Genomic DNA, 72,089 nt, shown 5'->3' on the forward strand with positions numbered 1-72,089 from the left:
TAGAACAAAGAAAAGAACACCCAAAGATGAATACAATTGAGCACAAAAAGTGTTCTTGAAAGCAAAATGAATATTGAATGAAAATGGGCTTTGAAATGCTCAAACTTGAGGTTTGATGCTTTCTCTTTGATTCTCTCTTGATTCTAGTTGCTTGATGTTTCTTGTTACTGATCAATGGCTTCTAAGCTTGCTTAAATACACCTTGGATCACTTCTGAACGTTGGGGATGATTAGAGAAGATATTATAGCCGTTTTAGTGTGAAAACATTTCATAAAACAGCTTGGAGCGTGGGGGGAATCGGTTCCCTCTCATAGGGAATCGGTACCCTAAGTGTAAAATTCAAATATTTTGACCGTTGAACAGGTGGGAATCGGTACCCCCTTGGGGGGAATCGGTTCCCTCCGAGCATTCTAGAAATCTCGGAGCCAAACCATTCAGGGGGAATCGGTTCCTCCTATGGGGGGAATCGGTTCCCTCTGAGCAATCTGGAATTTTTGGCTTTGAATTGGTTCGAAATACTTTGTAAAATTATTTTGAAATTGTTTTATGATTAAAACTTAATTTTACACTTAAGTAAGGATTAAAATGATTTTTGAAATATTTGGAGTAATGTTTTGATATTCGAATAGTTATATCGAATATACTTAGAAAATCATTTGGAAAATCTTAAAATCCATTTAACTTAATTTGTTATATCGAAATATCAAAATGTTTCAACAGTTTTGATATTCGAATAGTTATATCGAATATACTTAGAAAATCATTTGGAAAATCTTAAAATCCATTTAACTTAATTTGTTATATCGAAATATCAAAATGTTTCAACACAAACGAGCTGCGAAACTAAAACCTGTTGCCGGATGGGGAAGGATGTCGTTGGATATAGGAACGGATGTCGTCGGAGAGAGTGATAGATGGAGATGGAATGAGTTGCGATTTAGGGATTTAGGTTATGAGTTGCTGCTGCTGCTGCGTAGTTATATACCCAAAACATTTGTGTTGCGAAATTAAAACCTGTTGCGAATTCAAAAATCGAGTTGCGAATTTGAAATTCAGTATTGCGATAATCTGAATCTCGTTGCGATTTACTAAATCGCAATGCGATTACGTATTCACATTGCGAATTAGGAAAATCGCAACACGAATTTGGGAAATCGCAATGCGATAGTCAGAATCGCGTTGCGAATCTGGAAACTGATTTGCGATACCGGAGATCGCGTTGCGAATTATCGATCGCATTGCGATTTAGTTGGTCATTTTGGCAAATCCAAAAAAAATTGGTTAAAATTATATATTATAAGACATTTTTTGTCACTGAGATTATTTTCTCTTTTTTTTATTTCACAACGCGTCATCAATATAAATTTACTAAGAGAATTTTAGTTAAAGACGAAGCTTTACCTTTATCTAAATATTTCATTGATATTTTTCTTATTTTCTTAAAGCTATTTGGTTGTCTTTGATTTGTTACTGTTGATATTATATCTATATTTCATTATTTTTTCTTATTTTCTTGATTTTTATTATTTTTAAAAAAAGTTCTATCTATGTATAAACTTTACATGGATGATTAGTTATTAACAATAATAATTGTCATTTGATATGAATTATTTGTTTATTTTTTAAAACATATCAATGTCTATTTATATGTAAACGGCCTAACTGATAATATTAAAGGATAAAAAATGAAGAATCTGCATAAAATAAGGTATAAACTATGATATTTATTTGTCATCACTATTATGTGGACTAAAAGTTGAATATTTAACAATTAAAGATCTCTGCGTTTTTTGAAATATCTTAAACAAAAGGTAAAACCACCGAAAAATTTATTCTTCCTAAAATTTCACTATGATTGACTGCATTCAAGATTATAAGATTTTAAACGGTTAATTAAATATAACTCAACAATATTTCGAATTTACTTTTTTTATTAAATTAAAGGTGATTACAAAGTAGTATATGTTTTAAATACTCTCAACCATTTGACAATGAACGCTCAATCACCCTTGCAGTCGCTGGTGCTCAAATCCATGACTTTTAGAAATAACAATGATTTCTTTAACCACTGAAGTAAGTTGATTCGTACAATATTTCGAATTACTTATCAATTGAAATCATGTCGTCAAAATATCACGAATGATGATGATATACTAAAATAAATACTATATTTTTCATACCAATAACGTTGTAGGCAAACACAATATCACGAAAACAAAATATTAGCTCAGAATACTTCTTAAGAACATTTTCGCGATATGGTGTTTGCGTGATAATATTATTAGCATGCAAAATGGAGTATTTTTTTTTCTAATATATCTTCATTTGTGATATACTAACCATATAATTACTTATCAATTAAAATAATGTGGTTAAAATATCACAAATGATGATATATTAGAACAAAAAAAAGCATACTCCACTTTTCATACTAATAATGTTGTCTTATACACACAATATCAAAACAAAACATTAACTCATAATACTTCTTAAAACCATTCTATGGTATTGTATCTGTATGACACATTATTAACATGAAAAAATGGAAGATATTTTTTTAATATATCGTCACATGTGATATATTGACCACACAATTTTAATTGATAAATAGTTTGAAATATTGAATAATTATATTCAATAATTAATTTGATCATATATTTCTTTTAGACTATTCCAAAGACGAGAAGATATTTAATTGTTAAATATTTAACTTTTAATTTTTTATGGTGGTGATGACGAAGAAATATCAAGATTTTAGTAATTTTTTGAACATATTCTTTTTTTCTTCTTTAATATGTTATCTAAATCATTTGCATTTAAATGTATTTCGACATCTAACATCCAAGATAAATAGTTATTTTCAAAAATATATATGACCATAAATTCAAGTTTTACAATATTGGACATTGATATACTATCAACAATAAGCAAATGAATTAGATTAAATGACAATTGTTATTATTATTAACTAATAATCCACGCAAAACTTAAGACTATTAATAACAAATAAATTATTGAGATGCGAAAAAAAATCAAACTATTAATAACTAACCATCCATGTAAAATTTAAGACTAATAAGCATCCATGAATTATAATTAGGGGTGTTCATGGTCGGTTAAACTTCATGAATTATAATTAGGGGTGTTCATGGTTGGTTAAACTTATCGTTTAGTCTAAACGGTCGGTTAATTGTTATAACGATTACTATTTTTTTCTAATCGTAACTTAAACATTAAGAAATGATTAACCGCTGATGGTTAACCGTTATTAACGGTTTAGCTACAAATTAATCGACGGCTAACCTGTTACAATTTTTTAAAATATAACATAACGTGAAATTTCAATGTTTCATAAAATTTACGATTATATATATATATATATATATATATATATATATATATATATATATATATATATAATGAGATATATTATAATTTTTTTTCAATTTAAAATCTTACGTACAAATTTATATTTTGTAATTTAAAATCATATATTTATTCTATTTACATATGATTTAATGTGCTCCAATATAAGATAACATGATAACTAAAAAAACTAAGGAATAATCATTTTGATTTTATTTCTAATTCTATTGTCTCTTAAAAAAATACAATTAATTATAATTTATTAACGGTTAACCAATGGTTAACTATTTATCAAAATTCGTAACTGTTAACCGACACTTTTAACGATTCGATTAACCAAAATCGTTTAACTTTAATTGTTCGATTAATTAACTTGTAAATTGTTAAGATTTAATTTGAACAACCCTAATTACAACATTATATTTATTTAATTTTTATTTATTATTTAAATAATAAGTTAATTAACTAACACAATGTCCCGCAAGTGTTAGCAAAATCCTAATTATTTAACCCACAAGCCATAGTTTATGCATAGACATTTTCTTTAAAAAGATAATGAAAACCATGAAAAAGAAAAAAAAAGGGCAACTAAAGATACATACAAAACCAACGGTAATAATCGAAGACAACTAAATAATTTCAAGAAAATAAGAAAAATGGTAAATGAGAGATGGATGATGGCTTACCTCAAATATAGGAATAAAATTCAATCTTTAACTATATTTTTTGAATAAATTTGTGTTGATAGCATATTGTGAAATAAAATGTCAACATTTTAAGTTTTAAAAATATAACAATAAAATTTAAAATTACTTAAAAAATATTTTTCTTATTTTTTATAAAATAAAGTTTTAAAATTGTTAAAGTTGCAAAATCGAATCCCACTATATGTAAATTATATGCGTGACATCTTTATTTCCTTTATTCCAAAGACAATTTAACTTGAATTAACTATATAAATTTATATTTATATTAATTGTTTAGGATATATATGGATTGTAATTGTAGTTATATTTGACGAATTTGTAACTTAAAAAACAAAACTTATTATTATTATTATTAAAGCAATTAATTTTAAAGAGTATTCAATTGTTGGTAATTTTTTAAAATAGTCTAGGGTAATTATAATACAATATTTGTTTATAATTTTTTTAATAAATTGACACATCACATATCTTACAAACATAACTGTTTGAATCTAAAATATTTTATTACCTAAACCAATTGATGAGTTGAATTGTTGATAAATTTCTTTGTTTCGTTTAATGTTGAGTAAATTTCGGTGAAATCATTCAATGGAAGATTATAATAATATTTTACTTTGTTGGTAACTTAAACTTTGGTTATACAATCATTAACCCTTTGAGGTTAAACAAATAATAAATATGGTTACATTGATAATGTACATCTTACTTTCAAATAAAGAATCTCAATTGGAATAAAACAAATTATAAATATAAATAATATTTTAAATTTTAAAAATAAATTTTATTGATTAAACGTGGATTTATGAAAAAAAAGAAGTGAGTGAATGTGCGAAAGTTACAGGTGAGAAAGCACGAGATAAAATGAAACAAGTAATGAGGGTATTTAAATCATGGGGTAGACCGTCCAAAGGCAAATTATCAAAGTAGGGACATTATTAAATTTAGTATAATCCAACGCATTGGATCAATACAAATTTATGAAAAATACAAACACATATCAAATTAAAGTTGGTTTTCCCCACAAATGGAAAAAATAAAATAAAGAAAGAGCACTCATTTAATGTCCCATTTATGATTTTTGTTAATTTGTGAGAGTTTTTATTAAAATAATTATTTAAATATAATTTGATGATATTTGATATGTTCATAATTATCTTTGGGTAAATAAGTATTTAGTCATATAATGTTAAAAAAATAATAGTGATGCTGACGTGTTACCACAAGATAATGTAACTCCATCATTGAACAAAATTAAAAAATTATCATGTCATTATTTATGTTTATTTTTAAACTGTGGGTAATAAAAATTGAATAAAAACATAAGTTTAATGATAATTTTGAAAAATTATTGTTAGGTGACTAAAATAGAACTAAGAGAATAGTTGAATGAATAAATATGTAATTTGTGTTTTTTTGTTTAGTGTGGAATGAGAATTGGGGTTGTTGCTGTGTGAAAAAGCAAATTGGCGGTGGGTACTAAATATGCAATAATTCAATAATGCTGCCATAAAGTGGCCATTAATTGAGTTTAACGACTAGAATTACTCGCATTCAATTAATTTATTAAAAAAAGAGCCTTGTTGTTGAGTGTTGGTGCTACATTTTCTAGAAACAATTAATGTGTTATTTATAAATAGTTAAATTTATTATCATTTACCATACATTGAATGAAATTATTACTTATAATAGCTTCAAAAATATTTTTTATTAAAATTAAAATCATCTAAATTCAAATTCAATATATGACGTCAACAAAAAGTAAATAATATTTATCATAACTTTCACAAAAATATTTTTTTACGAAAAAATTAAATATAATTTTAGAATCATTAAAAGTAACGTAAAATTGGATTACTCAGTAATAAAGTATCATTTTATGAAAAATGATGATTAAGAGAGAAGACCATGGACAGGGTTGTGTGAGAATCTGCGTTATCGAGGTTACGAAATTACATGTGTCTCCTCGTCTTCATTTTAGATTTTGGGTAAACTACAAGTTTAGTACTTAAATTATTAATTTTAATTTTTTTGTACCCAAATTTTATTTTTTATAACCATCTCTGTAGACACTCGTTTTTGTCCGGGTCTACAAAAATATTTTATTATATTATATATTTATTTCTTCTTATTATTATTAATATATTATTATTTTATTATTTTTGTAAGCCCCACACTCAACAACCTCGATTTAGTGAGATTCAGAAAATAAACCAACGTATTTGAGTTCTATTAAAACACTAAAACTGAAGCATTTTGAGTCCAAGTAGAACTCTAAATCTGAGCTAAAAATAGGTTTATTTAGACTATAAATAGACTCATGCATCAAGAGGAAAGGATACAGAGAAAAAGATGGAACCAAAATCAAAGGAAGGGGCAACGATTTGAAAAAACTGAGGGAAGAAAAGGACAAAAAATAAACATGGAAGATCGAAAGCCAGTATCCAAAAACACGAGGAGTGGCAGAGCATTTTCATTGCAAATCTAGTTTTTCTACACGCAAAACATGGGAGATGTAACAACTTTTTACTTATTCTTTTTATTTCATTTTTTATTTATTTACTTTATATTTTTTTATTTTATCCTAATTTTAATATTATTTATTCTTTTACATTGTTATATATATATATATATTATTTATTTTTTTCATTTTTCATTAATATTATATATTAATATTTTTTATTATCTTTCTCATGTTTATTTTTATTTTTACAATCTAATACTTTTGACTTTTTAGGGATACTTTCAATCGATCAAAGATAATTAATTCAAATTGAATTTTTAAATTTAAATTTTGATTTTCGCGATTAAGACAACCGATGAATTAATTGGTATCGAAAGGGCGGTTCAAGGGTGTTAATCCTTCCTTGACCGTAACCGACTCCCGAATCCGACACGTTTCTGGTACAATGGTGTCCGACCTACATAAATTCGTTTTAAATGGTCAGTAGCGACTCCAATTCATTTAATTCAAGTCGAAGCCCAATTTCAGGGCCCAACCGAAAGACGGTTCCGACAGCTTGGCGACTCCGCTGGGGACAGGTAAGTGAGTCAGGCCGAAATTAATTTTCGGTTGTCTTTTTTAGCGAAAATTACAAGTTTAAATTTTAATTTATTTATTCGATTCTTATTATTTATCTTTGATTATTTTTTCAAATAAATAGTTGCACTAATGTTTTTTAATGATTTCAATTTTTTTCAAATTGTCATCTCTAGCTCTATACCGAGCTCCGAACCCTTTTAAGTGGGGGCAAAAGCGACGCTTCGTGGGAATTTATTCTCCGTATGGGCCTAGCAAGTAACCTTCGGGATTCATGTACCTTATGTCTTCATGTGAATTTATTATCCGTATGGGCATAAGGGAATGTATCCTCTCGAGTTTAACTTAGTCCACATAAGCTTGTGATGGGCTTAAGACTAAGGGTCTGGCAAGCCCAAGGGGGCACCAGCAAGGAGAACTCGAGTACCTTTTTTAGAACCTAAACCAGAAGAGTACAGAGAATTAGAGTCCACCCCCAAAACCTCATTCCAAACCCTAGGCTGCTTTGTTTTCTGCCTTACTTTCTGTTCAAAGCATGCGAACTAGACAAATATGCGGTTAAGATTTGTTTGAAATTAGCATGCGAGATAAAGATCATGTCCAGGTAGGAATTAAAGCATGTGGGGTAGGACTTTTATTTTTCATGATTATTTTTTATTATTTTCACCTCACTAACTATTTTCATTTTTATTTTCTTTTATTTCATTTTCATCACTTGCATCATTTAAAAGAGGTGTTGATCCACCAAAATGTGTTTGTTAAACATGAATAATCTGCATTAATGGACAAATGGGTTGTAATACAAGAGATGAAAATACAGAGGACAGTCTACAAGGCGACTATGTGTCGTATTCAATCCAGAAGACGTGGTGGTGCCCACAATTGAAGAGTATATCACTCTACTGCATTATAAAGGACTCAGAATGAACCGGGTCTACATCAAACACAATGAAAGTCTATATTTGAAGAACTGACTGGCAGAGGTTGCAGGGGCAAGATGAAGGGAGTCTCTTCAAAGACAACAATAGCAAAACGGTAGCTAAAATTGAAGACCCTTGCTGACGAATTCATGAAACAGACAAATGAACTTCACACAGTTCCTATCAATTGAGGGCTCCAATGATGTATTCGTTGGGAATAGGTTCAACAAAAGATAAATGCCAGAGATGTAGTCATTCGAGACTTCTTAGGACAGTACAAAAAGCAACTCAACATTTGCATGGTTCATCCAGAGAAGCCAGAGCGATTCAACGGGTTATTCAACCGGTGACAGACGAAGGCAGAAGACTAGTCAACATGTCAGAAGCTGTCAGGATATTTTTGTCTCTTAAAATATAAAATACTTTTGCCTCCAATAAGGATTATTTCTAATAACAGACACATTTTTTATCAATGCCTCGAACATTGCATGCATCATGCATTCCTGCATATTTAGCATTATTTTTTCTTTTTTATTACATACACATGTCTCATAAAAAATGGGGACATTTTGATTCTATTCCCAGGACCTACAAAGAGCTTTACCAGCAACTTCTTGACACCCATGTAGTGTCACCATACCTGGTGGAAACCATGAAGTCCCCATACCCCAAGTGGTATGACGAGAATACTCATTGTGAATATCACGGCAGTGTCCCAGGTAACACAATTGAGAATTGTTATGCATTCAAGAGAGTCGTGCAGAAGATGCGTAACCAGAACTAGATCGACTTCAACAACTTGGGGGCATCCAAGTGAGGAAGATCATTTTATCATTTGAGGCATTCTGTTTGAATTTGTTTTTCATTTTTTTTCTCAAGTTTTTGTAAGGACTTTTAAATAAATTTATGTTACTTTAAAGACGTTAAGCAATAAATCACATTTACAAAATTACAATTCTTTGGATATTATCTGAATTGAGAAACTCTTTAAATGGTTCAAAGTTACAGATCTTTGACAAAGTAACAAGAGTTAAAACAAGGAATTTGACTTTACCCAGAATATGCACTCAAACACGGTACCCTGCTCTTGCAATAAACCAATATAACATTTTCCTTTCATAAGGTGCGGACAACATGAGGGCATATTTTTGCATATGACATTACTATACTTTTTTATTTAAGACGTTCAATGATGATCATTATCTTTACAGATGTAATAGTCGAGTAGGTAAATCTAGTTTAGGTCAGTTGCTTGGAAATTGAACTCTAAAAATGAGATTCCTTGACTTTCAACAACACCTAGACTATAACAAGTTCTTTTTGACAAACTTAAGAAATTAAATCTGTAAAGCTGAGCTATTCCACTAAGGTAATTGGTTATAGAGGAAACTTGAAAGCCCTGGCCTTATGAGTAAATTACGTTTAAACCATGACATTGCTCGAACACTTAGCAATTCGGTGTTTGCTCCACTGCTATTGTCCGACTGAAGAATTTATGATGAGATGAACCCTTCAGTTAACTTGATTATAATGTTAAGTTATCCCTCTAAAGCAATTTGTTAAACGCCCCGACTTTATGGATTCAGCTAGCCAGATAACGGCAAATTAAATCAAATTTATCTAAGCAAGAAATTTTCGGTAATGATGGACTAAGGGAGTTAAGGAACACATGTTATAGTCAACTTCACACGAGCACTCAGAAATTTCATTTGTAGACCGATATTTCTGCACTACCTTTGTTAGAGGAGCTTACGAGGCTTGAACAAATGGAAGATTTTAGAGGACCGAAATAAAAGGTCTAGTAATTGATCATGCTAGTTGCTTCATTTTGTCCGCACTCAATTAAAATGTCAAACCAAAAAAAACACGTTGCAATAACAAAAAAATGACCTTTTTATGGCTGAAACCTTAGGTCAACCTAAAGCCAACTCATCCATTTGAACATTTGTCAAAGAGTTGTAACTCTGAAAGCATTAAAAGAGATATTGATTCATTTGATATACTTTGAACTCATGTTTATAATATGAAAGCCAAAGTTTGAAATGGGGCATGGTCGATTCCAACGACAAGACCAACAGACAAAAATGAGGCTCCATACAAGAGATAAAACATAATTAATTCATGTTGCATGCATCTTAGACACACTTAAGAGCACCACATTTATCATTTTTAGCACACATATTTTTTTTATAACTTTTAGAGTCAAATTTCAACTTCAAGATGAAATATGATCGATTCAAAAAGTGCATTCAGAAATTGATGGTGGTTGCTCAACTTCACAGCGAAGGGGCGAATGAAGGTCAACAAACAACTTTTCAGTTTCATTCAGAGTCAATTTCAACTTCACAGCGAAGGATATTGGACTCAAGACAACAAAAGCTCAACTTCACAGCGAAGGGGCGACTGACTGTCAACAAACAACTTTTCAGTTTCATTCAGAGTCAATTTCAACTTCACAGCGAAGGATATTGGACTCGAGACAACACAAGCTCAACTTCGCAGCGAAGGGGCGACTGACTGTCAACAAACAACTTTTCAGTTTTATTCAGAGTCAATTTCAATTTCACAGGGAATGATATTGGACTCGAGACAACACAAGCTCAACTTCACAACAAATGGGCAACTAACTGTCAACAAACAACTTTTCAGTTTCATTCAGAGTCAATTTCAACTTCACAGCGAAGGATATTGGACTCGAGACAACACAAGCTCAACTTCACAGCGAAGGGGCGACTGACTGTCAACAAACAACTTTTCAGTTTCTTTCAAAGTCAATTTCAACTTTACAGCGAAGAATATTGGACTCGAGACAACACTAGCTCAACTTCACAGCGAAGGGGCGGCTAGCTGTCAACAAATAACTTTTCAGTTTCAGAGTCAATTTCAACTTCACGGCGAAGGATATTGGTCTCGAAACAGCACAAATATTTGGATTTCAACTTCACGACGAATGATATCCAATTCGAGGCTCAACTTCACAACGAAGGGGCCATCCACAGTTTCAACTTCACGACGAAGGGAATCGTGCCCACCAAAGGCCTTCGAGTTCGACTACGCTCAGCTCTAAGGCACATCATTTGCAGCATAACTTAAGTCAAGAAGGGTTATCTGCAAACCGAAGACCCTTGAGTTCTATTACACTCAGCTTCGAGGGCACATCATTTACAGCATAACTCAAGGCTAGAAGGGTTATCTGTGACCAAAAGACCTTCGAATTCGACTACGCTCAGCTCCAAGGCACATCATTTACAACATAACTCAAGGCTAGAAGGGTTATCTGTGACCAAAAGACCTTCGAGTTCGACTACGCTCAGCTCCAAGGCATATCATTTGCAGCATAACTTAAGTCGGGAAGTGTTATCTACCAACCAAAGACCTTCGAGTTCGACTACGCTCAGCTCCAAGGCACATCATTTGCATCATAGCTTAAGTCGAAAAGGGTTATCTGCCAAAGACCCTCGAGTTCGATTACACTCAGCTTCAAGGGTACATCATTTACGACATAACTCAAGGTTAGAAGGGTTATCTGTCAACAAAGACCTTCGAGTTCGACTCCACTCACCTCAAAGGCACCATCATTTGCAGCATAGCTCAAGGCAAGAATGGTTATCTGCCAAAGACCTTCGAGTTCGATTCCATTTAGCTCGAGGGTGTATCAACTGTGTTGCATCAGCAATGAACTACTTTCCGGTCAAATTTTTACACCCATGTCTCTAAATCGAGAAGAAGACCAATGTCGACCAAGATTGGCAACAAAGAGCCACTTTTCGATTCCCCACGATTTCAACTTCAAGAAGAAGGATATCGTGCCCAATGAATAAACTTAGTGTCACAACAAACACTATCAAGTCTCAAATCAAAGAGAACCGGACAAAAACTAGTTGTCTTTTTCATCTTTACCCTATTATTGTTAATACAAAAATGTGCAAAGAGGGGCAGTTGTAGACACTCGTTTTTTTTTTCGGGTCTACAAAAACATTTTATTTTATTATATTATTTATTTATTATTATTATTATTATTATTAATATATTATTATTTTATTATTTTTACAGGCCCCACACTTAACAACCTCGATTTAGTGAGATTCAGAAAATAAATCAACGTATTTGAGTCTTATTGAAACACTAAAACCAACGTATTTGAGTTCTATTGAAACACTAAAACCGAAGCATTTTCAGTCCAAGTAGAACTCTAAATCTGAGCTAAAAATAGGTTTCTTTAGACTATAAATAGACTCGTGCATCAAGAGGAAAAGACGCAGAGAAAAAGGTGGAACCAAAATCAGAGGAAGGGGCAACGATTTGAAAAAACTGAGGGAAGAAAAGGACAAAAAATAAGCGTGGAGGATCCAAAGCCAGTATCCAAAAGCACGAGGAGTGGCAGAGCATTTTCATTGCAAATCCAGTTTCTCTACACGCAAAACATGGGAGATGTAACAACTTTTGACTTATTCTTTTTATTTCATTTTTAATTATTTACTTTATATATATTTTTCATTTTCTCATAATTTTAATATTTTTTATTTCTTTTTACATTGTTTTATATATATATATATTTATTTTTCATTTTTCATTAATATTATTATATTAATATTTTTTATTATTCTTTTCTCATGTTTATTTTCATTTTTACAATCCAACACTTTTGACTTTTTAGGGATACTTTCAATCGATCAAAGATAATTAATTCAAATTGAATTTTTAAATTTTGATTTTCGCGATTAAGACAACCGATGAATTAATTGGTACTGAAAGAGCGGTTCAAGGGTACTAATCCTTCCTTGACCGTAACTGACTCTCGAACCGAACACGTTTCTGGTACAACACATATCAGGTAAGATGGTGTCCGACCTACCTAAATTCGTTTTAAATGGTCGGTGGCGACTCCAATTCATTTAATCCAAGTCAAAGCCTAATTCCGGGGCCCAATCGAAAGACAATTCCGATAATCTCTAATGTTTAGTTTAAATTTCATTTTGGCATATCGACATTAAAAACTTAACAGTGATGTTGACTAGACATGTCATCATAAAATAATGCCATGTAATCATTGGAAAAATTAAAAATACCACGTCAGCAGTTCTATTAAGTTTTTAACGGCGATATACCAAAATGAAACTTAAACTAAATGTTAGGCTTTATTTTGGAAAAAAGATAAAGTTTAAATACTAAAACATAACAAAAATAATAATTTAGATACTAAGTATGTAGTTTACCCTATATTTTTAGAAACGTTAAGGAGTGGGGGTATGAATTTATGGTGTTATGGTCATTTCCACTATCAAACGTTAATGTAATTAATATATGAAGGAATATTTATTATCATGGAGAACGAGGTAAGTGGGGAACAAACTGTAATAGTAACGATAGTAATAATAATAATCTCTGAAGTTTACGAAGTTTGACTTTTTTGAAATAACGAAGGTGCCACCAAAATCTTTTTGCATTTAACCAATCATTTTTATGAAGTAAGTTATTGACAGACTATCTAAAAATACATCTATTAAATTGTACTCATAAATAAGACTAAAAAATTATTGTATTTCGTATTCAACCGATCTTTGGAGGTTAGTTTAATATTGTTATTGCACTTGAAAAAAGAGTTTTTGAACATTTTTGTAAATTATTCATGAGATCGAATGGATTATGGTGGCGGTAGATGGTCTGCTCTTCTTAGTTTCAACAAAGAGTAATAATTAGTGGTAGATCGATATTGGTCGGTGTTAAAATAGTTTCTTTTCATAAAGAGGTAGAAGGAAGATGAATAAGGGTGAAATGATTTCATCTAGGTTGCATCCATTCTCTCAAATTTGATCGATAGATGATATAGTGAGTCAGTCAGTACCAAGCACAGAGACGAATATAATTAACTGGTGATAGATTTAGTTATGATAGGTCATGTGGATTTGTTAGAGGACATGTAATAAGCCACAACTTTCCAAATGATTTTTATATATTTGAGATTCTTCTTCTATAAGTAAATTTTCGTAGATTTATAAATTTTTCTATTAAAACAATTCGTAATCAAGTAAATATTAATTTTGAGGATCATGACAGTGTTAATATTTCTAAGGGTAACTAACTCCTAAACTCAATATATTTCTTTCTAGTTTCAAATTCAGACTTTAAAATATATCTTTTTAAAAAATATATTTTTTTCCTTTTAAATCTTTTTTAAAAGTAAATTTTTAGGTGTATATTCCATACATAATCTCAATCTATCATTGTCGGTTTCATTTTCATTTTGTACAAATTCAAACCCTCACCTGTATACAAACAAATTCTTTTAAGTAAAAAATCATCGTCAAGACCTGACGACACTTTAGATACTAATGCATACCATAAACTTTTAAATATTATATATACTTTATAAAGGCATAATACCAAAATTAGTCCCCCAACATTTATCTTTTACTCTTATTCTATTTTTCTGAAGCATTTTAACCCCAATTTTTCATTTTAGGACAAAAAGGCCCCTACATTCAATCCTAACAATCCATTAAAACTATGAAAGCAAGAAAAATATATACCTTCAATTGATCTAACATATATAGCTCTAAAAAAATTACAAACTTTAATTGAAAATTAATAAAAAAAATAGCTTTCTAAAAGAACAGGAGATTAAAATATAAAAAAACATTTCTGATTTTTTAAAAATAAATTTCTAATATTTTTAACCACTTGTATATTTTTATTGTACAAAAACAAACCTTTTTCGCCTTTTGACTTGCACCTGCTTCAACTCTCGACTCTAACGCTCTAACAAAAGTGAAGCATTACTTTATCTTAAAATTTATTGAATCATACACTAAAAGCATATTTAAAAATAAACCGATCTGAAGGTTATTACTATAGATGTTGTTCCAAGTAGGGATGTACGCAAGATTTTAAGCTGGGCGAAATTCTAAAATTTTAGGGAAGGAAAAACTTATAAAATTCCAAAGGATGAAAATAAATTATACTTATCCAAAAAAAAATATCAATAAAGAATACAAAAAAATATTTAAAATATACTATAATTTAAAATTTTTAGGGGATGACTGCCCTCAGCCGTCCCCCTTTCTGTCCATCCTGGTTCCAAGTGAAATATCGTTTCACCTTAAGAATTAAATAAAAGTTTATTTGGATACAAATGAGAAGCTAATACCTTATTTTGGTACATACAAAGTACAAGGAGTACATAATATAGAAAAATCTCTACTATCTTATGACTTATTATGGTACTAGTGAGAAGATAAAGATTTAGACACTGAATCATACAATTGGGCATCTAACTATGGGTATTCATCAAATTCTAAGTTTGCATGATGAGTGAAAAAGAAATATAAAGTACATTACCATGAAAAGGGGCTTGCTCCCTGCAAAAATCTCTCATTTTCTACATCTTTTACCCATTCGCAAACCCTGCTGCATGTCTTTATGGCTACTGCCTGCACATTACATTAATAAAACTTTTAAAGCTTCACACTAAATAAAAAAAAAGTGTATTCAGTATGTATTTAATACTATCAGATTTCAAGTTTCAACGAGATAAATGGTTTCATAGGTTTAATTATAGTTTTAGCCCTACAATGTTGAAATTTGTGATTTAATCCCTCTATTTATTTACTCGTTAACAAGTCTAAATCGATGATACTCCGGATAATGTTAATATTTTGGACCTAGTAATAATATTATAAAAGTAAAAGACCAAATTATGTCAAAGTTAAAGTAGAGGGATTAAATACCAAGTTTCAGCGTAGTGGAGGGTCAAACAATTATTAGGCCGATTATATGTATGCAGAAGCAAAAAGCAAACCTTATCTGCAAGGGGATCAAATGCCGCATAGAGTTCAAAATCTTGTGTGACCCAGAAGAGTAAAACTGACACACACAAATTAACATTTACTTCATGACCGTAAAATAAAAACTGTGTAGTTAAAACTAGGAACTTATAAGCAACTATTTTCCATTAACCATACATATAACATTAAGAAAGGGAAAGTATTGATTGCTGAAAAGATTCAAACAGAAAAACCAAAAAAAATAAAAACTGTAACAAAGTTACTGCTAATGTCAGCAAAGTTAATGACTCAGAAAGAAAATTACCATAGTTTTCATCTCTTCTAAACTGAATTTATGAGGTCCAATTCCTTTATCATGCATGGAAGCATACAGTCTTTGGTAAGCTCTATATAATCTGCACAACAAAAACCAGTTACCCTACCGACCCGGTGAAACAAGTATTCATCACGAAAGAAGTTCCAAGTTAACCAGTACAATATTCAAAACTCTTACCTTTTCTGTTGTTGGGAGTAGTTAATTGGTGGTGAAAACTCAGAGGATACATATTGCTCCAGAAATATACTACCATAAATGAAATGCCAAGTCCAGCAGGGCCACCAAGACCAATAAATGGTTCTCTAGGCCTCTTAGGAGAATCTGTTGGAAGCCTGTCCGGAGAATCAGTTGGAAGTCTTTGCTGGCTTAGATGAGGTGACGATCCTGATCGAGGCAATGGATCAAGTGGCAAATCCTCAACACACATTCCACCATCTATCATTGACCTCTGAACTTCACTAAGAACATTGGACTTCAAGAGGACCTTTTCTATGCAAATCCTATAAAATTTCAGTCAAATTTCTTAGTTGTCTAATAAGAAAGAAAATAAATGTTTTATATTCTACAAAAGAGCTAAAAGTGCTTTCACCAGTAAGCTATAGAGACAACCAAATCTATCATTGACCTCTGAACTTCACTAAGAACATTGGACTTCAAGAGGACCTTTTCTATGCGAATCCTATAAAATTTCAGTCAAATTTCTTAGTCGTCTAATAAGGAAGAAAATAAATGTTTTACATTCTACAAAAGAGCTAAAAGTGCTTTCACCAGTAAGCTATAGAGAACTAAGGTATATTTCCATGTTGTCAGATGGTAAAAGGTCAGACACAAGATATGCAGTCAATTATGAAGAAATGGGTAAGGTTATAATTGAAGTTCATTAGCATCACAATCAAACAAGGAAAATACAATTTATCTGCAATCTTTAAGGTGATAGAAGGCATCTGAGCTGGTAGTAAGCAGTATCAAGCATGTATCAACCTGCCACAAGAAAGTAGATTTGTTATCATGAGCAGTTCGCATGATTCAATGCACTGGTAAAAATATGACAGAATTGTATCTATTAGAAGTTGCATCAAATTAACCTATTGTGAGTCAAGTGCACTCACATCAAGAAAATGCACGTAGGCATACAAAAATGCCATAGGATTATATCTTGGTAAGCAGATGGGTGAGAATGATTCTGATGTCCTGCATAAGGCATGAGACCTCATAAGAACAAAGAGCTCATGAAACCTTCAGCGCAAAAATACAAATTAAAGTCTGCTACATTTTTGTAAAAGAAGAAAAACAAAGAAAACAAGGGGAAAGGAAAGAGGAAAAGACCACACAAAATCAGGATTCAATTATTTAGGTTTTGGATTATCAAGATATTGATTTCTGCCAATCAATTGTAACATTATGCTGTTAATACAAACCATTCATCACCTGGCTGCAGAAACAACAAAAGTGCTAGTAAATGTTCCAATTGCTAATAGCGTGAACAAGTGTCTTAAGCGGCAATTCAATTTGGAGTACTATAGGTACAGGAGACCCTTAAGATACAATAGGATTGAGGTTCTTCATTTGCAAAAGTGAAGTTAGCTAGAAATCGACATAAAACCAACTGACTATCCAAGCCAAAAGAGACACCATTAATCCCATGTCTTCTTAAGGAATATGTATTCAAATGCTCTAAAGTTAAGAAATACACGAGGATTAAAGGCCAATTAACATTGATTCTACTAACCTAAATGTCTCCGACGACATCACGAAGTTTGAAAGTAGCAAAATATCATCAGGATCAGCAACATCTTGCAATATAGCAGTAATTGAGCACCAACAAGACTGATAACCTGTAATTGAGCTTGAGGTAAATAAAATTCTTTAAACAGTAAACTTTGAGTTAAACTAGAAAGTAGAATGACAAAAAACACTGATGTCCTTACTTTCAGGCCAAAAGAAAGCACGAGGGAGTTTTACCTTGTGTTTACACATTAGTATTGCAAATAGCACCTCAGAATCAGCAACATCTTGCAATATAGCACCAGCAGCTTGTCTTGTTGCATAAGCAAGGGGAAGACAAGTGTATGCATGAACAAATGTAGCTGGGTTCCTGGAAAAAAAAAACAGTTTAGAAGGAACCATTCAGGTAAAATATGAAAGAAAAATAATATTGTAACTTGCATCTCATCAATAAACATGTATTTTCAACCCAGTGATAGAATGCGACTAATTGATAAACAAACCCAAAATTCTTACAGTTGACTAAACAATGGTCAAAACTCAAGTAGTGGCGAGGAGAGGAGAGATCAAACAGCATTAAACATGCAAGAAAAACCCAGTGAAACACATCTGACACAAGAACAAGGGCAGGGTGAGGAGAGAAGGGAAGAGATCCAACATTATTATTATCAACGTACCAACTGAAGGAGTGGATGAGGGAAGAGAAAACAACATCTGTTCCTCTAAGTAACGGTGTCATGTCAAACTTAGGATTCTTCTCGAAGCATCTATTTATGGACTTTGTTAATATAAGTATCATCCACATCCATTTCATAACCAATCATAGTGAGGCAGTACAAAAATACTTTCAGTTGACTTTATAAACATAAGAAAGGTGACCAAATATTTTGATCGAGCGAAACTAGAAAGCCTATAATATGCAGTGGCAGCCAATTTATCAGCTGTCCAGAAAAAGAAATCTGTGAGGGAGACTATAAGGGCTACCTGACCGTAAATAAGCTCCAATTGTGCTTTTAATGATTCAAAAGGCTCTTCTGTGCAGCTGATGCAAACTAAATAAATTGGTCCCTTCACAAGAAAGACCACCTGAACAAACAAATATGTTATCCCATACATTACTCATCAAAAAGTAAAGCTTGACTCTGGAAGGTTAAAGTAGGATCTTCTATGTTCAGGCATTCTATACCAAAAGAATACGAAAATTTGAGTATTCTTAAGCAAGCTCTGCTCTATTGATGAGGCTAACAGCAAAACTTTTCATGTGAACATGTCTATTTCTAATAATATCAAACAAACTGCTATCACATCATACTTTTCTTTTGAAAATTAGTCGACACATCTTGCCAAATATCACAAAACTATTTTTGAGGATTAAGGTTCCACCGCATATAATGAAACTAAGCTAATTAGACTAATGTGAAACAGAAATTAAATTGCAGTTCCTCAGTGTTTATTTCTAAAGAATGCAATTTCAATATGTGAAAAGACAATTCAAAGAAATACTTAAAAGATTAATCATTAAATGAATGAGAAAGTATTTCGAATGCAAGTAATCTAATAACAACTGATTGCAGAGCTGGAAAATTAGAAACTACATAAATTTCAAACCAGAAATAGCAAGTGTAACAATTCCTGGTGTATCCCCGCCTTGACAAATTTGATACGATCTCCCCTGAAAAGTAATTCACGAAATATTAAAACTCCTTCAAGAAACTGACATAAAAAGGATAAAGTTCCCCAAATAATTGCACTGATTAAGCACAAGAATCATTACTAAAAAACAATTAAGCTATATCCAGCCAAGTACCCATTCTCCACGAAGGAAATGATGGCTTGTAATGTAGCTGAGAAACCAGCTAGCTTGTGTCCATCTCCATATTTGGAAGTCAAATGTACACAAGAATTAAAATAGGATTCATCAGCAAGCCGTTCATTTTAATTGTGCAGACTTTGCACCTTCGAGTTTTAGCATTTCTAGGAACTAATGACACACCTGGAATATATCGGTTTACCAAAATTACTCAAAATAAAGAAGTTTTCTTCCTCTTTCTCCATGATATAGAACCATCATCCTGCACTTCATTTATAAATTAAACATGATACAATACAGCAAAGATTGTTTAAAATTGTTTCTTTCTTTTTGTTTCCAAATCATTGCTGACCATGAAAGGCTAATAGTACTTACATTCAAACAATAAAATTGTTATAGACTAATCCAAATTCCAAAATCTCATAAACATTCCCAGCTTTAAAATTTGCTGAATTCGGTGAAGAACAAGCTAAACCATTTTTTTCATTCAATAAGGAAAAAGAACTGAAATGGATAACCTCATCAACATGGCGTTTACCCGGAACCCAAGGGGAGGCCTGAGTATCGGATAATCCTTCGAGGAAACCATCTTTCCTTACTTCCTGAATCTCATTACCGTCAATTTCACTCGCTTCATCGATCCTAGACTCGCTCGTGGAACTACTACTCCCTCTCTCACCGGCATACTCACTACTGCTAGGACTAGAGGGACTTTCGTCGCCATATAATTCCCGGTTCTCTCCAATTTATCGGTCGTCTTCTTCTTCATCACCGTTTTTTCTCTCCAGATTCAACGATGCATTTGAAATTTCATCGGCATTCCACGACTAGGTTCAGTCAGTGTCAACAAACCAAACCGTTCGCCAACCGGTGTGAGATCAGAATTTTGGTTTATGGCGGTGGAGTCATCAAGAGAAGACGAAGATGAGATAGAATCCAACGACATTTAGTTTTCCCCTCTGGAGAAATCAAATCCAGGATTCAGAATAGGGGAAAAAGAATTTGAGAAGAGGAGTCTTTCATTGACGATAACAATAAGACTACTACTTTCGTCTACCGGTCCAGTCGTGTTACTGTTGGTTGGCTCCGCTGCAGAGCTGGCAACAAATATTTTTTAGTTTCATTTATATTTTCGCATCAATTTTCACGTTTATCAAGAACCCTTTAAATTAATCATTTTTAAACCTCTATTTCTAATAAATCAATCCACTTATCTTGAATTCGTAGAGCAGCCCATTGATAAAAGAGTACTATTCTTTAGAAAGTGTAGATGAGTTTTATTGAGTTTTAAATTATTAAATATTATAAAATAACCCTTCGATTAAAAAAATGTTATTTTGTTGAATTTTTCGACTATTAAAAGTTACAAAATGATGATATATGACTATTCATATGTTCTAAACTCATTAACTAGGATATTATAAAATTTGATCCCATAACCATTTGAGATGTATTTTATGAATCGATTCTTCATTTACATTATATTGTCGAGCCAATACTTGAAAGATTATATTGTCGAGTCAATGCTTGAAACCAACAACAGTGTCAATAGTCATTATTAAATAATGATTTTACCATATCTTAATGAATATGTTTATGTCCAACTTAGACCGTTGTTAATTTTTTAACAGAAAAATGATGAGTTTGAAACATATGAATAGTCAGGTGACCATTTTATAACTTTTAATAGTCGAGTGACTAAACAAAGTAACATTTGAGAGACCATTTTGTAAGGTCAAATGACTCAACAAGCATCACCCCAATAGTCGGGGGACCATTGTGTACTTTGCTCAAAAAAATTAACTTATTTATGTGATCATAGAGTTAATTGTATCATATGTCCTCAAACTATGATCTCCATTTTAAATTGGTCCCTAAACTTTTAAATATTCCAATTTCATCCCTAAACTATGATTATCATTCTATCAAAATTTTGAACATTTTATTTTCATACCCAAATTATATCCTTAATTCTAAATTAGTCCCCTAACTTGTTCAACATTTCAATTTCATCCCAAACTATATGTATATACTAATCACATTCCCTATTAATAAAATCGTTAAGTCAAGCTATTTAAAAAAATAAATTTTAGGTTAAACTATGGTTAGAATTAATTACATATTTATATGAATGTATGGATGAAATTGAAAGATTTAGAAGTTTAGGGATCAATTTAGAATGAGAGTCATAGTTTGACGATGAAATTGGAATGTTCAAATGTTTAAGGATTAATTTAAATTGAGTATCATAGTTTGGGGATGAAATTAAAATATTTAAAAGTTTAAGGATTAATTTAAAATGAGGGTCATAGTTTGGGGACATATGATGGAATTAATTCTTAATCATATTAAGTGATCCTTTACTAAATTTAAACAAATGATCTATTTTGTTGATAGTAGAGAATTATGACTTAAAATAAAATCTTCTTTCTATTTTTTAAATAAATCGGATAGCTTTATCAAGTAAAAGATACAAATCATTAGTTTCTACAAAGTATATTCCAGGAAAAAACAAAATAAAGCCTTGCAAATACTGGACAACTGCAATAGCCTCAGCCACAATGCAGTCTGTTCCAACTAATCACAGTGCTAAGTTTACTATGCTTACAAATGTGCATACCACTTGCAGCAATTAATTGAAATCAAACCATGGCTCTTAGGTATACTGAGAGCTAACAACAATAGTAAGTCCTTGGCAGCTTACTCCGATTTCGAGGGTCCAAGTTCAACTAGGGATGACAAACGGGTACAATATCGTGGATTTCGCATCGTATCCGCTCCAATTGCGACGGGGATGGGTATATCTTTAGTGGGTAGTGGACGGGTGTGGATTTAGAAAGTGATACCCATCGCGGGTAGTGGGTGGGTGATTGGTTTAAGACCTTATTCGCCTTGCATCAGCCCGCCCCGCATCTGCCCGCCCCGCATCTACCCGCCCAATAAATACCTATTAAATTTTGGACCATTATGAATTTAGGTATAATTTTAGAGACTAATTTATAAATCTTAATATTATATAAGATATAACTTATAATCCTTGATTTATTTTATTATGTTTCTTACTGGACGTGTTTGTTTTATGTTTGTTTCTTATGCATAACTTAAGGTTGCTGTCAGACGGGTCTAACCGGGTACATCTCTAGTTGGATAGTGAGTGTGGAAATGGATTTGAGAATGTACCCGCGTGGGCGGGTGTGAATTTGAAAAATTTTACTCATCATGGGTGGTGGATTTAAAAATATTAGATGGATATAGAGATAGGAGAGGGGTACCTGACCCGCCCGTTTGCGATCTCTAGGTCCAACAGAACAGACATGAGTGTCTGAAAATGGCTTTCTATAACAAAACGCCAATTCATTGGGATATACTGATGTAAGACATTCAGTGTGACACACCAGCTGGACTTTTGATATACACCTCAACTTTGACCACAAACCTCACTGAAACCTCATTCTTCGTACCTTCTTTCGATCTTCCAGGTAATTCATTGCACGAATTAGAAATGTCGAGCATTCTGGCGCTGTCCAGCTGCAAGATTATGCATCTTTCTTACTAAAACAGCAGCCGTTGATATCTCTGGTCGGTGTGTTTAATGAAAGTTTTTCAGCCGCATAGAAGTAAGGAAATCAGAGCTATACACTACAAAAAACATGTAATAGCCTCATTGAATGCAAGAGTGGCAGTAATGCAGCCACTAGAAATGAAATAGCAAAAGTGGATGAATAGATATGTAAGTTTGCACAACTTTGGGACGGAACAAGAGAGCATCAAAGCAGTAATCATCAGAGTGCAGATTTCTTCTTATGGTTTTTGTGTTGCTATTAAACTTGGTGAATTAAGTGTTTCTAGATCGACTGGAAGTTGACATTAAGAAGGCAAATATTTACATGGTTTCAGCTTCTATCATGCATCAAACTTAAGTTCACATTTTCACTCCATTACAACTTCAGTGAGACATAAGCTCCAACGGCACATAAAATGTTATCCAATGAGAAAATAACAATCACAATGCCATCTAATCCAACGAATCACAATGCTAAATTTACTACCATTACAAGTATGCATAGAATTGACGTACCACTTGCTATTGAAATCAAACAATGGCTCTTGAAAAAGGGTATAAGAGCTGACAAAAAATACAAAGTACTTGGCAACTTGCTCTGATCTTGAGGGTCCAAGAGACAAGCATCTGGAAAATGGTTTCTGAAGTTCCATCCATGACACCCACAAACATGACTGCAGGATGATCATTCCACTGCCAATGGAGAGAGATGTAAAACACGAAGACAAAATGCTATTTCATGAGAGCAATGACCAGTGAATCAAAAGCTAGTAACCTTTTCCATGAGAATCCCTATCTTTAGCTTCTTTAACAGGCTAAGACCTGCATTGCACTTGTGTACTTAGACAAATAACTTTTGACATCTCCCGTGAGTAATTGTATTTGAATTAATTGATTGTTTATCCTTTTCCAGGCCTTTTCTTAAGGATATTGTTGAGCAACTCATTAAATACCATTGGTTCTTTGTTTTACAGAAATGGATTTGGGTAAGATGCAAAGGGAAGTTGGGAGATGGGATACAAGAAGCAATCATCCATCCATGACAAACACAGCCTCCTGCTGCTAATGACTCCCAATAGGTATGATTCTTTTGATTTTTGCTTAGCCCAGAATTTACTATTTACATTCCAAACTTTACGGGTTATACTAAATATGTTTCGTAGGACTTCTCATTTCCCTTAGCCAAAACACCAGTGGGCACAGCATCGGCTTCAACCTTCTTCAGGGATCTCTGCTAACAGTCACACTCCACCAATTCCGATAATCCCATTGAAACCATATTTTCATTTAGTAATGGTAAATTGGTAAATATCTAACTCTTTAGGTAAAATAAAGGAGTATATCTACACTCTTGCAGCAACAGGCAATGCCATCAACTCAGCAAAACACTAGACCTTCAAAAACTAAACACTAAATAAGGTAAAAGAAATAGCAACGCCCTCAGAATCAAAACTCGATAATATCACCAATTCATAAACAGTGATGCTATGTAGTTTTAATGAAGAGCTTTCAACATCCATTACTACTAGTGCCATCAATAGTCACAAGGCTAAGAAATACGATAATTAGCAATGGCAATGGAAATGGCAATGGAAACGGCAACATCAGCAGCAACAACAACAACTACAAGGAGGAGTGCCAAAACCAACGATGGCTAGCAGAAAAGATGCAGCTCAACAACAATACCATAGCAAACTCTATGCACCTAAAAAGTATCCATCACTTGGCAGAGTGGGGGAAATGAGCAAAAATACAGAATAATGCTAGGGGCAAGCAAGACCAAACTTAAACAAGAAAAGATATCACAAAGAGTACTTGAAAAAGCTAAACAACTTGAAAGGAAGATAAAATTAAAAAAGAACATAATACCCAGTATCACATTTCAACAATAGCTAGGCTCATTAGTTCATTTATATAGAGATAAAGAGAACAAAAGAAATACCCTTTGCAACAACTTCTCATCATTGGATACTTGATATTATGTTTCGGAAGCAATGAGAGATTGATTAGTTAGGTTGAATAGAACCAAAATGAATCACTAAGAACTAGCATTAGCATACTTAAGTACTAGCAGATAATAAACACAGAAAGGTTTACAAGAACCACAAAGGAATGCTTAACCCTTTCAAAGCAACAATTCAAGAAGACAAATTATATAATTGATGAAACAAACATATGAAGGAAACAAAAAGAGCATGATCGAAGTTCAACACAAATATAAAATAGGCTTCAATGATTAAAATAACACAAACAGAAAATAATTCCCATGGAAGAAAAATGTTAATTACTTAATTATGCATTAAGTGACAGGTAGAACAAATATGATCAAGATGCAAATCACGTCTAAAGGAAAAAAAATGGCATGATGAAGTCTAAGATTCAATATGATTAACAAAGCCCTCAGATCTTATATGTATGCTTGGTCATTCACAGTATTAACAATATGATTGATTCTCATAAAGAAATTTACAAATCATCAGCCATCAAATAGAAGATGGATGAATGGATGAATAGTTAAATGGGTGGATATATAGATGAATGGATAGTTAGATATGGATGAATGGATAAGTAGATGGACGCATTGACAGATTGATCCATGGATGGCTAAATAGATGGATGAACCAATAGATGGATGAATCAAAAGATAGATGGATGGATAGATGAATAAATAGCTAGATGGATGAATCGGAAGATAGACAGACAGATAGATATAAAGAGGAAATAATAAATGGTAGTCTGATGATGATGATCATGGTGACAGATGATAGTAAACACCTAAATGAAACCAGAAATAGAACTCATGTTCAATGAGTTTTCCATCATTGTGCAAAAATCATAAACAAAGCCAAAAAAAGAAAAGGAAAAGAAAAGAAAAAAGCATGATACAATAACTAAAATCGTACAAAAAGGTTCTTTCCCCATCAGTACAAAACAGAAGCGATTTCAGTAATAAGAAACCAGTGTTAGCACATGAAAGACTAAATCAAACAAAAAATAATTTTCATCGCTAACCAAACGTTCTCCCATGAATAAAATTGAAATTTTGTTACTACAACTTGTTTAACAACATCCTTTAAACCAAAAATTAAAGAAAAGAATAGTTTTACAATGTGATCTCCAAAAGATTGAAAGCTTGGGTGAGTCAAAAGCTTCCTAGGCTGCATGTGCATCGACATTAAAGTTTTTTTCTCATACACACAGATATAAAGAAAGAAAGAAAAACAATGATCTACTAACTGAAAAGGAATTTGTTCTAAGCAACTTAATAAGCGTTTAATGGAAGATAAAAACTCTGACACTACCTTTGGATACATAATTAGAAAGGAAAGGAAATGATATACATATTTTTTTGTTTAGATAGTTAAAATTAGTAAGGGGAAGGAAAGGAATTTTGTTTCTGCACTGTAATCAATCGGTTTATATTCACTTCAAAACCATTCATACCATGCAACTAATCTCTGATTCACACTGCATGTAAAACATATTTGAAGGAAAAACATTTTTCGCGTTGAAAAGTTTTATCCAGGTGTTGCTTATGGAAAAAGTAATAGCATCGGATATCATCAGTGTCATAATCAAATGATAGTGAAACTCAGGATTTTCATAAAAGCCAATGCAGAATACCACACCTTCAGGGTAATAAAAGCAACAATGATGGGAGGTTCATAGTGAAATCAAGGAAACTACCCAAATCAATTGCTCTTATCATGGACCACGTATGAAAGCAGGTCAAATCATTAAGCTTAATGACTTGCTACACTCAAGAGCAACCTGAAATTATAAGAAAGGGAAAATTGTCGAGCCTAGCTTGCAGAAAGCAGTCATTGAAGGAGATGAAGCTGCTAAGCGCAAGACATGCCGAGAAACCATGCAAAATGCCCTCAGATCTCATAGCTACGATTGGTCATCGAAGTTTTAATAAACCGGTTTCCATTAAGAGCCTTCACCAAATCAGCTTGTGAGAGAGAGAGAGAGAGAGAGAGAGAGAGAGTCGCATAAAAACCAAAGAAAAGGAAATTGAAAGCCAGATACTGTCCATGCCATGGCCGATAGCAAAAGCCCAGAATGAAAACCGGAAATAACTGCTCCATTTCAATGAATTTCTGAATCATGGGCCAAAAAGAAAAAGGGTATACTGCAAACTGAATTTGCAAGAAGAAAAAAAAATATGCAGTTTTCAAAATCAAAACTTGAAAAGAAAAATAGCCACGATCTTCCATAGAAGCAAGCAATCAAGAACTATAAAAAGGAAGAAAAAAATAACTAAAAAGGTTCCACCTTAGAACATGCATTCACTTGTTGGCTTTGTATCTTTCGGAGAACAGAGTATCAGATTTGAGATATACCGATGGGACAAAAATTGAAGCGGACGACTAAATTTAGAGTAAAATACAACCTTTCTCACTAAACTATAATATCTCTCCTATTTTATTCACTATATTTTCAGTTTTTCTAATTTAATTACTAAACTTTCGAATTATTTCTGTTTTGATCCCTCTGAATTATTTTATTATTTTTTTGGTATGATGTGGCATTTATTATTATTATTTAATATAAAATAAAAACAGAATGTGGTCGGCCGCCACCGTCGATCATCATAGATGGTGGTCGTTTAATCCCAAATTTCATGGGTCTTGTTCTTCTCGACACCCTGATTTTGAATCTTCCCTCCATTTTGTTGAAACTTGCTATGAAGTCCATGAATTGGAGATCGAAAGTGAGGAAGACAAATTGTTTCAGCCAAGATTTATGGTTTTGGGACATTTTTGGTGAAAACACTAGATCCGGACTAAGGGTCGAGACGAACAAGACCCATGAAATTTAGGATCGAACGATCACCATTTACAACGATCGATGGTGGCTTACAGTGGCATCCGACCACCACCTATTTTTATTTTATATATTCAATTATTTTAAATTAAATAAAAAAATCATGTAATACAAAAAAAATTCAAAGTGATCAATACATGAACAATTTGAAAGTACGGTTAGTAAATTAGAAAAATTAAAAGTACAGTGTATAAAATAAGAGAGAGAGTATAGTTCAATGAGAAATGATGTATTTTACCCTAAATTTATAAAGCTTGCACAGGTAATTTTTTTTTTGGAAAATATCATGAGTATTTATTACTGTAATTATTATTTGTTTAGCATTTTGCAATATATTGAAATTATTTAAGAAGATAGATAAAAATGTGTAGTAGATAAAATTATCTTTAAATAAATATGATTTTATTAAAAGTATTCTCTCCTAATATAATTTGATAATATTTATTAAGTTCTGAAAACTTAAATTTTAATTTAAAAAAGTCTTAAAATCACTTTTAAAATGTTCAAATCGCTAAACAATTAAAATTCGATATAGGTAATAAAATCATTAAGAGACGTGTTTGACCACCAATTTCTTCTTGTTTTGATTGTTGTATATAGAAGGAACGAGAAAATTATTTAGATAGCATTTAATTTTATTTGTTCATCTGTTTATATTATTTAATTTTTGTTTTTGTTAATTATAGTATTAATTTTAATTTTATATTTTAATTATGTCACTTTCCGTTAAGTTACATATAGGTTAAGTTACATATATGACAATAAGATGGATAACAGTTGATGAGTGACATGCCACACCAAAATGACTTCATTATGATATGGTTGATCTAATGCTTAAAATATCATTTTAGACACTAAACTTTAGGGGTGTATTGATTTTGCCACTAAACTTTTAAACAGTTGTGTTTTTTACCACTGTATTTTTTTACCACTACCGGTAGTCAATCACCGCTTGTCACTGATCATCTTTCGCAACAGAAGACAAAGAAGTGAAATATGAATGTTTTGGTATCAATCTTACTGTAACATATGTACGATGAATGACAGTACTTAGCAGGCGACAACAACCAAAAAGTGAAGCGGTAAGAAAGAAAAACATTTGAAAGTACAATGACAAAATCGATACACCCCAAAAGTTTAATGTCTAAAACGACATCGTTTTAGGCATCAAAACAGCTGTACCAAAATGATGTTGTTTTGGTATTATATGCCACGTTAGTGAACGTTAGCCATGTCATCATTCTATTAGTGATTTAACGGTAAAATGACATAATTAAATGTAAAGTTAAATTTTTAGTGTTATCGGTGATAAAAATAAAAATTTAATAGTATAAATGACTCAACGAGCAAAATTCAATGATACCTAAAGTAGTTTTCCTTAGAAAAAACAGTATCGACAAAGTATATTTTTTTATAAAACGTGGTTGATAAAATATTTTTTATAGTATGTGATTAAATAGACGTTATTTTTAAATAATTTAATTTTAATGTAATTTTACTAACTATTTATTTAAAGAATATTATTTAGCAAATCTTACCGCTTAATAAATAACTTTCACTAAATGATTTTGTCCCTGTATTAGTTTAGTTGATTATAGTAATGATTATGTCTGAATTTGATGAGGACAAGCTAAATTGAATGTAATCGGCAATTGGTAAATGTAATTTAAAGAATTAGTCCATGGCTTTTATATTCGAGTATAAACGAACAAATAGTTGTTAACATTCACCAATTGGATTATTTTCGCTGTTGAAAGTTAGTTTGTAATTAAATTATACATAAATAAATTTATTTTATTTTTTGATTATATTTAAATATTTCACGTGAATTTATCAAATGACCTCAATAATTAAAAAATATTATATTTTTTAAATTTTAAATTGAAGTAGTTGTGTTTGTAGGATGTGTACGTATTCATTATTAATGAACTAAAAGAATTCAAAATATATGTTAACTTTTAATCAGTTCAGACTAATAAAGAAATACAACAACAACAACAAAACTCTATTCTCATATGCAATGGGGTAAGGGAGAGGTAGAGTGGTTGTTAAAGTATCAACATAGCTCAGGAATCAACACACATATAAGCGATGAATCATTGCTTTCATTCATTTGTAAAACCATAAATTCTACAGTAGAAGCATCAGGCTATTTATACAGCATATTAAGAAATGTAAAATGAGAGGGAAAGAACGTTAGGACGTTAGAGGAGAGAGAGAGTTTGTTAAGACAACTCTAACCACCTCACGTACATTGCACATGCATGATCATAACTAATTCATGCATACATCACACATACTAACATCATACACTAACATTACCCTTACTACTTTACTCTGTACCTTCCTAATTCACCATAAACACCAACATTCTCCCTGCAGCTTCAAATCTGTAAACTTCTCAACTTCCTCATTTGACTTGCACAATCAATAACTTTTGTATGTGTTTGACAAACAAGGGTGTAGATAGTGGTTTTGTTAAAATGTCTGCAACTTGTTCATATGCAGGAACTTCATGAACTTGTAACTTTCATGCTGCAATCATCTCTCGAACAAAAAAGAGATCAAGTGCCACATGCTTAAATTTTGAGTGCAGAACAGGATTAGCACATACTGCCACGACACTTGAATTGTCACACCATAGAGTAGGTTTGCCATGAGAAACAATTTTCAGTTCACTCAATAAAGATTCAATCCATACCATTTCTGCAGCCGTACATGCAACGCTTCGATATTCTGCTTCAGCTGTTGATCGAGCCACAACCTGTTGCTTTCGAGAGCTCCACGAAACTAAATTGCCTCCAAAATAAATGCAAAAACCAGAAGTGGAGCGTCTATCATCCACATATGCTCCCCAACTTGCATCAGCAAAACCTGTCAAGGAAAGTCTGGACGACCTGAAGAAACTCAGACCAAAGTCAATTGTCCCTTGTAAGTATCGCAAGATACGTTTCACAGCCTGAAAATGAGTGTCAAGAGGAGCTTACATAAATTGACACACATGATTTACAACAAATGTTATATATGGACGAGTAATCACAACATATTGCAGAGCTCCAACAATGCTGCGAAATTGAGTGACTTTCTCAACTGGATTTCCTTCCTTAGTTGAAAGTTTGCAGTTTGTAACCATAGGAGTAGGAAGACCATTTGCACTTTCAAATCCATTTCGATGTAATAGTTCATTAATGTACTTTTGCTGACACAAGACAACACCTCCTGACTCATACTTTACTTCAATTCCTAAGAAGAAATTTCGAGTTCCCAGATCCTTTAGAGCAAACTTTGCATGCAATTTGTCAATAACAACCTGCACCTCACTTGGATTACTGCCAGTGAGAATTATATCATCAACATATACAAGTACATATAGTAAACACTTCTCACTTCTTCGAACAAAAAGAGAAGAGTCTGACTTGGCTACCACAAAGCCTTCAGATTCCAGGTAGCTTCTTAAACTGTCAAACCAGGCTCGTGGTGCCTGTTTTAAGCCATATATGGCTTTATGCAATTTGCAAACCAGCTTAGCATCACCAAACTCAAAACCAGGAGGCTGAGTCATGTAGACTTCTTCTGCTAGCACTCTATTGAGAAAATCATTATTTATATCAACATGCCGGAGTTGCCATCCTTTTGACATGGCTAATGTTAAGATGACACGAACAGTGACTGGTTTAACAACAAGACTAAATACTTCATGAAAGTCAATACCTGGTTGTTGAAGAAACCCCTTGGCTACCAACCTTGCTTTATATCGAGCAACTGAGCCATCTGCATTCCTCTTGATTCTGAACAACCATTTGCAGTAAACTGCCATTCTGTCACTTGGCAATGACACGAGAGACCACGTTTTATTTTTCAGCAAAGCCTCATACTCCTCTTGAACAATATCCTTCCAATATGGAATGGCCAAAGCATGTTTAATGCTATGTGGTTCTTCATCAATACATGTAGTGGCTTGATATATCTTTGCTTTCGAGATACCACTCTTACTCCTTGTTTGCATGGGATGAGTATTTAAGGTAGAGCTACAACCAGCTGTCATATCTGTTTGTGGTAATGTTACGCCAATTGAAGCAGTGATAGAACTTGACCCTACTTGTCTAGCTCTTACACTATTCGTTTCATGATCAGAACTGGACCCTACTGGAATTTCTCCTGCACTGTTTGTTTCATAATTATTTTGACTATCATAAGCTTCTTCATTTTGCACACCAACCATAGGTGAAATAGCATCAACAATTCCTTGCTGAGTTTGAACTGTGGAGCAAACACAATCGGCAATTCCCAAGTTGAAACATAAGAATTTACATGTTCCTGATCTGTCATCTTACATGCATCATAGGGAAATTTTTTTTCATCAAAAATAACATGCCTCGAAACAAACATCTGCCCATCATCATCAAGACACCTATATCCTTTGTGGGATGGACTATAACCAAGAAAACACATTGCTTGGACCTATACTCAAGCTTGTGATGATTAAATGGTCTAACCAAAGGAAAGCATGCACAACCAAACACTTTTAGCATAGAATAATCAGGAGGTTGCTGATGTAAAACCTGAAATGGAGACTTTCCATGGAGCACCTTTGTAGGTAATCGATTTACCAGATACACAGCTGATATGAAAGCATAGCTCCAAAACTTCAAAGGCAATGAAGAATGAGACAGAAGTGCCAGCCCCATTTCAACCACATGACGATGCTTCCTTTCAGCCTTGCCATTTTGCTCAGATGTACTTGGGCAAGAAAGTCGATGTTGTACTCTATTAGTCAGAAACCAGCCTTTTAGAGACTGATATTATCCTCCACCATCACTTTACAAACTCTTAATCTTGACTCCAAATTGCACCTCAACAAATTTATAAAAGTTGATAAAGCATGTCATAACTTCTGACTTTCTTTTAATCAAGTAAAGCCAAGTAAACATGATGTATACATCAATGAAGGACACATAATAAGTATAACCATCACTAGAAACAATTGGTACCAGTCCCCATACATCAGAGACAACTAGTTGAAAAGGAGCAGTGTATTCAGTGAGAGAGCTAGTAAATGGAAGCTTGTGAGCCTTACTTTGTAAGCAAGCATTGCAAACAGAAGATAAGGAACTTTCATTAGATGAAACATTACAACTTTTCATTAATGCTTTTACCACATTAATAGATGAGTGTCCTAATCTTCTATGCCATAAGTCTAACAAGCCACAAGAATTTGACACATTATTCAGTTGCATTTGCTTCATAGGAGATAAGAGTTGATATAAGCCTTCATCCATGAGCTTCCCTTTCAACAATATATTTTGTGTCCGAGCATCCTTCACAAAACATTCAAGTGGATGGAATTCAATAAAGACATCATTATCTCGAGTGAATTGAGAAACAAACAATAAATTTTTCTTAACATCAGGCACATGCAAAATGTTTTGCAAAATCAACTGCTTTGTTTTAGATGACAAGTAGCTTTGACCAATGTGGGATATTTTCACACCTTCCCCATTTCCCATATAAAGACACTGATTACCTGTGTAGGTCATACCAGTATTAAGCAAAGATGAATCAGTTGCAACATGGAGTGTTGCCCCTGTGTCTGGATACCACACTGGATTTGCACTACTGGTTGGTACAGCAGGTCGAGGCAACGAAGTGGTAGAGGCAAAGGCAGCTGGAGTAGTCATGAGTGATTGTGAATTTTTAACTGCATCAACACCAGCATAAGTAGGTATTGAAGTGTACCAGGGAGCCCCTTGATGAAAATATCATGAACTAGGCATCACAAAATTAGGATTAGAGTAATAATATCCAGAATGAGACAAAAACGGCGCAGTCATAGAGGGAAAAGGAGTACTCAGTGCATGATTAAGCCAATGAGCATTTGAAGAGAACTGCTGATTTCCAGCTGGGACTTGTGCTGGCCTCCACCCTTCACTGTTTCGATTGCCAGAATCAACATCTGTAAAGTTTCTATCAAACCGATGGTAACATTTGTGCACTGTGTGACCATATTTGCTACAAAGCTGACATTTAGGACGATTGGAATTATCAAATCGACCTCGCCCACGACCACTAGAATAACCACGCACAGCACCATCTTGTTTTGACACAACAATGATTTCAGAAGGCTCCAATTCATGCACCTTATGCTTATTTTCTTCTGTAGATCTAGAAACTAGATTTGCTTAAATTCCTTCAGTAAGAAATGCTTTATGACGAGCTTCGCAGTCAAGTAACATTTCAGTAAGCACATCTAAAGAGATATTATCACGAGATGCAATTGCAATAACCGATTCAAACTCCATGGACAGACCTGCAAGAATAACACTGACTTGCTCATGTTCAATAATCGGACTGCCTGCAGCACATAGCATATCACAAAATGGATTTGACCTTGGCCAAAAACTCATTCACCGTTTGGCCAGCTTTTCGTTGCGAATGAAGACTATGTCGAAGTGATGACACTTTGGCACTTGATCGAGTACCAAACAATCGTGAAATGGTGGTCCAAATGGAACTAGTAGAAGTAAGACCAGTGAGATGTGGTAAGACCTCAGTACTGACAGTGGTAAGTAACCATGATGCCAACAGCTTATCCTGTTGCTGATAGAGATTGAACACCGAGCTATCCTCAGCTCGTCCAGAATCCACCGTTGCAACTGCCATAGGAGGCCCGCCTTCATCCGAAATGAATCGAAGTAAGCCATAACCATCTATGATGAGGGATACCTGATGTTTCCACAGCAGGTAAGTGCTCTCAGAAAGCTTGACCACATCTTGCTTAGGAATGTGCTGGACCGAAGAGATCTCCATTGTAGACAACCACACGCAGCAATAATCGAGCAAAGAGAAAGGCTACCAGCCCTGGCGACTGATACCATGTTAAAGTATCAACATAGCTCAGGAATCAACACACATATAAGCCATGAATCATTGCTTTCATTCATTTGTAAAACCATAAATTCTACAGTAGAAGCATCAGGCTATTTATACAGCATATTAAGAAATGTAAAATGAGAGGGAAAGAACGTTAGGACGTTAGAGGAGAGAGAGAGTTTGTTAAGATAACTCTAACCACCTCACGTACATTGCACATGCATGATCATAACTAATTCATGCATACATCACACATACTAACATCATCCACTAACATTACCCTTACTACTTTACTCTGCACCTTTCTAATTCACCATAAACACCAACAGTAGTAGGCTGGCCCCAACGCTAGGTTGAGAGCAGCTTCCGTGGAAGTCATCCGTCGGTCAGAAAATTAAAAATAAAGATAAAATGCAATGCATGTATAAATAAATAAATAAATACATAGTTGATCAGTCTTCATATGCGCGGTCAGTAATGAGAAGTAATTCCTGCAAATAAATCTCTGCGTAAAAATCTCTGCATATAGACAGAAACGTAAGACCTGACGAATTTTAAAAAGAGGAAACCTGAAGAGAATGATACACAGAAGTCAACGATAACAAGCTACGAAAAGGAATAAATTCAAATGGGTAAAAACCTAAACTAAGGCAACACTACTCCGCTACCCCAGTTTTAAGTCTTAAAAAATTCCAATGATAGAAATAAGTAAAAGTCATGGAAATTACTACAAAGGCATTAAAAAGAAGACAGAGATGTTACACCGTATGATTGTGACCCGCACTACTCGGCTACCCTGGTCTTAAGTCTCCATACTTTCCTATCAGAGGTCATGACCTCGGTAAGGGTTAAATCCTTCAAATCAGATCTCAAGCAGCTTCCCACTTCCGCCTTGGTCGTCCTCTCTTTCTGGCACCGTCGACTGTAATCGACTCTACCCTCCTGACCACATCCGACAGTTGTCGCCTAAGGACATGCCCAAACCACCGGAGTCTTCCCTCCTTCAATTTTTCGGATACAAGCATCGCCCCCAAGGACATCCTAATAGCAGAGTTTGGTGTCATGTCCCACAGAGTCCTACCACGTGCCCATCGAAGCATTCTCATTTCTGCGGCCTCCATCCTCCTTACGTGATCCTTCTTGATTGTCCAACATTCTGATCCATACAACAGCGCTGGTCTTATTGCCATTCTATAAAATTTTCCCTTAAGTTTTAGAGGCACCTTATTGTCACACAAAACTCCAGTAGCAACCCTCTACTTTAGCCATCTCACCTTTATACGGTTAGTAACGTCATCATCTACACCCCCATCTTTATGTATCATAACTCTAGGTACTTAAAACAATCTTTTGAGAAGAGAACGTGTCCTTCTATGCATACTTTTACATCTTCATCGTTTTGGTTTCCACTGAAGTTTGAACATAAATACTCTGTCTTTTCAATATTGATCCTTAGACCTTTTTCTTCTAAAGCAATTTTCCAGGTAGCCAGTCTACTATTCAGCTCAGTTTTTGTTTCAGCAACTAGGACAATGTCGTCAGCGAAAAGCATACACCATGGAACACCGTCTGGTGTCACAAAATAGATGTCGTCCATAATCAAGGCGAAGATGTAAGGGCTAAGAGCCAACCCCTGGTGGAGTCCGATTTCCACCGGGAATGCCTCGGTGTCGCCAACTGTAGACCTAACGTATGTAGTAGATCTACAGTACATATCACAAATCGCCTGGATATAAGCAGTTGAGATCCGTCTCGTTTCCAGGGTCTTCCAGATCGTATCGCGGGGAACACTATCATACGCCTTCTCAAGGTCAATGAATGCCATGTGAAGATCTCTATTTTTTCCCTATATTTCTCCACAAGCCGTCGAAGTAGATGAATCGCCTCCGTAGTAGACCTGCCTGGCATAAAGCCAAATTGGTTTTCCGAAATCCTAGTAACCTGTCTCAACCTAGCCTCTATCAATGTTTTTATTAAATTTCGAGTTAAGTACAAATAAATAAATCAATCAATAATTATTCCAAAAAAATCAATAAACTAATAAGACGTGCAATTACGGTGACCATCACATTCTAGACTAAATATTGTTTAGGTTAAATTTGACAGTTCCTAAAATTGTTTAGTTTAAGTAAATTGTTATTTAACCATGGGTAGGACTTAGGTCCTTAGCTCAGTGGTAGAGCATTTGATTGCAGATCGAAGAGGGTAAAAAAAAATTGATTGTAAAGAGGTCACCGATTCGAACCCGGAAGGGCCCTTTTATGTTTCCCTTTTACGGCAGCGTTTTATATTAATTACGGGCCTTAACGGGCAACAAACTGACTGATCCATATGGCCTATGGACTACAAATTCGGATCATAGTTGTAGGCCATAAACCTGCTTACACTCTCAAGTCTATTAGTATCAAATTTCTATGGCGATTTTTTTCACCCTTAAAATCAAAGCAACTAATGATTCGCATAAAGCAAAACAAACGTGTGTGTTCTATTCGTATTTCAGGTGGAGAGATCCAAAGGGATCGCAATGCTGTAATATTGATCGACTTTCTCTAATACACTAAATGAAAGAATCGACTATCATTTATTTCTTGCTACTATACTAAGTTGTTTATCGATTCAGTTCGATCATAACATCCCTTCGGAATTTTCCATCGGTAGCTCTAATTTTGTATCAAGCCTCCCGCTCCTGGTAAGCTCATCCTTCATAGACAGATAAGTAGATATCAATCATATTGATCCATCCTATAATATGTTGGCTTACACTTATGTATATATGTTTCACTTTATCGATTCTAGACATGTATCAGTTCATCGCCGGACATATGATATGTAGACCTACAAATGATTGATGAAGGTTAGAGATTTTTATCCGACAGCGGCCACTTGACAAGAGAAAAATAATATATATATATAGAGAGAGAGAGAGACATACATATATATGAATTCCCATGTTGACAAACCTGTGGATCATCCTCAATGTAGTTTGCCTTTGCCATTTCCACGGCCTTGTGATTGTGGAATTGTTTTGTTTCTGCTTTTTCTACATTTCTATATTATGCGATTGCTTTAAGCAAATCTGCTGTTACATTACTGTGTTTGAATATCGGGTGCTTATGTGACTAAGTTGAATGATCATATTAAACTGGGGGCGTAATTGAGTTTGAATTGCATAGATACTTAATTTTAGTTATTCTTATTTATCATTTCTTAGAGATAAATTGAATTATATATCTCCAGTAACGTTTTTTTTTTGTTCTGAGAACACCGCGTTAATTTGCAGTTAATTTCGCCGTTAACTTTCACCCATTGCAATGGACGTAAGATGAGTATCAGGGTATATCTTAATATTAACGATCCAGATATCTTACATCCTCACTTCTTTACTCTTCGAGTTAAGAACATAGAATATAAGAATTGAAACTACAATTCGGTGTAAAGAGGACCTTTATATAGTAGCAACGGGTAAGCAAAACTTGACTCGACTAGAAAAATCAAACTTTTTTTATTCAAATCGAGTTATTCAAGTCAATTCGAATTATCAAAATTCGGTTTTCAAGTTCAAGTTGAGTTAAAATTTCAAATAGAATACATATGAACTTTCAATTTCACTTTTGATAACAAATTTTCTATTTTTTCAATGTAGTCTCTCAATTTTGTATATTTTTCGTATTTATTCAATTTATCCTCAATTTTAAGTACATTTTTGACGAAATTTAAACCACGTGCTCCCCCACCACTATATAATACCTATGTAACTTCAATTCTTATTTTTTTACTAAAATATACTCTTTTATTTTAATTTAGTCCTTTAACTTTGCATTTTACTCAATTTAGTCTTTTGACTACAATTATTTACAAACTCTTTCTTCACATCAATTTTTTGACTCCTTTATAATCTCATTAATATTTTATCCTCAAAATACCTTCTTTAAAATATAATATTGTAAATATATTTGTATAATTTTAGATTGCATGCGATATATTAAATAACATGGTAATGTGAAAAGAGTATGAAGAAATTGTTGGGATCGTCGGTACACCCTATGGCGCAGAGAAAAAAATTATCCAATGATCCCACTATAGATCCATGTAAGAAATTCAGATTCAGGAGGAATAGATACGTGATTTACCTTGGGTTCCTGGAAAAACAGCAAAACAACAATTCATTCACGAACATTTGTGAATCCTAAGCCTCCACGAATAAGGTCTTGGCCTCTACTTAGTTCACCTTGTTGAGAGCAAATTTTTCTTTCTCAAAAATTGTTTTGAGAATTTCGTGTAACGTTATTAAAAAAACGACTGGTAGGCTATACTATTCTTTTTATAATGCAACTTCCCTAACCCTTAGGGTTTAATTCTGAATATAATTAAAAAATACAATTACATTAATTATATTATTTTAATATTAAATATATATATATATATATATATATATATATATATATATATGAAATATATATATAATTGTATTTATGCATTTTATTTATGTACAATCAAATTGTACATGCAGAAATCAATTATAATATGCTTATTTTCAACTTTGGGTGTGACCCAGTTCATGTAGCATTAGTAGTAATATTAGAACCATTCTAACATTACAAGCAATAAGTGACATCTAACAATATATCATTGTCATATAAGTTACAAGAAGTCCTGATTCGTCATAATATCTTCGTAACTAACTCCTATATGTATTATATCCTTTTATCATTTATATGTAAAATAGAAACAAGTCTTGGAATAGTCACACTTATATAACCCATCTAATGTTTCTTGATATTTAGAGTAGAATACAATAAACGAACAACCTGTGATATCTCATATCAACTTGTTCAAGCATGGTCATGCATTTATAATCGCACTCAATCAAGTGGTTTGTGATATAATTCATATTATGTAAGAATGATAAATCTTATCTTGATCATCCACATCCCACTACCTATATTGTAATTTGTTCGACATCAATCTTTATAATGCGACCAATTATGTAGCATGTTTAACTGTATTAGAATATATGACTATATTTGTTGAAATAGTAATGATCTCAAGTCTATGGACTATACATATAATTAGTACCATGAGCAATGTTGTGACTGTCACATAATAATACAAGACATATGTTCATAGTGGGTCAATCCAATATGTCGTTCTTTAACAACATACTCATGTTTGATTTTGACGTCTCTATGTCAATCACAACTCGTTGTCATCAATCTACTATATGTTAGCCTTGAACGTATTATTATTGTCCATGTCCATAATAATACAGGACTAAAGATATTTTAATAACAATCATATTATTATATGGACTTCATTATCTTTCAATTTATTTAAGACACAGAAGTATAACTGAAAAACAATGATGTCAATGTTTTTATTCAATAAACACAGTAAACAAAGTATATTAGTACAATTATTTCATGACTGGTCTTTGGGCAAATTCTAATAGAAATATATATATCTTATATGATTAGAGAAAGTCAAAAATTTAGAATAAATTCGTATTATAATACTATAAATAATTACAATTAAATTTGTATAGAAACTTGAACAACTCGACTCGAATTTCTTAAATTCGACTCGACTCAGAAAAATTTCAAGTTAAGTTAGAGTTATAAAATGTGACTCGTCAACTCGAATTTTTTTTTACTCGAATCGATCCAATGCTCACCCCTAATAATAGCTTGTAATAAATAATAATGGGCACTCTCATATTGCTAGACTAATTAAATGGCATTAAGATGGGTGAAAGTTAATACCGACTATATAGTTCGAGGTAATGATCTTGTGGTGGTGTTCTCTGTGATGAACACAGGTAATTAGATCTTTGGGTTCTTATAGAGTTAAGAAAATACTCGATGATCATGGTACAACTTCAGGAAAAATAATGTATCATAAAGTCATAGAGAATGTACCATAAAGACAGAAGAAGACGTGTTATAAAGGTATAATTGTTAAAAATAAAAACAAGAAAGATAAAATAAAGATACGATTTAATAAAGTAAAGGAAAAATAATGGATACCGAAAGTCGATGACCAGCACCAAAATTAGTGTCGCCACCGATTACAAAGATAAAAAAGAATAAAAAAACAAATGACGACTAAAGAAAAAAAGAAAGACAAACCCTAAATATAAAATAAGTCTTTTTTTATTTACCTTTCTCTTTCAATAAAATTAATACTCAAATATTTTATTACATTCATCCAATCATACTTTTAAAAAATAATATAGATATAATATTATTGTTGATCTATACATTATACATACCTTAAATGTCTGATGAAGAAAATTTATTAAACTAGACTTTGGAAGAAACTAAGAGACATCTACCCTTTGGAGCTTGTATTATTTCATTATAAAGTTTGATTTCATTATTTTCAAGTTTTTGCGACACTTTTTGATGATGTTCTCGTTTTCAATAGGTGTAATATTAAAATCAACTTTAAGTATTTATTAAAAAAATTATTTTGGTCTTTATTTTTTATTTTGAAATATTTTAGCTTTCAACGTTTTATTTTGAAATAAAAACGTCATTCTATAGATGTAAATCATTAATTAACACTTGATTAACGCTCTAAATAAAGATATTTTATCCTAAAATGAAACGTTGAGGGCTAAAATACTTCAGAAAAAATGAATAATGGTCAAAGTGACTATTCCATCTAATATTAAGGACTCTTTTATCTTAAAATAAAACATTAAGAAATAAAATACTTAAAAAAATAAAATTATAATTTTGATAAACATTATGGATTGATTTTGACGTTAGGCCTTTACAATACTATCATGGATTCGTTCTTTAGCTAATTAGCATCTTGCTCGCTTTATAAAATCCGTTTCTTAATTTTCTTAGTTCAAAATTCCTATTTATTTAACAAATAAAATTAACACCTAAAAAAATTATAATTATCTAGTACTAAATTTGTTCCACCCAAAATAATCTTATAATTTAACATCCAAGTGGATTCCAAGGTTAACTTCTTTAATGAAACCATCAATGCTTTTCAAATGACAATGTATCCATATATATATATATATATATAATAAAATATCAACTATTATCCCTAACTTCATAATAGCACAAATGAATAAAGATGTTACATTATATATATATTTTCTCTTTTTTCTTCCATTCCTATAATCATCATTTAAGTGGATATCCTTTTATACTAAAGTTAATTTTTAAAATCATAAGATATAACGTCATGATCAGAGATGAACATTAAATTTTATATAACTTTAAAAATTTTATAAGTATAAAAATATAAAAAAACATATTATCAATATAAAAATAAATAAAATTAAAATATAAGATAATTTAAAATTTTCAGGGACGACTGACTTTCGTCGTCTCCTCTCAGTTTAACCCTGATGACGAATGTTTATATATCTTTTAATTATTAGCTCAATTTTAAATTTCGTTCTTAAATATATATTGTCTTTATAAAATTTTTGAAATAAATAACTTATCTTAGTAATGTAAAATACCAAATTCATTTTTTATAGGAGTATTTGATTAGTTTTTTTCTTCTTCTTAGAATTACATTATAACATGACTACAAGAGCACATGTATATAGTCTTCTGAAGGAGTAATTGCATACTCGTTATATAAAAAAACCGTTAAATTTAGTTTAATTAAACGGAATAAAAAAATTTACATACTAATTTTGTAAAAAAATATTAAAATTTTAATTTCTCATTCTTTAATTTTTAAGTCGCATTGTATTATGATATAGTCAAATAGGGACGGAGGTATAAAAGATGTGAATTTTAAAAAATATATAAAAATTTTAAGAGATATAAAATCATAAATTTAAAAAATATAAAATCAAATAACCAAAAAAAATTAAAATATAAGAAAATTGTATCCCTCATGTAGCCAAATAAAACCAAAGCTAAGCCCATAGCATAAACTTTACCTACATTTCATCATTAGAGCATGAAAAGACTGTCACATTACTGGTGACAAAGGCAACAAAAGGGAAAAAAAGTTTCATATTCCCATGTCGCAATTATAGAGGGGGGGGGGGGGGAATTAAAGCAGGACGAAAACGATGGGGCGAAGCGTAACCAAAACGCCACTAATTATTTACACTACAAAAATGGTCAAACAACCGTCACTATCTTCGTCCCCACTGTTAAAGTTTAATCTAACGGCTGATGATTTCCCAACCCCCCGAAATAACAATATCCATTACTCCTTTCTTTTAATTTTGTAATTCTAGTAAAAAGAATTATTGGTTTTTAGTGGCTTGGAATGTTTCGTCAAAGTTTCACGTAATGGCAAAAATTGTCCAAACAAGTTTTGGTCGGTAAAGATTGGTGATTGTGGTATTTATTTTCCATAATTTGATTTGCTAATAAGTATTTGCTTTTATAAACATTGTCAAATAAATTATTATGAAAATTTCAACCAGTTCCATTATCTTTTTGTGACTATTTATTTTGAATGCCCACTCTATATTTTAATTTGCTCTTTTAAGAGGTACATGTGCACTGAAAAATAATAAAGTCTTGTACCTAACGATATTTAAATTATATATAAATTTAAATAAAGATCATACATAAACTATATTTAATAAAACTCAGAATCTAGACACTAAAAATCTTTATTTACATATTATTTTACGTAAAAAGTATTAATTTATATAGTTATACTAAAATATTACACTAACCACGATCCATTCCTCGAAGAAAATACTAGAGTGTACGTGTAGTTTTATATATTATATATAAATTAAAATTGACGATTCTTGAATATATAATTAGGTTCATGTAAAGAGTAATTGAAATCGGTTCTCCTCGATCATATTAAGACAATTTAATTACCTATTATTTGCATAGGTCACACAACCAATAAACTAATGATTTATCTATCTCTATTTTTAATGTGGAATTTAAAAAAATATAGTATTATAATAATATATAAAATATTAATTGATATAATTTTAATTAATATAATTTTACAGAAATTGTACGAATATAATCTTAACGTAACAACATGAAAAAAAATGAGAAGATAAAATTAATTAATGATGTTGGAATTAATTTAAGGGTAGATGGAGAATCTAAAGTTGAACAACAATAATTATCTCTTCTTTCTTATCACACAATAATTATCAAAATTATCAACTTTGAAGGAGACGTCAATGTTGCCAGCCGGTTGGATTTGTAGCCTCTTATTTTTTTTTTCTTCAACCCCACCAATTATTTAATTCCGACGAGCCACTTTCCCCTTATTACGAAAACACCCTCAAAGCCTCGAACCACTAATTTTTCAAATATCTAAGATCAAACTTGAAAACGAAAAAAAAGAAAGAACAGTGCCTGAAATATATGAATATCGAAAATTTCTCTGGAAAACCTCCGAGTTAGAATTACACGATTGGTAATGATCCTCTTGATCATATATCACAGTGGGAAAAAGTAGAACAAAACTTATAGGAAAATATATTTAAAAAAGGACATTTTTTCTAATAAATGAAAATATGATGATTCCAAAATTTCTCACTCATCTGCCATAATTTAATCTTGGAACCCGGTTTTTTCAAAAATTGCATTTCTGACCCTCCTCAGATCTCTTCCTTTCAAGGTCCTCCCTATCCCTTCGTGAACAGAGAACGATGCGATCCTCGTCCTCGCCATTTGCTTCGCCAAAAACTCGTGAGGAGGAATCCGCCCTCCTCCTTCCGACCAATCATCGCCTTCCACGTCATTATCGTCGCTCTCCGATCTCCTCCGATTATCACGGTACTCTTCCTTCAAAATCTTAGACCAGTCGGGTATGTTGACCGGTAGCGACGACGGCGCCCCTCCGACGACGGGATCCCCTCCACCGCGCTTAGTCGACGGCTTCTTCGCTACTCGACTGGTGGAACGGAAGTCGGGCGAGACGGGGCGAGTGGAGACACCGTTGTTGTAAATATCTGACTCGTCTAACTCGAATGCCGCCGAGTCGTGACTCAGCGCTGCTTGCAGTTGTTGATCGCTCGACAGGAATCGGTAGTTAGGTCTCGAGTAATAGCTTTTGCTGCTCGCCATAAAAAAAAACTAGAAATTTTTTTCCTTCTATTCCCTCTACTCTCTTCAAATATTCTCTCTTCTTTCTTTTTTGGTTCTGAGTTTCCTCTTTGGATTTCTGATCATTTCGATCTCATTTTATAAAGGTTGGCTTCCATACTGGATAAGGCTGGGTCGCTCAACTTAAAATTAAAAAATAAATTAATATACAGCTCATAAAATTACAAAAACATCCCGTAATTTTAATGAAATTCCACGCAGGATTCCCCGTTACTAATCTAATCTCGCAAGTGGAATTTGAAAATAAAACCGATTCTCGAGATTTCACGTTTAAGGTTTTGATGTATAATTAATTCTAGCGATGTATTGTGATTTGCCAGTTGAGTTAATTATTTTTTTAATACACGAATATAGTAATTAATCGTAATTATAAAGGTTAGTACAATTATTGATCCTTTTAATATTTTATATCAAATTTATAAATTATGACTACTAACTTATAATGATTTTATTTTATGAGTAGGTTAGTGAAATTTTCGACGGAATATATTAACTGTGTCAAAAAGCGAATGGATTTTTAATATATTTAAAAAAATTAATACATAAATAAAAAGTTTTAATGTAAATTTCGTTTCAATTGCATATCGATACGGTTGGTAGGTTCTGATCGGGTGTTTCGTGTTCCACGTTTTCACAAGTATTCCTCCAACTGGACCGTTGAAAGTGGATAAACTCGACATGATTCGTTGAAGTATTTGACAATTTTTTTGGGTCACTAAATTGTTTTTATCCAAATTAACTGTAAAGCTAGATTATTTCCTTTAACAACCGGGGTTTTAACCCGAGAAGTTTCAATAAGGACACGTGAATAAAAGAAAACCATAGATGACCTCCACGTGGAATGGTAACTTGTTCGCACAACTCAATAATGAGTGACAAAATCGGGAGAACCAGTTCGTCTGTTACTTTTTTTTTGTCGTGACGTGAAAATTTTTAGGAGTGGGTTCACCTGACCGGGTTCTAGGATAGAGTACAGATAAAGTGGTCCCTTTTAGACGATCGAGGATTTCGACACGTGTAGATAAGCTGCCCACAATTCACACGTGACTTCCAACCGTTTAGCGTGAGGTAACGAGCGTCATCGCACGTGAAGTGGGGCCCCCTCCAAATATTTTTAATTTTTCTAATCTCGATCGCGCGTTTGCTTGCAGGCTGGCTCGATCATCGGACATTTCCAGGACGCATCGCTAAACGAGAGAATTTTGGATTGGAGAATGGTGAGATTGGTTGAAAGACCTGTTCTCCTTTTGGCCGCTGCGTGGAGTTTATGATGGGTTGAATTCTGAACTGAATTCAACTTCACGTTTTGCTTGTGAAATTCAATTTATTTGTTAAATAATTCACAGCCCTTTTTAAAGGGTAAACTACAAGTTTACTATCACAAATATAATTTTTATTATGTTTTGATCATTTAACAGTTATTTTCTTCAAAATTATATATAACAGTTATTTTTTATCATTTTATTTTATTTTTGTAAACTAAGATGGTATTTGAAGAAAAAAACAATGATGACATAAGATTACTTTATAATAACACATTAACATCATCGTTAATTTTTCAACGACGGATGATCAAATGAAATCAAATAAATTTTAAAAGAAAATTTTTATAAATAATATTTCGTGTCATGTTGAAATAGAATTCGAAGTTTTATTTTTTTTCAATAAACAAATTTAGAAGGAAAAAGTTAAATAAAACCATATTTGAAACGAATCAAAAGAATAGAAAGTATAAGAATGATGACAGAGTCTACAAAGAATAATTCTTGGATTATTCCGATGGCAATGAATTTAAAGCCCTTGGAGAGTCATATTTGTAAGAAGAGGTAAACGGTATTCACGTTTTAATTGATCTCAAGTGATCAACCCAAAGTTTATTCACACTTAAACTATGACATTGACCTGCCTGATCATCTTATCTGAATTTTATGAGCTTTGAAGAGATATGATCTAATATAATGATGATTCCTTATAAATTTAAAGATATTTATATCTTTATTTTATTTTTAATTAAGTTTCTTATTTTATATAATAAAAATGATTATATATATATTTAAATCAAATTGGATCGAGTCAAATATAGATTTTTATCTATAAATTTAAATCATGTTTCGAGTCTGGTCAAATACAAATGAAGAAATTTAATTTTTAAATTCGATTCAAGTGGGCTAAAAATCTTATTTGACCTATAACCATGCTTATACATGACACCATGTCATCATAATGAAAGTATCATCGAATGATTATGACCTAAACTTTAGGTCGCTGCATAAATTTCATATGAATTTAAATTTTATATGTTATAATAAGATAATTTATTTTACGGGCACGGAAATTAATCTCCAATAACACCAAAGCTTAATTTCATTAAATTAAATTACTAAACTTCATATTCTGAAAAAAAAAATCACTACTAATCCACCAAATAGTAACCCAAAAAATAACACCACATACTCCGGGCGCACGTTAGCAGGACTGATGGGCTCTTGGATGTGCTTCTCGTTTGCTAATTTCTGCTTCTTGTTTGCAAATCTTGTGTGTTTTCGTCTCAATTTTGTTTCAATTTTGATGGAATCGTTGGCTTCTGCTCTCGATTGGTGGAAACTTTTCAATGGTACGAAGGAGCATGCCCTAGATTTCTTTCCGCCTGAAGTTTCGGAGGGAACTGCTACTGTCAAGCCTCCGTCTGCTGTTTTTGAGGAGGGGATCGCTGAATGGAGTTGTGCTGTGGTAGGTCAATTTATTGGTTCTCCTCCTAATTTTGGATCCATGTAGAGGATTGCTGAGATTCTCAGGGGGAAGCTGTCTTCGGTCAAGGTGAGCTTAGCTGGTCCCAACCTCTATGTATTTACATTTTCGAATACTGAAATGAGGGATTGGGTTCTGGAGAATGGCCCTTGGCACTATAACACCCCCAACCCGTACCTGACCCGGATACGAGTATGAGGTGTCACATTGACTCCTCAAAACATTTACTTATATAAAATACCCAAGATTCAGTTTGATATTTCTAATAAAACCATTTACTTTCTATGATATAAAACATATGGTTTTACAAAACTGATCAGAGCGTATCTAATACAAATCTTTTAACTACATGCCAACTAGATTATATATAACAAAATACATGTTATTCATTTATGTTCTGATCTGACCTTCAGTAAAGAGAAACTAACCTGTCTTGCTCCTCATAGCTTATCTTCCTACTTTCCTGAACCTACGTGTGAAACACTCACAAGCTAAGTCATAGACTTAGTAAGACATATAAATCCATATGTAAATTATTAAATGCATGTACATATCATGTAATACAACGTCATACTTGTATACATACTTTTTCATGTAACAATTACATACACACATGCATGTCATCATTTATATTTCCTCATACTCTTATATGATTATCCTTTCTATCTCTTATCTCTTGTTCATATGATCTCTTATTTCATATTCTATATCCTATAACATGTTCTTACATCATCATATGAGTCATTGATATTCATATATATATATATATATATATATTAACATATATTCATGTACATCACATAACAAATGCCATAACCCATAACACACATTCTTTCTTGTAACACATACACACATTCACATATCCTCATATAAAACATGTAACACATTTCTCATTACAACTCACATTTTATTGTTATCATTTTTGGTTAGCCCATGCACACTACTGAGAACTTAAGGTATGTGAGTACATAGAGGTTGTGCACAATGCTGTCACCACAGCTCGTATAAATCCCACTAGGGCTCGTAGAATTTATCCCATAGGACCACTATGTCCCGAAGGACCACTGTGTCCCGAAGAACCATTATGTCCCGAAGGACCATTATGTCCCGAAGGACCACGTGTCCCGAAGGACCATTATGTCCCGAAGGACCACTATATCTCGAAGGACCACGTAGACCCTCGACTCTTGGCATGCCAACTATACCTATAGCTCTCTTATTATATAACATGGGCATTATTATTCATCTTTTTACATGTTCAAGTAGGCACATAGTTCGCTTTCACATAACATATTTCCATGTAATTCACATTCACTTATCACATAACTTTTCACTTTTACTTGTATTATTTTTCACATAGCTCATAGTTATGATTCTTATCTCAGAACACATGTTCACATATACATATATTCTACAGTGCATTGAAACATATCAATATCCAATTGATATATTCTAATCTATCATTTCTTAGACCAAAAGAAATGTCTATTTCAATTTCCCCTTGAAGTGCATCGATGCATTCTTTAACATGTACATCGATGCATTCTTTAACATATGCATTGATGCACTACCCATACATCGATACATAAATTACCTTCGATGTTTTCAATATAAGGGGATGCATCGATGCACTCCTTATGCATCGATGCACCAATTGCATTCGATGTTTCTTCTTTAAAGAGTGCATCGATGCACATTGAATGTGCATCGATACACCTTGCCCAGAATTTGCATTTTAAGCCCGAAAATCATCAATTCTTCATTCAATTCTTCTATTTTAAGCCCCTATTATGTCATTAAATTCAACTACCATTACTTAAACCAACTTATATCCATGTAAACCATCTTTATCTTCCATATCTCATCATGATTCTTAAGATTTAAGAATCTTACTAAACTTTCAACTTTGTTATTAATCCTTATTAACTTCATATATCTCTTATTCTTACTGATGACAAGTCAAATTCCTTCTCAAATTTCACTTATTAACTATTTTCCAGAAATTCATCTAAAAACTCATTTTCTTTAATTTATTCTATATCTTTCATCTTGTTGTTTTAGAACACATTAAGCTTTCCTTAAGCTTAATTATCATCTAATGATCATAACCCAACCTTAAAATCAATAATTAATCAACAAACAAAGAAACTCACCTTTGAGTCAAGCCTTCACGTATGAAGAAGGAAGAAGAGAAGAGAAGAGAACTCTGGAACATTTTTTCTCTTCCCAGATGATTTCCTTATCTTATAAGGAAAATAAAAATCTTCCTTGTCAAATGACCTTTTTGCCCTTCAGTTCATCTTATAATTACTAACAACTTTTATGATTTATTTCCAATTAAATCATTGAACTAATCCATGGTTCTACTCTAGTCACCAAATTCTAAAACTTTACAATTTGATCACTAACCCGGTATTGAGGATGTTACAAATCCCTTCCTTTAAAGAAAATTCGTCCTTGAATTTTCACTGAACATATCAATAAGAACATATCTTCTAATGTTCTCATGCTACTTTCTTTACTTAATCTTTCATTCCTTTATTTCTTCAACTGTCAATTTCCTTTATACATTTAGAACTGTCACTTATCATATACACAGTAACTCATAACCTCAATCCATTTATGTCTTTTATCTCTTTCGATTCTGCATTTTCCTTTGACATTTCTAAAATCCATATAATGTTAGTCATTATATAGACATTAACATTCATTTTCATCACTCAACATCATAAATCCATCTCTAACTACCTTATAATAACCAAAATCATTTTCCATCATCATTTAACCAAGAACACGACCTTAAATCTTCTTTAAATACGATTCAACATACACTTTAAAGAATCTTTTCACATCACCTTGCACACTTTTCTTACTTCTATATCATAGTTATCTGATCAGAATACACAACTATATTCAAATTCACATCATAATTGATTGACTCAACTTTATCTTTTCCTCCAATCTTATAACTCTATCACTTTTACTCTGATATCTAGTCAATAACATCTGTTCAATCTAGAGCACAAGCCCTAGCCAACCAACCATATACATCGTTTCTAATCAAAATTATCTCAAAATTCGTTTACTTAACTTATCAATTTCACCTCTATTCTCATACATCCTGAAATTTCCGTTGTTCAACTCAACATTATGACTTCCTTTGTCTTATAAACTAATTATCGATATACACATTCTCAAACTCTTCTTATTAATCCTCAGCTTTACTTAAATATACAACTGTATCCAGATCCATTTCATATTTGGTTATCATATCCAGACAATATCTTACAATCTTATACTTCCAGTACATTCCCATCACATATTCTTGTTAGCCAACGCTAACTTTTTCCTTCTAAAATACAATCTCTTATCATATCCACACTTTTTCTTATGTACAACACTATTCTTTGTTTCAACTCATAAACTCTGGCTTTCTATATCTTATACTCTTATCACTGATGCACTTATTCTTGAGCTCTTTTACCAATTCTCACTACATCATTTGATCTTTTAACACTCTTATGGTGACACTTGTTCACCATATTTTATCTTATCCACATACTAACAAAACTAATCTATATAACTTTTCCGATTCAAAACAATAAAGATCTTCTATCACTATTCTAATATGATTTTAACTTTCTGAAATCAACATTTAATCTTATAAGACACATTCTGAGGTTTATGCTCTTCATCATGCCTGGCCAGGGCAGGTGAATTGCTATCACCGTCAGATTTGTCAGATATCGATTTACTTTACTTTGACAATTTCTATAATCAATTCCTACTATATCATACAAATATTATTCTATTAGCAATACAACATACTCCTTACACTATCAGATCAAAAATTTTCACTTTTAGTTGGCATGTACATATTTTTAAACCTCATTTGACTTCGGTTTAAGCCTATAATCGACTAAACCTTAGCTCTGATACCATTAAATGTAACACTCCCAACCCGTACCTGACCCGGATACGAGTCTGAGGTGTCACATTGACTCCTCAAAATATTTATTTATACAAAATACCCAAGATTCAGTTTGATATTTCTAATAAAACCATTTACTTTCTATGATATAAAACATATGGTTTTACAAAATTGATCAGAGCGTATCTAATACAAATCTTTTAACTACATACTAACTAGATTCTATATAACAAAATACATGTTATTTATTTATGTTCTGATCTGATCTTCAGTAAGGAGAAACTAACTGTCTTGCTCCTCATAGCTTCTCTTCATGTTTTCCTGAACCTACGTGTGAAACACTCACACGCTAAATCATAGACTTAGTGAGACATATAAATCCATATGTAAATTATTAAATGCAATTATATCATGTAATACAATGTCATACTTGTATACATACTTTTTCATGTAATAATTACATACACACATGCATGTCATCATTTATATTTCCTCATACTCTTATATGATTATCCTTTCTATCTCTTATCTCTTGTTCATATGATCTCTTATTTTCATATTCTATATCTTATAACATGTTCTTACATCATCATATGAGTCATTGATATTCATATATATATATATATATATATATATATATATATATACATATATTCATATACATCACATAACAAATGCCATAACCCATAACACACATTGTTTCTTGTAACACATACACACATTCACATATCCTCATATAAAATATGTAACACATTTCTCAATACAACTCACATTTTATTGTTATCCTTTTTGGTTAGCCCATGCACACTACTGAGAACTTAAGGTATGTGAGTACATAGAGGTTGTGCACAATGCTGTCACCACAGCTCGTATAAATCCCACTAGGGGCGTGTAGAATTTGTCCCGTAGGACCACTATGTCTCGAAGGACCACTGTGTCCCGAAGAACCATTATGTCCCGAAGGACCACTATGTCCCGAAGGACCACTGTGTCCCGAAGGACCATTATGTCCCGAATGACCACGTAGACCCTCGACTCTTGGCATGCCAACTATACCTATAGCTCTCTTATTATATAACATGGGCATTATTATTCATCTTTTTACATATTCACGTAGACACATAGTTCACTTTCACATAACATATTTCTATGTAATTCACATTCACTTATCACATAACTTTTCACTTTTACTTGTATTCTTTTTCACATAGCTCATAGTTATGATTCTTATCTTATAACACATGTTCACATATACATATTCTTGCTTTCACATGGTCATGTATCTCATGTTAATTAATCATTTATATTCATATACCACCTTCATATCACATGATCTTATTTCATATAAACTTATATTCATATATATACATATGCAGTTATCTTATAAATGCATATATGTATATCCATCTACTCATAAACATCCTATGCAACATGCTTGTATCTTTGTACTCATGTAATCTAATATCAGAATTAGACTCATCGCAAGTCTAAATTCCCTAACATAACATATACTTACTATCATGTACTCACCTGATAACCAATAACACCGCCAAGCTCTTTCTCTTTCTTGCACATCTTACTCTGACGACTTATCCGAACTTTGCTTTCGATCGAATCTTAACTTGATAATCGTTCCGGAACTTGTTCGTGCTCGATATCTATATAATCATGCATTGATACATATCAGTATCCAATTGATATATTCTAATCTATCATTTCTTAGACCAAAAGAAATGTCTATTTCAATTTCCCCTTGAAGTGCATCGATGCATTCTACAGTGCATCGATGCATTCTTAACATGTGCATCGATGCACTACCCATGCATCGATACAAAAATTACCTTCGATGTTTCATTTTAAGGGGATGCATCGATGCACTCCTTATGCATCGATACACCAATTGCATTCGATGTTTCTTCTTTAAAGAGTGCACTGATGCACATTGAATGTGCATCGATACACCTTGCCCAGAATTTGCATTTTAAGCCCGAAAATCATCAATTCTTCATTCAATTCTTCTATTTTAAGCCCCTATTATGTCATTAAATTCAACTACCATTACTTAAACCAACTTATATCCATGTAAACCATCTTTATCTTCCATATCTCATCATGATTCTTAAGATTTAAGAATCTTACTAAACTTTCAACTTTGTTATTAATCCTTTCTAACTTCATATATCTCTTATTCTTACTGATGACAAGTCAAATTCTTTCTCAAATTTCACTTATTAACTCTTTTCCAGAAATTCATCTAAAAACTCATTTTCTTTAATTTCTTATATATCTTTCATCTTGTTGTTTTAGAACAAATTAAGCTTTTCTTAAGCTTAATTATCATCTAATGATCATAACTCAACCTTAAAATCAATAATTAATCAACAAACAAAGAAACTCACCTTTGAGTCAATCCTTCACGTATGAAGAATGAAGAATAGAAGAGAAGAGAACTCTGGAACCTTTTTCTCTTCCCACGTGATTTTCTTATCTTATAAGGAAAATAAAAATCTTCCTTGTCAAATGACCCTTTTGCTTTTCAATTCATCTTATAATTACTAACAACTTTTATGATTTATTTCCAAATAAATCATTGAACTAATATATGGTTCTACTCTAGTCACCAAATTTTGAAACTTTACAATTTGATCACTAACTCGATATTGAGGATGTTACAGGCATATTCAAAATAAACCCCTAGTTTTTAGGAAATGGGAGCCGAGCTTAAAGAAACTAGACTTTGACTTTAAGCATATTTCAGTGTGGATCCAACTTTATAATTTTCCTCTTGAGCTCTTTTCTAGGGAGGCCTTAGCTATATAGCTAGTGCTGTTGGGTCCCTTTGTATATGGATTATGTTACTGCTTCGAATGAGAGAGTAGAATTTTCCAAGGTATGTGTGGAGATTGAGGATGGGACATTGTTGCCAGATGTAATCAATGTAGTATTGCAGGATGGCTCTGTAGTGATGGTTCGTGTCCATGCTCCATGGTTCCCTAAATTCTATACTCAGTGCAAAAGCTTTGGGCATCAGACTCACTCATGTGCTGAGAATACTAAAGCTAAGGGGAAAACTAAAGATAATATGATTTGGAGGATGAAGGAAAATCCTTTCCCTGATTTTCTTGAGAAGTCAAATAATAATGTCAATGTAGTAGCTAATATTGTTGATATGAAAGTTAGTGAAGCTGAGGAGCTGTCAGTTCATGCCCAACAAGAATGCACAAGAGATATGGTGCAAGTGATTGAAGATAATACTGGTATCTCTCAAGTTCTTGTTAAAACTGCTTCTGATATAACTAACAAGAATTTACAACTTTCTATTGACCAAGTTGGCGAGGGCCTGTCAGAGGTTGCGGCTGAGAAGTCTTTACCTTTAGTGGATCAGGTGAACACTAGCTGTGGTGAGTTTCTTTCCCTGTAAGACTCTTTAATTCAGAAGAAGAAGACTCGTGGGAAGAAGATGGTTAATACATGCTCATCTAGTAAGATGGATTTGCTTATTGATGGTGGTGTTGTTTATGGCAATAAAAAGACTAGGGCAGCTTCTTTGGGGGTTATAATGCTCCTGAATGAGATTAAATCTAAAAAGAATGATCATTTGGCAAAGGCTAAAGATACTGGGGTTAATGTTGCTAGTACTGGTGTTCCTCATGTTATCATTAATAGATGATCATAAGCTTCTAGAATGTTAGAGGTCTTAATAATGGGCTTAAGAAAGAGAAAGTTTTTAGAAGATTGGTGAATTTAGGAGTTGATGTTCTATGTTTCATGGAAACTAGAGCTAGGAGAGTTAATTTCCCTAGTTTTGTGAGGTACTAGATACTGACTGGAACTTAACAGATAATTATGAGTTCCCTGATGGAGGTAGACTTTGGTTACTTTGGGAAAATGATCTACCTTTCTCTGTTCTTAAGAGATGTGATCAGGCTATCTCAATTGTTGGTAATGTAGTTGGTCATAGGATGATTATTACTGTGTATATGGCAGTAACAACAGTCTGGTTAAGAGAGGCCTATAGGCTCTCTTAAGAGTTTGGAATCTGATATTGGTTTCTCTTCTTGGATGATAGGGGGAGATTTCAACATCTTTGCAAGTGCACAAGAGAGTTCTAATTTTGAGTTGGGTATGTACACTAATCCTGACATGGATGATTTAAGGAGTGTTTGGTGGATTTGGAGATTTAAGATCATCCCTACATTGTTCCTCTTTATACTTGGTCCAACAAGCAAGAAAATTCCTTCTTAGCTCGCAAGCTAGACATAATTTTAATAAACCCTCAGTGGTTATTTGAGTTTCCATACTCTGCTGTGGAATTTAAAGCCCAGCGTGTTTCAGATCACTGTCCTGGTGTTATTTGGACTCAGAAAAGGGCTCAGGTTCATAAACCAAAGCCGTTCAAGTTTTTTAATTGTTGGACTGCTAATAAGAACTTCTTGAGGGTTGTTAAAGACTCTTGGTAAGAGCAATGTAGGGGCAATGCTATACAGCTACTTTTTAACAAGTTGAAGAGGCTAAAGCCAGTTTTAAAGGAATTGAACAGTAGTTATTTTTCAAATATTTCTGGCAGAGTTACTGTTAAAAGGGCTGAGCTTGAATCTATTCAGCTTTTTAATCTTGTTCATGTGGATCAATGGAGGCTGGAGGAGGAGAGTAAACTTAGAGCTAATCTTGTAGCTCTTGAAGATGCTGAATCTGAATTTTATAAACAAAGAGCTAAGGTCCACTGGCTACAAGAAGGTGATTTGAACACTAGGTTTTTTCATCAGAGAGTAGAAGTAAACAAGAAGAGGAATACTATTAAGGTTATTAAAGATGATAGTGGGATTTATCATGAATATTTTGAGATTATGGCAGCTGTTCTTGAGAAATTTTTTAAGGATCTTATTGGAACTGTTGACTCTAGTGTGAAGGGATGTTCTGCTGAGTGGCTTAAATATGTCCTGACTTATTCCCTTCCTTCTGGTGCTGTTGATACCCTTACTGTTGAGATCAAAGATGCATTGTTCAGACAAGGAAAAAAATAAAAGTCCTGGACCAGATGGCTACACTTCTTGGTTCTTCAAAGTTGCATGGGTGATTGTATGTGATGATTTCTTAAATTTTGTAAGGTACTTTTTTCAAACTTCAACCCTCTTAACTGCTTTTAATGTCAATACCCTAGTCTTAGCCTCTAAATCCTTAAATGCATGCATGGCTAAGGATTTCAGGCCTATCTCTTGCTGCTAAGTGATTTACAAGACTATCACTAGAATTTTGGCTTCTAAATTAGCTTTGTTCTTCCCTGACATAATCTCCCATAACCGGTCAGCATTTGTTAATGGTAGAAACATAGCTGATAACACTTTGCTTGCCCAAGAAATTGTAAAGGGATACTCTAGGAAGAATCTATCTCCTAGTTGCACTATTAAGGTAGATTTGCAAAAGGCCTTTGATTTAATTTGTTGGGATTTTTTGATGACTGTTTTGGAAGCTATGGGTTTACCTGAGGTTTTTTTTGAATGGATAAAAGCTTGTATCACTACTCCTAGCTATTCAATATCTTTGAATGGAAGCTTGGTGGGATTTTTTAAGGGTGCAAAGGGGGTAAAACAAGGGGATCCTCTATCCCCTTATCTCTTTGTTATTGTTATGAATATTTTATCGCCCTGCTGGATGCTGCAGCAATGAATGGTGTTTTCAGATTTCATCCTAAGTGCAAAAGAATTCCCCTCACTCATCTTTGTTTTGCTGATGACTTGCTTTTGTTCTGTCATGGGTCTTTGGATGCTATTGGGAGTAATTAGTACCCTTGAAAAGTTTTATGAACTCTCAGGTCTTAAGTTGAATGCTTTGAAGTATGAGTTGTTTGCTTGTGGAGTGGCTAGGGATGAGCTTGAAGTGATCCAAAGTGCTACTGGTTTTAAGTTAGGCCAGCTTCCTGTTAGGTACCTTGGGGTACCATTGGTCACTCGTAAGCTCACAAGTACTGACTGCTCTGCTTTACTTGTGAAAATCAAAGGTAGGGTTGACAAATGGTCTAGCATGAAACTCAGCTTTGGGGGTAGATTACAGCTTGTGAAGTCTGTCATTTTCATATATTTGGTTATTGGTACAGGTAGGTCTTTCTGCCTAAGGGGGTTATGAGGGATATTGAGAAGATTTGCTTGAGGTTTTTCTGAAAGGGCTGTGATACTTCAGCAAGAGGGGCTAGAGTTAGCTGGAATCAGGTTTGCACCCTTAAATCTGAGGTGGTTTAGGCCTTAGGTAGCTGGCTGATTGGAGCAAGGCTTGTTGTTTCATGCTTGTTAAAACATTCTTGCTAGTGAGAGGTCCTTATGGATTGCTTGGGTAACGACTTACTGTTTTAAATCAGTACACTATTGGGAGGTTGATAGTAAAGCTCACTTCAGTTGGATTCTTTGCAAGCTGATCAAGATGAGGGATGAGGCTAGACGACTTTTCAGTCCTATGGCCAATTTGTCACAGATTAAGGGCAGATGGATTTGGGACAATATCAGACAAATGAGAGAAAAAGTGGACTGGCATCGACTGATCTGGTTCCCAGCTCATGTTCCTAAATTCTCTGTGGTTGCTTGGATGGTGCTACTGGATAGACTGCCAACAAAGGACAGACTTGGACGTTTTGGTATTGTGACTAACAATCTATGTGGACTGTGTGGGGCTAGTCAGGAAACTCGTTACCATCTATTCCTGGAATGCTCCTATGTGTGTGAGGTTTGGCGTGCAATTATGCACTCTTGTGGTTTGCATCACCAATTGTCGAGTTACTGGGATGATGCTATACGTTGGATGGTTCTAAACTTTAAAGGTAAATCCCTCTTGATCCATATACTCAAGTTAGCTTGGACCATTTTTGTCTACTTTATTTGGGAGGAGCGAAATCACAGATGTTTTAGAGGAGTGACTCGCTCGACTGATTCAATTGTAAATAGAATTAGTGAGGCTGTTAGAATCAAGCTTCATAGATGTCATATGAATATGACTGATGCTGTAAATAGTCAGTTGTGCCTTAATTAGGGGCTGATATAGTGATCGTATTGTTCTTTGTAGCAGCTCTGTTTTTTCTTTTGGATGAATAAAATTTTATTTATCCAAAAAAATAGTAACCCAAAAACAAATACTAAGGGCGATAGGCAGTACCTTTGAACCAAATGGGACAATTGCCCTTTTGGCTCTCCCATAATTTATTCGGAAAATTTGTATTTTTGGCTCAACAAAATTAATAATAAAATTTAATAACTTTTAACAAAATAATTTTTGACGTAATCTCCCAAAATTTTACAGTCTTATCTCAACTTCAACATAAATTACTGAATTCGTCCTTTATCACCTTCATTGAAAATGCAAATTGCTGAGAGAAATTATTTGGTCCGATGTTGGTGAATGGATGAAAATAATGTATTATTTCATATTGATTTAAGGAAAAAGAAAAAAAGTGTCGCTTTATTTATTTATTTTGTAAAGTGTAAACTGGAAGAAAAAAAAGTTCGGTTAATATAGATTATTTTTAGAAGTGAGTTTATGATTCTAAAATTCGGACGAAAATGGAACTTTGGCAAGCTGGCTAAGCATAAAAGAATAAAAATATGCCTGTAAATTATAAGGTAAATTATTAAAATTATAGAAAAAATAAAACTTCTATATTTTATAGAGTATTAATATATAAAAAATGAATATTTTCATTATATCAAGTTGCGCACTTTAAAACAAATGTATTATTTGCGTAACTTATGACTATCGATATATAATTTATTGATCGATTAGTCTGAATCGAATATTACAAAGATAAATACGACTCTTTCAATCTAATTTATTCCATTCGTAAGTGTGAGTATTCGAACTCCGAACCTTAAATTTAATACCTCACCCCCACAACACCATCTATTTGTTGGTAAATAATACTATTCTATTAAACATGTAATTTCAGAAGAAAATAATTATTTCCCGACAATTATTAAAAGTGATAATCCAAAATTTAAATATTCTACGTTCTCCAAAAGTCAAAAAGCTAAGTAGAAATTCTTGGAATATATATATTTGTAAATGACAATAATTAAAAAAACAACTTTAAAGGTAGCGATGATGAGATTAGAATAAAGCTTTTGAATAATAGTAAAAGAAAAACAGAGGCCCCTCATGTCCCGTCGATTCCATGGTTCTAGAGGGTTGCATTTTCATGCTGGTCAGTCCACTTCAAAACTATGTCCTAGAAAACGATTTCTCAATTTATCAGTTTGAAAAAGGAAGGTAAAAAGTATTATTTCATGTACAAAACATTTATATATAATTTTCCTTTTAAAATAGTTTTTATATATTTTCTATTAATAAACACAATAATTAGTTTACATTTACACATATTTATTACAAAATTTATTTACGGTTCGTAAGATTCGAATAGTTGATGTTTATTTATAGTTTTAAGTATTATATATATATATATATATATATATCTTAATTTCTTAAAATTAATAATTAAAATAATATACATTTTAAATTATTTATCAAAATAGTACTTATTTATGTCATGCAGGATAAACACGCGCTCATTCAATCGCATCATTTAAAATATGTGTTTGATAGGATGCACTTTTATTTCAAGTAACATTCTAGTCAATAAATGAAAATATTCTTTCGATTTAAGTGAAAAAAATACTTTATCAATCTTGTTATTTAAGATTTAAAAATAAAATTTTGAAAAGTTGCAAAATAAAAAAATGCATTTTCTAACTCGAAAGATGAAACCATCGACCTTGTACACTCCTCTATAATCTCCCCATCCACAAAGCAAACAAGTAAAATAAAAACATTTGGTCTTTTATTTAAAGAAGAAGAATAAGGTATCATTGGACTTTATTAGGTTTAAGATGATGTTGGATCTTATATTTTGTTAAGTTTTGTTATGGCCGTATACAAGATTGCTAAGTTATTTTTTTTAGTTTTGATATAATGATTTTGAGAGATTACATGAGATGGTTCATGCATTATAAGAAGTTGTATCTATTATTTGATGAAAAACGAGTTAGTTTTACTCAACAACGTAGGGAAAATGTCCACCAACATAGTATCATTGTCCTCCAACTAATCATGGAAGACCAATTTCTTTCATCTTGTCAACATCAACACTACTCAGACTATCATAGTAGACATTGTCGATGTCAATATTCACCATATATATCTAACACCTTTACAATCATTATTCTTTACATATCATCCATCGTTGTAAGATTATGATGCATTGATATAAGTCATCTTGATTAATACACTGTGATACCAATAACGTTGGAGATAATATCAATGAAGATGTCAAATATAATGACAACTATGTCGGTTAATACACTGTGATACCAATAACGTCAGAGATAAAATCTTAAAAGATATATTCTATTAATACATTTTTCTCCAAAATTAATAAATTTTTAGTTATTTATTGATTGAAGTATCATGTAAAATAAAAATACGTCTAATTAAATACACCTTCTAAAAGACATAGTTGACAAAATACATCTTTATCTTATTGATATAAATATATATTATTTACATACATAATTGAAAATTCAATAAATACATATTATTTTAATATATAATTGAAAATATGAACTATTTTGATATATGAGTAAGAAAGTGGAATTTTAATCTCTAGTTATTATTTTTTATATTTAATAAATAACTAAATCAACAATAATCACATGATACTATAGCAGCTTGGGTGATGAGTAATGGGGGCGATGGTTAATGGCTAATCCCCGAAAGGTATTGCTGTGGACACTATAGAGTAATTATGCCTACACTTTCTTTAACCAAATTTTTTTTTCTTAAGTTTACACCCCTAATACAAATATCTGTGTTCGTCTCTGATGTACATATATTTAGAATATTAGGTAATATATATATATATATATATATTAAATTAAAACTTTTACAAGTGTGGTGATATTTTTAATCTCAGTATAAGTTACCTTATTAAAATCATTGGTCCCCTTTTATTTAGTGGACATGTAGAATCACAACTCAAAAGGTCGCATGTAACTGTATACGTACTGATTTTTAATTGGCGGGTCTAGTTTTGCTTCACAAAAGTGGTACAACATGCAAGTTTTTTATAGTCTAAATTTGTTAAAGTGGATTCACCACTACCTTTTCTTTTCAGTTTCAGTTCTTTTATTAACGCGTTTCTAATGTGGACCGTTTAAAGGTAAAGTTGGCTAAACAATTCCAAGTAAATTGTTAGGCTGTGTTAAATTACAGATATGCAATTATAAATATATAAATATCTCATAGTTCAAAAATTATATTTAAGAATCATATTTTCCATTATAATAAGCAGAATTCTATAATGGAATTGGCAGCTAAATTCAATGACATCGCCTTCTCACACACATCAATCAAGAACAATGTCACTTCTATGCCACTATTCTTTTTTTTTGTTAAAAAAAGGATATATTGATATTTAATTTTCTTGTTTATTTCAATATTATTACAATCCTGTTAATGTATTTTTAAATTGACAACTTAAAAAACATATTTCTATATTCAGATATATATTGAACCAGGTTTCGCAAAGTAGATTAATGGGGAGGGTATCATCTGATCTCTTCTTTCTTCTTCCCATCAAGAAAGGAATATATATATATATGTATGTATTATTGTGGGAGTAAAATATGTGCATAAAAGGCAATTAAAGGTTAGGTTCCGTATAAGATACGTATATGTTGAAATAAGGTTGCAATTTCCAATCAGAAAAGAAAGGTTGATGTGATAGGTGCATGGCCCATACCACGTCTAATGAAGTTGCCAAACTCGTCCATAATAATGCCATGAGGTTGAAGCTTTCAAGTGCTTGTTTCCTTCACTACTCGACTCCATGAATAGTTATGGGTGCTTGAAAAATGAACCCACCATAAGCTTATCTACTCAGGAATATGCCGAGGAACGCCACTATATATACTCAAACTTTAAAAAAAGGGTAAATTATTCAAATCATCTCTCGACTATAATATATTTTTAGTTGTGTCTACGATCTAAACAAGTAATTTAAAATAATATAGATTAAAGATCAATATAAAAATTTTGACTAGTGAATTTAAATGACTCAAACTCAAAATAACTTAAACTAAAACTATCCAAAATGATCATTATCAGACTCAAAATTAATTAAAGATTGAAGCAATCTAAAACTAACTCAATACGTCCGATTGATATATAATTGTTTGAAATCAGATCATATGGTTTTTAAAAATAAATATTTCATATGATTATTTTGCACGCACACATACGACTACAATGTAGAAAATCTGCATTAATCCTTTTTGTGGACAATCTCCATCAGAGCTGGATTTTTGTTAAGACCAATCCTACCTCAACACGGAATAATATGGTAAGTACCGAAGAAAACACAAGAAAGCGAAGAAGATAACACCAACGTAATATTAACACTTAAAAAAAATGGGGCGAATACAAAATAATATTTATTAAAAATCTCTCAATCATTTGATAATGAACGCTCGTAGTCTTATTTTACATATGTGATACTCGAATTTAAGACCTTAGAAGATAACAATAAATCTCTTAACTACTGAGATTGCTTGATTCGTGCAACATAGTATTATCATTTAAATTTTAAAATATGTATTACATACCGTATCAACCTATCAAAATGAAATATTTATAAATAAACTAAACTAAACATGATTTTGGTGTAACAAAATATAAATTTAATGATTTATGAGTTCCTTAACAAATTCAACGCGGCTCATGAACTTATTTTGCATACAACATGATTGTTAAACTACGAACAAAAAACAAATAATCTAGCCCTTTGACTTACATAAGCCTCCTTGATCATTGTAGTATTAACGTGACGGTTCATGATATTAATATGATGATTAATGATGGATGATGTTATGATAAAAAGATTTAAGTAATTCTTTTAGAAAGTTAAATGTTTTAATTGATAAGCACCTCTATCATATCCTCATCCACTATTGACTATCATGTCAGCATCATAGATCGTTACATCAACATCGTGAATCATCACTTTAGCACTGTAACAATCAATGATAACTTCTGTTAGTTAAAGGATTGCATTGGTTTTCTTTTTCTCAATTTAAGAGTTATATTGAATGAAAAATAAATTTAGAAGTCGCATTGATTATTTATAAAAACTTGAGGACCTTAGAAAAATATTAAAATACAATACAGATACACAAATGATCAGGCATGATCATCTACTAGAAGCCCAGAATTGAACCCAATTGCCTTTTTTTTGTTGCTTAAAAGCCCATTTTGTAAGAGCTGTCAAAAAATCAAAACCATCAGCTAAATGTAGTCTCTGAAAGTGTTAAATTAGAGAACCACCCCTAAGGTTAAATCGGGTATTAAACAGGAAAAAGAACCCTAGCTATATTCTCTTACTCTTTACACTTGCATATTTTGGAAACCCTAGCCCCTTGTTTCCTCCGTCACAATGCCGCCCAAGTTTGATCGGACCCAAGTCATCGACGTCTTCGTCCGCGTCACCGGCGGCGAATCTAACTTGTAAATTATCTCATTCCACATGCTCTTGTGGAAATGATTACAAGTTACGTTTGAAGGAGCGTATTTTAGGGAGAATTTTATGTACTTATAAGCAAGTTGTAGGAAGAGAAATATAGGAGAAGGTCAAAAAAGGGGAATTTAACTATGAGAAATATTGAGGGATAATTAAAAAGTTAGATAATTTGATTGAAGTCTGTGAAAAAATCTTTCAAACTTGAGTTAATATTACAACTTTAAAACTATCATTTTGTTCATTAGATTTTAAAATTCTGATTAAAATCTATAGAAAATTATTACAAAAGCAGACTTGAGCATACGATCATTGTTGATGATCGAAGATGAAGAATCGAAGATTGAGGAATAAGTGAAATCCAAATTAAACATGAAGAATAAAGAACAAAAAGAGAGAAAATGAATTAACAAATAAAAAAGAATAGAAAAAACGACCAGAGAAAAAGTGAAGAATGAAGAATGGAAAAGGATGATCGGATAGAGACGGTAGAATTGTCAAGGAATGAAAAAAATGACCTAAATAATATATATAATATGATACTTTTGTAAATATTTCAAATGAAAATTTTATAATTATATCTAATTGAGTTAAGCCGAATAGTTACGTGTCAGATACCGTTAGAGAAATTATTACAGACGTAATACCCTTTGCAGAAAGACTCGACTCATGCACCGTGCCTAATGTCACGTGTAAAAACCAAGTGTTAGTTTCGTAAGTTTTTTAAAATAGTGCCTAATATGTAAATATTTTATGTTAGGGTGATTTTGTGTAAAAAGTCAACTTTTATTTATTTATTTATTTATTTATTTTGTGAGTGAAAAAAAATTTCTGCATTAAAATTTTTAAATATTCTTTTATAAATTGTTTTATAGCTTGAAAATTTTGTTTTTTACATGAAATTACACAATATGTATAATTTATTATAGGAAAACTTTGAGGGTAAGTAATTTAATATATGAATAATTTTATAAAAGTTTTATAACTAGTATTTTTTTTACAAAATGATGACAGATGATAATAATAAGAAATATTTTATAATTTAAAAATAATAAATTTCATATATTTTTGAAAAAATTATTTACTTTTAAAATTAATTGTTTAAAAATATAAAAAATATTAAAATAAACTTTTAATTACAATTGCGGGATCAAATGAATTATTATTCATTAATTATTATTTTTAACAATAGTTAATAATGTTTATTCATTTTTAATAAAATTAGAATTGCGGGATCAAATAAACTTTTAATTACAACTGTGGGATCAAATAAACTTTTAATTACAATTGTTGGATCAAATAAATTATTATTAATTTATTATTAAAAATGAATAAACATTATTAACTATTGTTAAAAAATAATAAATAATGAATAATAATTTATTTGATCCCACAATTGTAATTAAAAGTTTATTTTAATATTTTTTTATATTTTTAAACAATTAATTTTAAAAGTAAATAATTTTTTCAGAAATATATGAAATTTATTATTTTTTAAAATTATAAAATATTTCTTATTATTATTATCATCATCATTTTGTAAAAAAATACTAGTTATAAAACTTTTATAAAATTATTTATATTTTAAATTACTTACCCTCGACGTTTCCTATACTAGATTATATGTATTGTATAATTTCATGCAAAAGTTAAAATTTGTCGAGTTATAAAATAATTTACAAAATAAGATTTAAAGATTTTAATGCAGAATTTTTTTTACATAAATAAAAAAATTAACGTTTTTACACAAAAAATACCATAACAGAAAATATTTACATATTAGGTACCATGTTAAAAAATTTACGAAACTAACACCGATTTTTACACATGACGTAAGGCGTGGTGCATGTGTTGCGCTTTTCAACACGTGGCGCCACATCGACGTAAGGCGCGGTGCATTGACTGTACCACGGTGCATGAATTGTATCTTTTTGTAAAGGGTATTAGATCCGTAATATTTTTTTAAACGATTTCTAACATGTATATATTTAAGAAAAAAGTGATTTTTGGGAAAAATCAAACTAAGCAAGTGATTCGTTAATTCATTTAATAACATAAATTCGTTAATTCATCAATCAACTCTTTCCTCAAATAAGAGCTAATGTCGAAGCTGGTATTAAAATCATTCAGTTCTCGATTAGTCGATGACGCGTTGTCGGAAGCTGCGGATTGGGCTACACTTCGGGAACCGTCAACGACGGCGACGCAGCCATCAATATCGCCCGCTGGCGCCAAATGATGGTGGCATTGACATTTCTTTTTGAATTTAGGTTTATGATTTGGTTCGGTCGATTTGAATATTTTATATTTTTTAATTTCAAAATTAAGATGAAATTAATATAATATATAAATGTTTAAAATTAAAAATAAATTATAATAATTTTTTAAAATTTAAGAACAAAATATATTATTATTATATAAGAAAAAAATCATCGTCTCATTATTAACTCTTTTTTTCGTAGATAGCCATTAGTTTTATCAGCAAGAGAAAATATTTAAAATTATAATAAATATTTGCAATAATAATCATAAACTAAATATATAATTAAAATATTTTTTATAATCATTGACATAAGAAACTGATCATTTGAATCTACATTATTGACTTAACGTGAATGAATCAAAACATGTAAAATTGATAAATTAAATGATTATTTTATAAATAATAATAATAATAATACTATTTATATAATTTACACATTTATTTTCACGACTCTTAATGTTCATAGTCAAAATTAATATTTGGGTAAGAAGAAAAAAATGATAAAAAGATTAGAGATTTCAAATTTCAAATACTTACTATCAGGGATCAACAGAAGGGAACGAGTAAGAAAAATTATTTTCTTAAAAATTTAAAATTATTATATTTTTTAATTTATTTTTTTATATTTTCTATTAAAAAACATATTTTCAGCTCACCCTAAAATTTTATACGTTAAATGAGCATATAATACTTTTATATCTCAATTTCATTGATAATATACAAGTTCAATGAGCAAATAATTTAATTATAACATCTCTCCAATCTCTTTGGAATCTGACACAATTTTTTTATAGAAAAAATATCATTAATATGAAAAAGTTTTAAACATCATCAAAAGTTAGATTATAGCATTTCATTATAAATAAATTGTATTTTTTTAAAAAAATATTGATGAAATAATATTTATAGTGATGCTTGGAATATAACATCATAGTTAAAACATTGCTGAAATTTCCAAGCCACCGCCCAACCGATGGGTCACCAAGAGAATTAACCCAAAAAAAATTGGAATTTGATTTCGTAATGGAGACACGTGGTGTATTTCCAACCATAATTCATAGTCAAGAAAGCTACATCAAAGTTCGGCCACGAGAACGACCAAAAGCAGTTTGATAAAATTATAATTATTAGAAATTATTATATATAATTACAAGTTTACTACGATTATGAAGGTATGAGGCTAACCTTTGAGAATATATAAATATATATGTAAAATTGAGTTGGCGTGGTCGGTCCATTCATACAATAATGTCAGCTTTTACGTGTGTGTATATATATATATATATATAAAAGTACATATAATAATTCATCATTTAATTTTTGGGTTCGAACATCAATAATACTATAAATACTAATGTTTAATATTAAAAAGATTAAAATTTATTTTTGAACAAATACAACTTTTCTTTACTCTAAATTAATAAAAAAACAATAATAAGAATATACGCCACGATTATTGTTGGCCTAGTTGATTGGTCTTGTTAAATTGTTAGTTTATGAATTTCATGTAATATTTTTTTATTAAATTATACAATCTTTAATATAGATAGTTAAAGGTTCTAAATTGATATTTTTCTTCTATTTTAAATTAGAAGTTCAATACTCACTAGAAGTAATATTTTTTTTCACTCCCCATAAGTAGGAATTGCTAAAAAAAAATTACTTGGCTCGTTAGCATTTTTTAAGAACTCGTTACTTTTATTTGAAAGAGATAAAATTTAAAATTATAATGAATATTTATAATCTTAAATATAAATTAAACAAATAAATTGAGTTTTTTTTATAATTATTGACAAGAAAATAAGTCATTTGAGATAATATAAGACCATACAAAGAAAATTTTAAAACCCTAAATAACTCGAATAAGAATTAAATACAAATAAATTTGATTACATTGTCAAATAAACTATAAAAAGAGATCAAACTATTGAAAGACCATAAGTAAATCGTAAATCTGTGACGAATGATATAAAAAAATCATCTATGATCGTAAATCATATATTCTGAGGTATCCAAAATAGAAAAAATAAACATGATCGAATTTGATGCTATAAAATCAGAACTATTCATCAATGATTAAAGAATAAGCACAAAACATGAACCACATATATATTTGAAAGAATTAATCTTGGGTTTTAGCTTTCATATTCAGAGCACAAGTTTATCCTGCACAGCCGTCACTGGTTTTGTCTCATTTAATAATCATGGAATCTGACCTTTTTATATAATATTAAATAAATATAATAACAATAATAATCTGTTATATTATTTAATTTCCCTTTTTGTAATATTGTGTAAGCATGGATTAAAGAAGAGCTGGTGCAACAATAATTAAACAGAAAGCAAATAAATGTAAGGCAGTTGCAATAATTCTTCTGGTGCAACAAAATCACAAATGTTATTTTATAAGGTGTAATCCCACAAGATATCACTAGACACTAGGCTATGTGCAAGTCTTAAATTGGTCCCTGTATTTTAAATTTTTTTATTACATTTTATTTAATTCATTATTTCTATCAGCTTCAGCAGGGTGACTTGCTTTACTTTTGTCATCTTTAGAAAAGTAGATTTTTCTCAAACATATAAATACTTCACAATTAGGGTTATAAAACTTATAAAACATATAGTACGAACCAAGCGATTTCGGTGGTAAAGTAATTGTTGATATTCCTTGAAGTTCCGGGTTCGAACACCATGTATGTCAGGGGTATGAGCGTTCAATGTCAAATGACTGAGAGTTATATTTGAATATAGATATTACCTTGTACTTACCCCATATTACTAAAAAAATATTCCACTCAAGACCTTAGCTATTTTATATGAATAATATTACTTTTTTATTATTTACGTAAATAGTACTTAAAAAATATTTAAGAAAATAGTAGTTTTTTGGCGTCTCGCCAGTCATATTGTTATGAAGGGGTGTTTGATAGGGCACGCCTTTACTGATATGATTCGAGCAAAATTTTCCAAGTTGACATTGATCATGACCAATACGAATAAAAGTACAATGAGGGGACAAAAACATTAAAAAATTATATAGATTTTATCCAAAAATAAGAAATGTATATGATACGTATTGAAGACGCATATTTGATCATATTGCACAAGTCAAGCCAAACGACAACGAGATACATGTATAACTTTTATCTTCAATCACTCTATGAGCATATGTTTAAAATATTATATTTAAACACTTGAAAAAAAAATTATATATAAACAATGTATGAAAAATCTAATAACTAAATTTATTATTTTATATTATTAAAAATATATTTTAAATTTAATTATACTCATATTAATACAATACTTATTTAAAATCACATTATGAAAAATTATCTTCAACTGTACGTGAGTGCTATTTTTATAATTAATTATTAAATTAATATTAGGGTAAAGTACACAAATGATTACTCGACTATCCCAACTATTAAAAGTTACAAAAAATTCTCCCGACTATAGGAGTTATTTTGTTGAGTTCATCGACTATTAAAAGTTTCAAAATGGTCACCCGTTATTCATTATGTTCCAAACTTTTCATTTTTCATTAAAAAATTAACGGTTATCTGAGCTAGATGTTATCATACTGACTGAGATATGATAGTCGTTTGAGATTATAAGATCAAATTTTATTATATCTCAGTCAGTAAATTAACGTCTAGCTTTGATTGTTGTCAACTTTTTAACGGAAAAGAACGAATTTAAAACATAATGAATAATCAAATGACTATTTTATAACTTTTAATAGTCAATAGATACAATAAAATAATGTCCTATAGTTAGGGTACTATTTGTGTACTTTATGCTTAATATTATTGGCACAAAATTGTCCATGACATATGAATAAAAATAGCCGTTGTAAGTAGCTAAGGGTGGGACCATGCAACGAAGAAAATCGTAATCAAGTTGGAATGGACGGCTAAGAATAATGTTAAAATAATCACATTACACATAATCAATCTCCCAAAGCATTATCATCATCAGCTCCCCTCTCTATTTTACCCTTATATACACTTCTCCTCCCACTCACCTCTCTTCATCCACAGCTCAAGTTTCCCCTTTTTCCTCAAACAACTTTTCTTAGCAAAAACTTAGTTCTAGCAAAGGGAACAAATGGCTAAGGACATCGAAACGACGGCGGAGCAAGGCGGAGGCGAGTTCTCAGCCAAGGACTACCACGACCCACCACCGGCACCGCTGATCGACTTCGATGAACTCACCAAATGGTCGTTTTACAGGGCGTGTATTGCCGAGTTCATTGCCACCCTTCTCTTCTTGTATGTCACGGTCTTGACTGTGATTGGCCATAAAGTCCAAACCGACCCGGCCAAGAATACCGTTGACCCGGACTGCGGTAGCGTTGGCATCCTCGGTATCGCTTGGGCCTTTGGTGGCATGATCTTTATCCTTGTTTATTGCACCGCCGGTATCTCAGGTGAGTGCACCATATAAATGCAAAATCTATAAAGCGGCTCGGTTTTGTTATCCCAACTAAAATAACTGTAAAACCTACTGCAGGAGGACACATCAACCCGGCGGTGACGTTCGGACTTTTCGTGGGGCGAAAGGTATCGCTGATCCGAGCCATCATGTATATGGTGGCTCAGTGCTTAGGTGCTATCTGCGGTTGTGGGTTGGTCAAGGCTTTCCAGAAGACTTACTACAACAACTACGGCGGTGGTGCCAACGAGCTCCAACCCGGCTTCAACAAGGGCACCGGCTTGGGCGCTGAAATCATCGGGACCTTCGTTCTCGTTTACACCGTCTTCGCCGCCACTGATCCCAAGAGGAACGCTAGGGATTCCCATGTTCCAGTACGTACTCTGTCCTCAACCCTCTTCAATCCATTACTAATATTATATAATTTTATCTGTTATTGATAAGGGTGAATAAAACTCTATTCAAAAAAAATAATTTTTTCTACTCATGTTATAAAATTAAATTTGAGTGGAGTTTTAAAATAAAAATTAAATAACTAAATTTTCTGTAGTAACTAGTAGATTAGGTTTTTGAAATTTAAGTCAATTTTTTTAACTCTGCATTATATATATATATATATATATGATTATAGAAAATTATTTAAATTTGAATCAAATAGTATAAAAACATAATAAATATTTACAATTAAATTTAAACATAAACTTAAACAATTTATTTCAAAAAAAGTATTAAATAAAATTTAAATTATAAAATATAGTTAGTTAACGAGATTAATTCAAAATATTTTAACTAAACTGTATTGAATACACACAAGTATTAATGAGTAATTATTGGAGTAGATTGTCCATATATAGACTTTACTAGCAATTTCCCACTTGTGTTAGTAGGAAGTTTGATGGCAAGTAGTATAGGAGGGTAGTTACTTTGGCAACCTCTTAATTTCATTTTAAAGCTAATAAAGTAAAATATTGAAGGTGTTGGCACCACTCCCCATTGGATTCGCCGTGTTCATGGTTCACCTGGCCACAATTCCAATCACCGGCACCGGTATCAACCCTGCAAGGAGCTTTGGAGCTGCTGTGATTTACAACAAAGAGAAGGCCTGGGATGATCAGGTAAAACACTCACTCTTCCTCGATAAAAATATATAAAT

At 32.0% G+C, this 72,089-nt stretch overlaps 2 protein-coding genes, 1 long non-coding RNA gene and 1 pseudogene across 3 annotated transcripts in view; 1 reads left to right on the plus strand and 3 right to left on the minus strand.

Moving 5' to 3' along the window:
* Positions 1-15,256: 15,256 nt before the first annotated feature.
* Positions 15,257-20,739, minus strand: LOC120174910 (annotated as a pseudogene).
* A 2,830-nt stretch (positions 20,740-23,569) lies between these two features.
* LOC120174904 lies at positions 23,570-27,540 on the minus strand. The gene is made up of 2 exons (XR_005521207.1): positions 24,004-27,540; positions 23,570-23,921 (listed from the first exon to the last, which is right to left on the minus strand). It is a non-coding gene; the product is annotated as an uncharacterized LOC120174904 (long non-coding RNA).
* A 16,767-nt stretch (positions 27,541-44,307) lies between these two features.
* LOC120174921 lies at positions 44,308-45,057 on the minus strand. The gene has a single exon (XM_039181647.1). It carries the CDS (start codon positions 44,969-44,971, stop codon positions 44,456-44,458), a length of 516 nt encoding a protein of 171 aa, XP_039037578.1. The 5' UTR covers positions 44,972-45,057; the 3' UTR covers positions 44,308-44,455.
* A 25,426-nt stretch (positions 45,058-70,483) lies between these two features.
* The window catches only part of LOC120174901 (probable aquaporin PIP2-2), a 1,947-nt gene continuing 341 nt past the window's right edge, over positions 70,484-72,089 (plus strand). The window contains exons 1-3 of the mRNA XM_039181623.1: positions 70,484-70,931; positions 71,015-71,310; positions 71,911-72,051. Of these exons, the coding sequence (XP_039037554.1) occupies positions 70,610-70,931; positions 71,015-71,310; positions 71,911-72,051 (759 nt within the window). The 5' untranslated portion in view covers positions 70,484-70,609. The remainder of the gene's footprint in view (positions 70,932-71,014; positions 71,311-71,910; positions 72,052-72,089) is intronic.

The sequence above is a fragment of the Hibiscus syriacus genome, unplaced genomic scaffold (genome assembly GCF_006381635.1).
Source record: "Hibiscus syriacus cultivar Baekdansim isolate YM2019G1 unplaced genomic scaffold, ASM638163v2 tig00112130_pilon, whole genome shotgun sequence".
Classification (NCBI taxonomy): Eukaryota; Viridiplantae; Streptophyta; class Magnoliopsida; order Malvales; family Malvaceae; genus Hibiscus; species Hibiscus syriacus.

What these genes read in the sequence shown, in the direction of transcription:
- LOC120174921 (XM_039181647.1), bottom strand. Translation starts at nt 44,971, where the DNA reads ATGGCGAGCAGCAAAAGCTATTACTCGAGACCTAACTACCGATTCCTG.